At 43.4% G+C, this 58303-nt stretch overlaps 1 protein-coding gene and 1 non-coding gene across 2 annotated transcripts; one reads left to right on the top strand and one right to left on the bottom strand.

Annotated features, from left to right (window-relative positions):
• Positions 1-16464: 16464 nt before the first annotated feature.
• Positions 16465-56876, bottom strand: RBM28 (RNA binding motif protein 28). Its single transcript, XM_012474106.3, has 19 exons — positions 56631-56876; positions 52591-52749; positions 52179-52273; positions 51675-51750; positions 51204-51296; positions 50204-50275; positions 48928-49108; positions 48620-48759; positions 46350-46422; positions 43907-44016; positions 39658-39731; positions 38019-38154; positions 36472-36536; positions 34333-34491; positions 31431-31580; positions 31129-31203; positions 28232-28488; positions 26823-26922; positions 16465-24284 (listed from the first exon to the last, which is right to left on the bottom strand). The coding sequence occupies exons 1-19, from the start codon at positions 56746-56748 to the stop codon at positions 24153-24155; spliced, it is 2265 nt and encodes a 754-aa protein (XP_012329529.2). The 5' UTR covers positions 56749-56876; the 3' UTR covers positions 16465-24152.
• Positions 56877-57044: 168 nt separating this feature from the next.
• LOC135274358 (U7 small nuclear RNA) lies at positions 57045-57106 on the top strand. Its single transcript, XR_010342205.1, has one exon. It is a non-coding gene; the product is annotated as a U7 small nuclear RNA (small nuclear RNA).
• Positions 57107-58303: the final 1197 nt, after the last annotated feature.

The following is a 58303-nucleotide window of genomic DNA, read 5'->3' as shown; positions in this document are numbered from 1 at the left end:
CTAAATTTTGTAGTTTTAATAGAGACGCGGTTTCACCATGTTGGCCAGGCTGGTCTCAAGCTCCTGACCTCAGGTGAGGTCTCTACCAAAAATGGCCAGACATGGTAGCTCACTCCTGTAATCCCAGCACTTTGGGAGGCTAAGGCAGGGGGATCACCTGAGATCAGGAGTTTGAGACCAGCCTGGCCAACATGTGAAACCCTGTCTCTACTAAAAATACAAAAATTAGCCGGGTGTGGTGTCAGGTGCCTGTAATCCCAGTTACTTGGGAGGCTGAGGCAGGAGAATCGCTTGGACCCAGGAGGTAGAGGTTGCAGTGAGCCGAGATTGCACCACTGCACTCAAGCCTGGACAACAAGAGCAAGACACTGTCTCAAAAAAAAATAAATAAATAAGACTGTGGAAAACTGGATCACTCCTGTATTGCTGCTGAGGATGCGAAATGGAACAGCCACTCTGGAAAAAAGAATGACTGTTTCTTACAAAGTTAAACATGTGTGTACCACGTGACCCAGCAACTGTACACCTAGACATTTATCTGCGACCATGAAAACCTAATGTTCACCCAAAAGCTTGTATATGAATATTCACAGCAGTTTTATTTGTAATAGCCAAAAACTGGAAACAACCCTGATGTCTTTCAACGGGTGATACCATAGAATATTAACCAACAAGAAAAAAGAAATGGACTGTGTATACGTGCACTGGCTTGGATCCAGGGCATGTTGCTGAGTGAAAAAGCCAGTTCCTCAAACACAAAATACGGTTTGTCTCACTTATATAATAATATTATTGAGATGGCACAATTGTAGAGGCAGAGAACAGATACGTGGTTGCCAAGTGTCAGGAATGGAAAGAGGGAAGAAGGTAAGTGCAGGTTTGAAAGGGTGACAGGAGGGATCCCTGTGGCGATGCTAATGTTCTGCATCTTGACTGTATCAACAGCAATATCCTAGTTGCAGCATTGTATTAGAGTTGCCTAAGATGTTACCATTGGGAGAAACTGGGTAGAGGTAAAAGGCATCTATTCCTTCTTACAACTCTATACAAATCTACAATTATCTCAGAATTAAAAGTTTAATTAAAAATACATTCAAAAGAAGTTTCACACTGTATGAGTCCATTGATATACCATACTTGAAATGACAAAATTATAGAGATGAACAGATCACTGTTTCCCAGGGGTTGGATGGTGGGTAGAGCCAAGTGGCTGTAGCTATAAAAGCATAGTGGGGGCTCCTGTGACGGAGCTATTCTGTATCTTGACTGTGGTGGTCACCATGAATCTCTGCATGTAATAAGGCTGCATAGAATTAAATACACAGAGATACACAAATGAATACCTGTCACACTGATGAAATCTGAGTAAGGCCAATGGATTGTATCAATGTCAGTTTCCAGGTTGTGATATGGCACCACGAGATGGTATTGTTGGACGAAAGGTGTAGGAGATCTCTCTGCATCATTTCTTACAATGGCATGTACACATACAATTATCACAAAAGTTAAATTATGTAAAATTGCAATAAATTATATTTTAAATATTTTAAAAATATGTTAAACATATATATTAAAATAAATTTAAAATATTGAAGGACATCTGGGTTGTTTCCAGTTTTTGGCTATTACAAATAAAACTGCTATGAAGATTCATGTGCAGCCTTTGCAAGAACATTCAGTTTTCATTCTCTGGAATAAATGTCTGGGAGTGCAATTGCTGGGTCATTTGGTAAAAGCAAACTAAAACTCATCACTGCCTATTTCACTACATTTCCCTCCTGTCTGTGTCCTTGAGATTATTCGCATCTATTATATCTATCTGGTGGCTGACTGATGTCATGTTGGTACATTTTGTTGTTGTGATTGGTTCTGTTTATGTGATGGATTACACTTATTGATTTGCGTATATTGAACTAGCCTTGTATCCCAGGGATGAAACCGACTTCATCATGGTGGATATGCTTTTTGATGTGCTGCTGGATTCAGTTTGCCGGTATTTTATTAAGGATTTTTGCATTGATGTTTTTCAAGGATATTGGCCTGAAGTTTTCTTTTTTTGTTGTGTCTTTGCCAGGTTTTGGTATCAGGATGATGCTGGCCTCATAAAACGCGTTAGGAAGGAGTCCTTCCTTTTCAATTGGTTGGAATAGTTTCAGAAGGAATGGTACCAGCTCCTCCTTGTACCTCTGGTAGAATTTGGCTGTGAATCTGTCTGGTCCTGGGTTTTTTTGGTTGGTAAGCTATTAATTCCTTTTTTTTTTTGAAACAGGGTCTTACCCTGTCGCCCAGTTTGGGGTGCAATGGTACAATCTCAGCTCACTGCAACCTCCCCCTCCCAGGTTAAAGTGATCCTCCCATCTCAGCCTCCTGAGTAGCTAGGATTATAGGCATGTGCTGCCATACCCAGCTAATTTTTGTATTTTTAGTAGAGATGGGGTTTCACCATGTTGGCCAGGCTAATCTTGAAGTCCTGGCCTCAAGTGTTCCACCTGCCTCGGCCTCCCAAAGTGCTAGGATTACAGGTGTGAGCCACTGAGCCCGGCCTCATATTTGTATTCTCGTGGAAATACTTATACCATGAGAATGGGCAGACGCTACAAATCTAAGTTTTCCCCACCTCCTCTAGAGCCTGTTGTTAAGCATCTGCCAGCACACCACTGGGCTGGACTGCTTGTCAGTGTCTGAGGAGGTGGAGTGTGGTCTTTGAGGACGACGGAAGCAAGAGCTGAACTAGCAGCAGCAGGGTTGCTGGATGCTGCTGCGGGCCAGCTGAGGGAGGAGACCACAGCTGGACAGGGCCAGGCCTGCTGGCGTTAACAAACGCCATTGGCTGCATTTGTTGAAGATTGGAGTTTTGCCAGGTGCCTGTATGGAAGAACAATGGGGAGAGAGAGTCAGTGCTTGACACTGGAGCATGGATCTGAGGTGGAAAGGGAGAGATGTGGAGGAATGGGGACTGAGGGATGGGGACAGCATGGGGGTGTCCAGGGGCTGGAAGTCCCAAAGAGCCAAAGGAACAGTGTGTCACAGGTGACCGAGCTGACCTGCTAGGGTGGAGGCTGCAGTCAGGTGCACGGCTGAGTGTGCTGTTTGCTGGCAGTCGGGTGGCCCCTCCAGGCGCACAGTGTGGCCGCCGGCATGGGCTGAGGCAGAGGGAGAAGAGGGCACTGAGGATGAGGAGTAAAGGAGGTGAGTGATCAGGAGCTGGACGGGATGTGTCCAGAGAGGCTGATGAATCCTGGGGTTGTGGCAGGACTTGGAGCAGAGAAGGACAAGTAGAGAGGGAAAGGGGACAATAGAGAAGGGAGAGAAAGAGCGAAGAGGAAGGGAGGGAGAGAAGGATCCAAGGGAAGAGAAAGAAAAACATTTATTTTGGGCAGAGGCAAGAAAGGGAAACTTGTGAGTAAGCCTGTTTGGGGGCATCATTTAGTGATACTAAATGTCTATTTTAATCAATAAGGCTAAAGGACTTGATTGAGAATCTAAACCACCCCAGGGACCAGGCTAAATGTCTCCATTTGCAATTCTTAAATTATCGTAAGAGTCTGAAATGATCAGACTCTTTAGGAGTGTCCCAAATCACGGGACAAAGGGTACCCAAGGAAATGAAGAGTGGCTGGAACGGTTCGCAGGGCCCAACCCGGCTGGCAGCCATGCGCCGCTCTGGGCCTGAGTGGCTGCTAATCTGAGGGCGGAGGCTTCAAAGCAAAGGGGTTGTCAACCAAAAGGCAGGGGATGGGACCAGATCTCAAGTAGAAAAGTCTGATTCCTCCAAGGACCCAAATGGGGTCCCAAGAAATTCTCTCAGTCAGTCCAGAGAATGAAAGAATGATGAAGGTTCTTTCGAGTTGCAGAAATCATGTCTTTCTTACTCAAATGTGGATTTGCTATATCCAGCCCAGTGTCTCATATGAGCAGGTGCTCAATAAATATTTGTATAATGAAGCAAAATTGACTTTAAAGAAATAGGGAGTATGTGTGCCCGTTTCAACCTGTCGGTTGGGGGCTTGATATGTTCCCCTTCCAGACAGATCTTAAATTTAAGGAGCATATGTTCTCAGGATCTCCTGAGGCTGTGTCATGGAAAAAAAAAAAAAAAAAAACTTTAAAATTAAAAAAAAAAGTTGAAAATGGAGAAGAAGGTATCAGTACAGTTGACTCTCTAATAGAGTCTCCCAGTTGTCCAATTGATAGTTTTCTTCTTCTTCTTTGTGTTGTTTTGTTTTGTTTTTTGTTTGGGGATTGGGGGTTGAGACAGAGAGCCAAGACTTCTGAGCAGTCATGATCACAGCTCACTGCAGCCTCCACCTCCCAGGCTCACACAAGCTTCCCACCTCAGCTTCCTGAGTAGCTGGACCTACAGGCATGAGCCACTACACCGGCTAATTTTTAAACTTTTCTGTAGAGATGGGGTCTCACTATGTTGCCTAGAGTGGCCTTAAACTCCTGGCTCAAGCGATCCTCCTGCCTTGGCCTCCCGACATGCTGGGATTACAGGTGTGAGCCACTGCACCTAGCCCAGTGGATAGCATTCTGTTCTCTTGGTGGAGAATAGGTGGGAAGAGCCTTCCTTTGCTTCTTAAGTGACCCCTGATCCTGCTGTGCAGCAAGTGCAGCTGGCGACCATGTAGCCCTTGCTCAGGTACTGTAGCAGCTCAGTACTGGGCACCGTGCTGAGCACTTTCCAAGCAGCTGGACTCGCTTCAGCCTCACACAGCACTCAGAGAGGAGGTTATTACCATGTCCAGCATATAAATCGGCACCTTCAGGTCAGAGAGGCTGCAGGGTGGGCCTGAGTTGCCAACCCTCTCTCTTTCCTCTCCCGCCTCACGAGTTCAAGTGATTTCCTGCCTCAGCCCCCCGAGTATCTGGGATTACAGGCATGCGCCACCACGCCCGGCTAATTTTTGTATTTTTGGTAGAGATGGGGTTTCTCCAGCCTGGGTGACAGAGCCCACCACCCCCAGTTGCCTGCCACAAACGATGGACTGTAGTCACAGCAGTCACCCTCTTCTCCTCACCTGCTTGGAGCTGGCACTTACTGATCCCTTTGGAGAAACACCTGCCCATCTGGTCACAAGCCAAATCACTCTTGTCCAGTAGATAGAGGCAGAGCATGGAAACCCCTACAAATCCCACATTGAAAAGAACTTCATATTGCAGCCAAGGGAGTGGTGGAGGGAGGAGAGAAGTGTAGAAAATGATTCAGAAACAGCTGAACTTTGAAAAACAGAAGAAAAATCTCTCAGGTGCTGCAGAGAAGTGCAGTTTCAAATGAAGCCGTGCCAGGGGACTGAAAAATTGCTTATGAGCAAGGACATCAGCTCAGGGAGCAGCTGAGCTGACAGGGCAGACAGAACTGCTGGGGTGACAGTTTGTTCAGCGGCAGCAAAGGAAACCTGAGCACACTCTTAGTCACTGGATTTCAGGAGGCCACTGGATTCTACAACCACTGAATAGCATGACCATGACAGAAATATGATCAATTCCAAATATGACAGTTACTGAGTCCTATGGTGCTAAATACCCTGAAACTAAATACTAGAGCAACTAAGTCCTACAGATATGAAATACCACATGCCCTAAATACTACAGCCACTTAATTCTTTTTTTTTTTTTTTTGAGATGGAGTCTTGCTCTGTCATCCAGGCTGGAGTACAGTGATGCGATCTTGGCTCACTGCAACCTCCACCTCCCAGGTTCAAGCAATTCTCCTGCCTCAGCCTCCCAAGTAGCTGAAATTACAGGTGCATGCCACCATGCCCGGCTAATTTTTTGTGTTTTTAGTAGAGACGGGGTTTCACCATGTTAGCCAGGCTGGTCTCGAACTCCTGACCTTGTGGTCTGCCCACCTCGGCCTCCCAAAGTGTTGGGATTACAGGTGTGAGCCACCGCGCCCGGCTGCAGCCACTTAATTCTACTGTAGCAACTGAATCTACATCTCAGACATAAAATACTAATTGTTATGACTCCAGTACACTGGACTGAAGGAAAATCAGTAACTTTGTTAAAAGAATAACAGCCTTGGCTGGGCATGGTGGCTCACGCCTGTAATTCCAGCACTTTGAAAGGCCGAGGTGGGCAGATCACCTGAGGTCAGGAGTTAGAGACCAGCCTGGCCAACATGGTGAAACCCCATCTCTACTAAAAACACAAAAATTAGCCAGGCATGGTGGCACATACCTGTAATCCCAGCTACTCAGGAGGCTGAAGCATGAGAATCACTTAAATCCGAGAGGCAAAGCTTGCAGTGAACCGAGACCATGCCACAGCACTCCAGCCTCGGTGACAGAGCCAGACGTCATCTCAAAGAAAAATAAATAACAGTTTTGGTCCCTGAATTCACCTGTTGGCCCCACTGTCAGTTGGGGCTGGAGGGAGGAGGAAAGGAGAAATGTATGAATTCAATTCAACTTCATACAAAGCCAGAAGCCTCCCTCTCCTTCCTAGGGCCTCCACTGCATGTGAGCCTATGTCTGGGCCTGGCAGTCATCTCACAGTCCCCCAGTCCCACCTCAGTCTAGCTTGAGGAGGGGAACTGCTTTCCAATGTGGCTGTTTCTTTGACACACAAATCTGATGGCAATGAACTCCCAGAAAGGGTCCCCCTAGTCCAGCAAGAGTAGTAGATGCCGGGGGAGGAAAGGAGAAAGCTTTCCAGAAAGAGTGATTGCTGAGCTGAGCATCAGCTGGAAGGAGGAAAGAGAAGGTGGCATTCTGGAGAGAAGCACAGAAAGGAGAAACTGCATATGAGTGGCCAAAACCAGCAGAGTTCTATGTTGCTGAAGCCTGAAGTTTTGAGTTTGAAGAGCAGGGAATGTTGGCTCAGCAAGCGTGGACCCAATGGGCAGAGCTCTTATGCATCAGGCTAAAGTTGAGCCTTTATTCCGCAGTTGACGGGCAGCCACCGTGAGGCTTTAGGCCGGGGAGAGGGTGACATGTCTGTTAGGGAGGTGACCCTGGCCAAGGCTGGAGTTTGAGATGGCTGGTGTGGAAACCATGGCACCTGTCCAGGGCAAGGAGAATGAGGGGGTCTGGATAAATGTGCTGGCAACAGGCAGGTCGAGGTGGGGCAGTCTCAGGAATTATTTAGGAGTAACATTTTACACCCTCCCCAAGAACCGGCAGAGCTCGGCCAGTGACATGGCATAGAGGTGAGAGTGGAGGAGAAGTCTCCGACAACCTGAAGCATCTGGTGTGGATGACTGTGGATCACGGTGCCACAAACTGGGACAGATGATGTAGGAAAAAGAGTGAGCTGAAAAGTGTTTCATTTCCCTGTATTCCCTCATTAAAAACCTCCTTAAAACGTGGCCAGAAATAACAGTTTATTATTTCTCATGAATGTGTGGGTCAAGAAATGGGCAGGGCTCAGAGGGGCAGTTTTGCTCCACGCAACTTCACCTGGGGCCATTCACTTGGCTGTGCCCAGCCAATGGTAGGGCTGGAAGGTCCATGTGTCTCTCACATGCCCAGCACCTTGGTGCTCCTCCACATGGCCCATCTCTCTCCAGGTGGCTACTTGGGCTTCCTCATAGCATGGCGGTCTTAGGATAGCTGAACTTCTTCCCTGGGGTAGCCTCCCAGAGGGTGTATTCTAAGAGTCCAAGGCAGATGCTCTATATCTTCCAAGTCCCAATCTCAGAAATTACATGAAGTCACTCTGCCACATTCTATTAGGTACAAGAAGTCACTGATCCAGCCCATATTTAAGAAAAGGAGAAACAGCCTTCATCTCTGAATGGAAGGAGTAGCAAAGAATGTGCGGCCATTTTAACCCACCACAGTGGGTGCTATGAATGCTGAGGCGCCACCCAGGTGCCCTTCAGAACGGAGGCATTTGGTTCCCTGAGGGTGTATTGGCTGCTCATAACTGGGTCCCTCTTAGGAATTGCCCTCCCTTAAAGTCACATCCCCTCTCCAAGGACAGCCGCCATCCAGTGACTGGTGGGTGTGGGTGTACGAGAGCCCAGCTCCCAGGGTCTCTCTTTTTCAATTCTGAAAAGTCATCTCAGCTCGAGAGCTCCTGTGGAACCGGCTGATGGCTCTGTGTCTCAAAGCTCCAGTTCTCCCTCTGCCTGGTCTGCTTTCCTCACTTCTTTTGGACGCTGCTCCCGAGTCCTCCCCAGTCATCTCCTGCACATCCGCCTCACAGCATTTGCCAAGAACCTGCCTGAGGCTGAGGAACCTGACCTCCACCAAGAGGCTAAGCGCTGACTGGGCGTGGAGCAGTTGGACTGCCTCTAGAACACAGTCAGAGCCTCCGCAGTGGGCAGGGTTTGGGAGGTGGGATGCTGGAGTCTGAGGGAGATGTCTAGGCCTGGGATGGAGTCAGCAGAGTAAGGGGGTTGGGAGGCTAAGGTGAAAACCATGTGAACTCAACCAATCTGCTAATGTTTTATTGTGTTGTTTTTTTTTTTTTTTTTTTTGAGACAGAGTCTCACTCTGTTGCCCAGGCTGGAGTGCAGTGTGATCTTGGCTCACTGCAACCTCCGCCTCCCGGCTTGAAGCGATTGTCCTGCCTCAGCCTCTGGAGTAGCTAGGGTTACAGGCACCCACCACCACACCTGGCTAATTTTTGTATTTTTAGTAGAGACGGGGTTTTACCATGTTGGCCAAGCTGGTCTCAAACTCCTGTCCTCAAGTGAACCTCCCAAAGTGCTGACATTACAGGCGTGAGCCACCTCACCCAGCCGAAATCTACTAATGTTAATTATCAGGTTGTTTCCAATTTTCATTATTACAAGTAAAAATAATTATAATACATGGCCTGATACCTAAATTATTTCATTCACAGTTCTGATCTTTTTTTTTTTTTTTTTTTCCATATTTTTAGAGACCAGGTCTTGCCAGGCTGGTCTTGAGCTCCTGAACTCAAGTGGTCCTCCTGCCTCAGCCTCCTGAGTAGCTGGAATTGCAGATGTGCACCATTGCACCTGGTTCTGATCCCTTTTTTCAGTGAAAGATTTTGAGTGAAATGATTCATCACTTGAGTGAAATGATGAGTTAAAGAATATGAGCATTCTTGAGGCTACCAGGATTTTCCAAGGCCCCTTTGCACGCCACATTTACACGGCATTCTCCTTCAGCCAAATTCCCTAAATTCACAAAAGGCCTGATTTAGGGAAGGTCACTGATTCAGCTGGAGAGTTAATTATTCATTTGAATTGGTTTGTGCAAAAAGCTCCAGAGAGCCCACAAGAATAAATTGAAAAGCTATTAGAACTAACAGGCGAATTTAATAAAGTGGCTGGATGCAAAATTCAATAGCTTCCTCATCAACTAGCAATAACCAATTAGAAGATATAATGGGGTGGGTGGATGGGAGAGCAGAGATAGTAACAATAACAAAAATACCTCAGATCCGCTGCTCCAGTGTTAGAAATGGAAACGATGCCTTAAAACTTTGTAGACTTTTTGAAAACCCATGAAATAATTAATTAGATGGGAAATCATGCCATGTTCCCAAATGGGAAGACCGCTTGTACTGTAGAGTTAGCCCATAGGTTGAACACAATCCAATTAAAATCCAAGGAGATTTGTTGCTTTGTTGTTGTTAAGCACGCCTCAGTTATTCTGAAATTTACTCAGAAGAAATACATAGGCAAGAATAGCTGAGAAAAAAAAGTGTGAAGATGAATGAGGAGGAATTTTGCCTTATCAGTTATTAAATATACAATAAAGCTAAAATAATGAAAATAGTGTGGCAATGATGCAAGAATTAGCAGACACATCAGTGGGGTCATATCTACATGCAGGAGTTCCTGTGCAAGAGGCTAGTGTCTGATGGAGATGGAATCACGCTGCTGTGAGGACAGGTGCATTATTTGATAAGTGGTACAGAGAAAATTGATTAATGATTTTGGGGGAAATTGTCTCCCATCTCACATTCAAGTAAGTATATTCCCTGTGGATGAAAGAGTTAAATGCTGTTATGGGTTGAACTGTGTCCCCCTGAAAAAAGGTATGTTGAAATCCTAACCTCAGAATGTGACCTTATTTGGAAATGGTTTCATTGCAGATGCAATTAATTGTGCTAATTGAGGTCACAGGAGAGTAGAGTAGGCCCCTAATCCAATATGACTTACATGCTTTAGGAAGATGGCATGTGGACACAGAGGCAGGGATTGGAGCTCTATGCTGCTACCAGCCGAGGAAGTCTGGGGCTACCAAAAGCTGGAAGTGGCAAGGAAGGATCTTCCCTCTATAGGTTTCAGAAGGAGCAGCCCTGCTGACCCTTGATCTCAGATTTCCAGCCTCCGGAACTGTGAGACCATACATTTCTGTTGGTCTAAGCCACCCAATTTGTGCCACTTTGCTACAGTAGCCCGAGGACACAAATACAAATGTCTAATTATAGAACCATGTTACAAATTCAGAGGAAATACAGGTAAAAAATGTATATACTGTACTTGCAAAAGCAGTAATGATAGCAAGAGAAGTCTTACAAAATTTAGGTCTGGCGCGGTGGCTCATGCCTGTAATCCCAGCATTTTGGAAGGCTGAGGTGAGAAGATCAAGAGGTCAAGACCATCCTCACCAACACAGTGAAACCCTGTTTCTACTAGAAATACAAAAATTAGCTGGGCATGGTGGCTCATGCCTGTAGTCCCAGCTGAGGCAGGAGGCTGAGGCAGGAGAATCGCTTGAACCCAAGAGGCAGAGGTCGCAGTGAGCCGAGATTGCGCCACTGCACTCCTGCCTGAGTGACAGAGTGAGACTCCCTCTAAAAAATAAAACAAAATAAATAAATAATAAAACATTTTTAAAAGCAGTAAGAACTTTATAAGCATAAAAGCAATGGAAAAAATTCAAAGAGAAAATCAATACTTCATCTAAAAAATAGGTTTACCATAACTAAAAAGCAAAGCTTGGAAATAGAACTGCTACAAAATGACAGCATGGCCACTATTCTTAATGTGTAAAGAGAACCTTAAAACCCCACTAGAAAACTGGGCGAAGAAAACAGACAATTCACAGAATACACATGACTATAAACATCAAAAAGATCCAACCTTGCTAGTAATCAAATCCATACAAATACAAGATATTTTTTGCCTTTCAAATTAACTTAATCCTGACAGAGTACAGTAAAACTTGGATCCTTGTATCCCCCTCCATAATATCAGACACAGTATAAATTTCTACAATTTTTAGAATACAATCTGGTGCCATGTACAAAGAGTCTTTTTAAAATTCATCCCTTTGACTCAGTAATTATTTGAAAAATCTATCTCAAGGATTTAATTAGAAATTTATGCCAATCTTTATCTTCAAAGACGTTCATCGATGGACAGTGGCTCATGCCTGTAATCCCAGCATGTAATCACTGCATTATTTATAATAATGAAAAAGTAGAAACTTCCTTGATGTCCAAAGGGAATCATGGTACATCCAAGTAACGTTAAATTATGCAACCATTAAAGGTGGTGATTTAATTGTATTTAATGACATGGAAAATACTCACAATTAAAATGTAAAATTAAAGAGCTCAGTATTATATGCATAGTATTATTGGCCAAATTTTATAAAACACATGCCTACAGGGGAAAAAAAGTGTGAAAATAAGCCAAAATAGTGTTTCCTCTGGATAGTGTCATTTATAGATGGTTTTGTTTTCATTCTGGTAAAATATATATAACAACATTTACCACTTAAACCATTTTTTAGTGTATAATTCAGTAGCATTAAGTACAGTCACAATATTATGTAACCCATCACCACTATAATTTTCCAGAATTTCTTCTTTCATCTTTCAGGACATTTTCATCTTCCCACACTGGAACTCTGTACCCATTAAACAATACCTCCCTCCTCACTGCCCCTTACCTCAGCCTCTGCTAACCTCCATTGTACCTTCTGTCTCTCACACATCTGCCTAGTCTAGGTATTTCATACAAGTAGAATCATACTATATTTTCCCTGTCTGGCTTATTTTACTTAGCACAATGTTTTTAGTTTCAATCATGTTGCAGCATGTATCAGAATTTCATTCATTTCTATGGCTGAATAATGCTCCATTGTACATAACTTAATACCCCGTTTTGTTCGTCCATTCATCTGTTGATGGACATTGGGCTGTTTCCACCTTGTAATTACTGTGAATAATGCCATGAACATTAGTGTAAAAGTTTATGTTCACGTCCCTGCTTCCAGTTCTTTTGGGTACATGCTGAAGAGTGAAATTGCTGAATCATATGGTATTTCTGTTTAAATTTTGGAAGAATAGTTGATTTTAAAATTTTTAAATTTTCTTCTGTATTTTTCAGATTCTCTTTACTGAGCATGTATTATTTTTATAATCAGAAAAAAATGAACATATTTATTTTCAAATGCCTCCCATTGCTTTTCTTTAAATATAAAGAATATATTCTTTACATACAAAGCACTGCTCCTTCAGAGCCATACAAAGGATCACTCATTTTCCCCTTAACTGAGAGCAAGAGCTGCACATGAACAAAATGCCTGTTGTAAAATGTACTCATGGCCAGGCTCTGTGGCTCACACTTGTAATCTCAGTACTTTGGGTGGCCAAGGTGGGTGGATCACTTGAGCTTAGGAGTTCGAGACCAGCCTGGGCAATATAGTGAAACTCCGTCTCTACAACAAATACAGCAAAAATTAGCTGGGCATAGTGATATGTGCTTGTAGTCTCAGCTATTTGGGAAGCTGATGTGGGAGGATCACCAGAGCCTGAGCTGTGTTCACACCGCTGCACTCCAGCCTACAGAGTGAGACTCTCTCTCAAAAAAAAAAAAAAAAAAAAAAAATGTACCCAGGATTTGTTTCTATCAGGTATAGTAAGATGACACACACAGAGAAAACTATCTTTGCGAGAAGAGTTTGTTACACACAGTTCCCAGGAGGCGGGGTATGTCACACCTTGGAGGGCCAGCCACACAGGAAGAACTTGGGTCAGCCAGATAGCAGAGGGAGTGAGGGAAAACCATGGCCCAGAGCCTTTAGTGTAGTTTCCAGCAGAAAGGCAAGGCAAGGCAGGGAAGCAGGCCTAAGACTGGCTAGTTTGAATAATTTTGGCAGGCCCTGGCTGTAGGGATGATTCCTAGTTGTCCCATGCCTGGCCCTGGAGTATTTTAGGGAAGGGAGAATATTGGCTTGGTGTGTCAGAGTTTGAAAAAGGAGGTGATTGGGGGTATGGGCTCTGGATTGATTGGTTTGCATATGAAAGGCATGCTCACCCACACAAGTTGTTTACCATCTCACCGAAGTAGCTAGCCCTGGGAGGGGCAGAATCTCCAGGATAAATGCATCATAAAAACAACAGCACCTGATTACTATAATGACATATGTGCAAGGTTTCTCTTCAGAACAGTTTGTAATAGCAAAAGTTGGAAACCTTTGGATGAGACCTCCATCACATAAAGAACTGGTTACGTAAATTATGGTACACTGATACCATCCAATGAGGCTCCCTTCAGAGGGAGGCAGCCTCATAGCCTAATCACTTCTTTAAGGCCCCCATCTCAATACTATCATATTAGCAATAAGCTGAATTTTTGAAGGAGCATATTCAAACCATAGCAGAGATGTAATCAAATTAAAATGAATTCATTGGGGTGGGCCTAAGCCGACATGGCCAGTGTTTTTACGAGAAGAGGGAAATGTGGACATAGACCCACAGGCACAGGGAGAGGACGGCCATGTGACAAGGCAGAGATTGGAGTGATGCATCTGTATGCCAGGCTACGCCAAGAATTGCCTCAACGACCTTGCCAACACTTTGACTTTGGACTTCTAGCCTCCAGAACCGTAAAGTGATCAATTTCTGTTGTTTAAGCCACCAGCCCGTGGGACTCTCTTACAGTAGCCCTAACTGACTAATATAGGCCCTTTCTCGACTTTTCCTAGAAGTCCAGGTTTCCTTGCTACAACCCTGGCAGAGGCTTCGGAAGCACACCCTCCTCTCTGCGATTGGTTTTCACAAAGAAGCTCAAAGTGGAGGAATGATCTCTGGACATGAAGCCTGAGGACTATGCAAGCTCCTTCCTGCTAGAGGCTCTGGTCTGGGTTCTACCTGGCCTGGACTCTGTGGGCTCTGAGCAGGGAAGGGTTAGGACCCAGCATGGATCAAACATGTGAGACGAGTCAGCATTGGAAGCTGGAATGTGAGCTCCCGGGTGGCAGGAGCTCACTCTGCTCAGGGCCCTCTGCAGCTCCTGGAGGGGGGCTGGCAACTGAGGAGGTGCACAGTTAAAATTCAGTTAATACCGATTGGCTGAATGAAGGCTCCCAGGTATCTGCCACAGAGCTCGACCTATCTCAAGCCTGGCTTTTCTGATCCTTCAATGAGCATGCTAACATCATCTGCCCCCTGACCACGTGGTGAGGATCAAAGATGTTAATGGCTACTAAACGCTTTCTATGATGCCTGGAAACAACCGTTACCAATGCCGTGTTATGCTTTGGTAAAGAAGGCTGTTCCCTTAGAGCAAAATTGGCAAGTGGGTCTCACCTTCCATGCTGACTCCAATTGTTGGGTGTGGCTGCATGAATTGATGTCAAAAGCCTCCCAAGGCCCAGTGTGGGCCGGATGCAGGGAGTGTCAGGATCCTTTAGCAGTGTTTGCTCTAGAAAAGGAGGAATGGGGCCCAGGTACCATCTCTTCACAGCGCTCCACCCCTAGGGCCTGCTTTAAATGGCATAGCCAGCTCCTCAGAGAGACAAGACACACACTCCTTCTGCCTGCAGTTGTGAGGGAAGAAGGGGCACCGAGGAAGGCGGGTCGCCCTCCCCTCAGGGGGCAGAGCCTGGCTCATATCCTGGTATCCCTGCAGAGGCTGGAGGTGGGGCCAGTGCCACCCTAGGACATACAGCCTTCCCAGGATTCTGGTGTGTGTTCCCAACCCTAGCAGGAGAGAAGTGGAAATCAGCCGATCACCCCGGAGGTGGGCAACCACGCCTTCTCCCCTTTCCTGTGAATTCACTCAGGGCACTGGGGACAAAAGGCATCCCAGACCCCATCTCCCGTGCTCTTTGACAATGGCTATTTCATTTAATACTAGGGAGCTTTTTGCCTTTATTTTATAAGTGAGCAAAGAGAACTGGAGGGTCTGAGTGATTTGTCCAGGGTCATCCTCTATCCTTTGCTTTTACCTGTGTCACCACAGCCTCCTGGGAAGATGGCTGTGAAAGTGGGCAAAGGGCGAGTTTCAGCTTCCCGGGGCTGCAGCATCTCAGCCTCTCTATTGCCTGTCCGTCAGCACTGACAGGGGCAGCACCTGACCCGGCACAACGGCACAACGCTGTCTGCTTCTTGCCCTCAGGACTCAAAGTCTCTTGTGAGGAGCCTCAGCCTTTCTCTGGTTCCTGCTTTTGTCCCTTACCTTCCTAGAGCAGCTCAAATCAGTTAACACCTCACTACTCCCAACTATCCAGGAAAGGACATGATCCCTCATTAAGACCCAGCTATTGCCTAAGGGTCACTGAAGGGCTCAAAACCCAGAGGCTCTGTGGCAGGTACCTGGGAGCCCACTTGGCAGCCTCACTGGCCCGGACATCAGAGACCATTCTCATTGCACTTGCTATTAAGTGCCCACCCTCGACTAGGAATTCCCTGGGGGTGCCCAAGAGAAGGAAAGACACCCCCACAGGGAGGACAGGTCCAGAAACAGATTTCCATGGCTCCGATGAGGGGTCCTGAGGCAATTTAGGTGCCCAGAGGGTACTCAAAGTGTAAGTCCCTGAATGTGTGTTCCATGCTTTGAAAATGCAAGAGGGGCAAACAGTGAGTGTCCCGTCACCAAAGGTCTACAAGCAGAGGAAACGGGGACTGCTTGCCTCCCACAGATTTCTTTCTGTCTCTTCTTCTGGGCCTCTGGGCCTGGGATAGGCATTTTACTTGATGCGATCATCCTCGGCACATGCCTGACACATAGTATGTGCTTGGTAATTGTTAGCTGTTGTTATTAACCATTAAGTGAGTTTAGAGTGCCTGTCCTATTGCAGAGAGGGAGAGAGCAGAGACAAATGGTGATTCTAAGAATCTGTCCCCTTCCCTGGACTCACTCTAGTGGCTGGTCGCCAGTTGCACCCACATGCAGCTGGCTGAGGGAAGGAGAGCTGGGCTCATTCGTGCTGGCAGCTGTCCCTGCAGACGAGGACCAAGGGTATGTGACTGCCTGAGCAGCCACTTCAACCCTAATGTCCCTTTAATAGCCCTCGTCAAATTGCCATGGCTCTCTCCAGAGATTTTCATGGCTACAGAAAATAAATAGCCATTATCTGACCTCCAGGGGAATGAAGATTTCAGGGAAAAGCAGTTATAAAACTGAGTAGAGCCAGCCCACCCTTTCCCTATTAGCAACCTCAAAGCGAGTCCTAGCTACTGCCTAGGAAATCACAAAATAAATGAATTCACTTCTCAAACTCTCTTTTTTCACCTATTAGTATGCATATGTACATCTGGCTTGTTGTAGAACAGGAGTGAAAAGAAGTTGGTCAAGCAAAGGGTTTAATTCTTTCTTTATTATTTAAGTATTTTGAGACAGGGTCTCACTCTGCTGCCCAAGTTGGAGTGCAGTGGTACAACCACAGCTCACTACAGCCTCCAACTCCTGGGCTCAAGCAATCTCCTGCCCCAGCCTGCAGAGCAGCTGGGACTACAGCGCACACCGCCATGCAAGGCTAATTTTTAATTTTTTGGCGAGACAAAATTAAACATGGCGAGACAGTTTCACCATGTTGCCCAGACTGGTCCTGACCTCCGGGCCTCAAGCAATCCTCCCACCTCAGCCTCCCATAGTGCTGGGGTTACAGGTATGAGCCAACAATCCCAGCTGGAAGTTTTCAAAACGTTTCCAAAGAATATGAGAATGAAAATACTCTTCCCTTTCTTACCACCTAATTTGGAAAAGAGAAACTATTTTTGTAATCCCAAAAACATTTGGTATAGCTGGCAAAAAGTGTTCTGTTCTTACATATGAGACAGTTCCTGAAATAGGCCCTAGAGACAGCTCAGGGCCAGGTGGGACTTTGTTCTGGTAGTAGCTCAGGTGGCCAAGGGATCTCAGGAGGGGCTCTGGACTTCTCTACATCCTGCTTTCGTCAGCTGTAAGACTAGGTGGTGACACCTGCCTCAATGAACTTCACCAGGCTTGCTGTGAAGATCACCTGAGATAAGGGACGTGAAAGGGTGCTGAAGACGCAAAAGCCTAAGCCAGGCAGCCCTGCTTGGCCTGTATTCATGGAAAGGTACAATGCCCCAGCCCAGCACACAACCAGGGTCTCGTGATGACAATTCTGCAAAGCTGGTCCTTGGCTGAGCCTCCCTTGCCAGGATGAGATTGTACAAGGCCCACGCACAGGCAGCTGCTCCAGGTGTAGTCTGAGGGCTCAAAATTCCTTCCAAATAAAAAGTATCCTTCCATCCCTGTTGGTGTAGTGATTAGGGGGAAAAAAGGTAAAAGAAAATAAACAATGTATCTTTCCATGTCAAGATGCCTGAACTTCCCATAACAGCTGTCACTTTGAGGAGCTGAGAAAGGGGCCAGGTCTCCATAGGTCATTATTTTTACCAGGCAGGGTCAACTTCCTCTGTTAACACCCAGGCAGGCATCAGAAGCTACCTATGAAAGGCCAAGGGCCTACAGCAAAGCTCCCATGACTGGAAAGTATTTTAGCATAAGGAACAGAAGTTTTGAGGGAAGGGTAAGAAAGTCTGGAAGGCTGGGCAGAACACTACTTGGACAACTGAAAAAGGAAGTGGGGACATTCCAGAGTGAGCTAGCCACTCCCAGAACTTGTATAAGCAGGAAACAAAAAGCGTTTATGGCTGGTAAATGCTTAACAACTGGCTCTCTGATAAAAATGTATGTATGTACATATGTACAGAAATTTATTATAAATTTCACTGATAAAAACGATGTGCAGTACATAATTTATAAATAATAAAATATACAGTGCCATTTATTGTAATTCTAGATAAGCTTTTTTACAGAATGCTTTTGATTTTTGCTGACTCTTGTGTCCAACCTGTTTGCAATTCAACCACAGTATGACACAACCAGACTACAAATAAATGTTCGTTACTATCTGATTCAGCAAAGCAGTCACTCATTTCATGGAATGGACATGGGCTGTTAGTCAGTGGAAGGACACACGAGATGGTTCAGTGCTAACACCCTTCTCACAGAAAATGCCAGAAAGTTTCCATCCCATTGACAGGCTTAGAGTCTTGAGTACCATCTGGGTGGGCAGAGCTGGCACTGGCATGATACCTCTCCACTGCTCTTGTGACAGAGGTGGGGCATGTGCTTCCCAGGGCCACTTCCCAACCCAGGGAGGTTTTTCCATCTTGCTGGTTTGGTGAGGGAGGCTGATTTCGGATTTCAAGTGGACACTGCTGGCCTGGACGGGGCCAAGGGGCTCTGCCTCTGAGAGCTGTTCTTCACTTTGTGGCATTACCTCTCTGAAGCATAGCAGGCCTGCTTTGCTCCTCAGAATCCTGCTGCAGGGCTGGTAGTATCCTGAGAGCTAGACAACTTCATGTTCTCGGCAACTGATGGCCACTGTGGTACTGGAGGAGGGATGTATGTCAGGGCACTTTCAAAAGTATGTTATTAGAAAGTTGTGTATCATGGCCAGGAACAGTGGTTCATGCCTGTAATCCCAGCACTTTGGGAGGCCGAGGTGGGTGGATCACCTGAGGTCAGGAGTTCGAGACCAGCCTGGCCAACACTGGTGAAAACCAGTCTCTACTAAAAATTAAAAAAAATTAGTTGGGCATGGTGGTGCACACCTGTAATCCCAGCTATTCCGGGGGCTGGGGAAGTAGAATCACTTGAACCTGGGGGGTGGACTTGCAGTGAGCTGAGATCGCACCACTGCATTCCAGCCCTAGGCAACAAAAATGAAACTCTGTCTCAAAAAAAAAGAAAGAAAGTTGCACACCAATCCTGTCATCTCACTATAAATAGCAGAGGAACAGTGTTCCGGCCCCTCCTTCCATTTGAGGTGCCAGGTTCTACAACACGGTCTTCTCCACCATGGACCAGAATACAAGATAGCATTTTTTCTGCAGTAGCATCCAAAGCAAAAACTTCATCAGAAGGACGCCATTGGAGTCTCTGTCAGCTGAAAAGTGCATGCAGACAATGTAGTGTCAGATCCAAGGGAGAAGAAAAGGGGGAGGAGAACTGGGGAGACAGGTCGAGAGTAAGGAGATGAAGGGACATTTGAGAATCGGATTTTTTTTTCTTGTAGAGATGGGGTCTTGCTACATTGCCCAGGCTAATCTTGAACTCCTGGGCTCAAGTGATTCTCCCACTTTGACCTCCCAAAGTGCCGGGATTACAGGCATGAGCCACCATGCCAGATCCAGGGAACCTGTTTCTCACAGCCGGGTTTCTTGCACATCCAGACTTCACCATCCAGGCCTGTGCATACAGACTGGGAGTCCCTTGGGTAGCAGGGGGCAGGAATGGGATTGGCTTTGGCCATGAGGCAGATTAAGCAACATCTGAAGGGAGTTGCTAGTGGACTGAGGCCCAGACAGTGCAGAGGAGAGGGAGAAAAGGGGTGGAAGAGTGAGAGGAATTGACATTTTTAGAGCAGTTACTATGAAAGGAATGAGGCTAGGCAAGAAAGAAGAAAGAAAATATATAAAACAAGGACAGGCTGTTGAGCATCTCTTCAGCACATGACCGTCTGGTATGTCATTTACCACCATTATCCTCAATAACCAGTCGCTAAGCACAGCCACGTACCAGCCCTGGGGCCAGGACTATGGGAGCTAGTTCTTACAAGGGGCTCACGATCTACTTGGGAAGGTGAGACCTAAAGAAATGACAAGTAAGCTGCAATGGCATATGCTCTGTCGAATGAGAGGACAACAATCAGTAAGTGTGACAGGACTTAGAGGAAGGGACCACAATGCCCTGGGATGCTTAAGGTCCCCAGGGAGAGGCTGGGCCTTGAGCCAGAACTTGAGTGCTGGATGGCACTTGAGTGGAAAGCAGTGGCAGAGAGACTGTCCAGATTAGAATGGACAAGGCATAGCAGAAAGTGTACAGACGGTACATTCAAGGCACCGTGAACAGCAGTTTATTTTTCCTTCATGCTGTCTTCTGGGGTCCTTAGGAAATGACTCTGTTGTCCTTCACAAGTCCAGCTAGGCCCTGGAACAATGGCCTTTAGAGAATTACGCAGTATTAAACTCCTACTACGAGTAAATCAATGTTGGGTGTTGTGGAGTATATGGAAAAGTGCAAAAAATAGTCCCTGCTTTAAGGACAAGAAACAGTTTTCCTTCTATCAAATGTCTAGGCAAGGAGACTGTGGAATGACACTGTAGCAGTGAAGTCTCACATCTGATAAAAGGCAGCGGGCTCTGGACAGCTGGACAAGTCTAAGAAACACTGGATTTGCCATTTATCAAGATGCTCCATTTGGGGGCGGTCCAAAAGGTCTTTCAGTGACTCAGCAGTTCTCTTCTCAGAATTGGTTCCCAGTTTGTGCCTTCCAATTTCCCAGAATATTCCTTTACCAGCACAAAAACTCATGTACAGCCAATGACCAGTTCAAAGTCAGATGCCAAAGTAATGACAGACTATACCAATAACTCACCCCACGTCTGGTCACTGAGTAAGCCATCACAGACTGCAAATAATCCTAGAAAGAGAGGTACCAAGACAAGAATGGAAGAACCAAAACAAGGATGTGGATAACTTCTAAACTGGTCAGCCTCGGTCGGACAAAACAGACATCTGGAAATCTCAACTTGGCCTAAGAGAAACCTCATCCTGGCCCTTAAAGTGCCAATTAGAGCTGAGTTGAAAAGGAGTCGGGCATCACTGGAGACAAACTGAAAAACAGCGTAGGCACCCACAGTGTGATGATGTGGTTATTTTCATGAAGGAGCAGTCTATGGAGAAGTACAGGAACTTTCAAAGTTGCATGGGCAGAGCTGCTTCTTATATGACAGAATTGGCAGCTGCCTGTCACTTCACAGCGAGACACACAAATATGAAGCAGAGAAATGGCTGTGTGGGTCAGCAGGAGAGCTTAAGACTGCAGATTCTGGGGAATCAGCACTCACTGTGACGCATGTGATCCCCTGCCTCCTCAAACAACTGAAGGCTAAGTGCATAATGAGAAGGGCATGTCTGGAGCCTTGACCTTCTGGGCTCCGAATTTCTAGCTGGAAAATCTCTTTTCAAGACAAAAACATACCAAAGTACATTTCAAAGTATTTCGAAGAATTAATCACATGCCCTAACTTTATAATAGAGGAAGGGACAGATCTCATTTTTGTGACAGGTGATGCATAATCCTTGCCACAGATTACCTCCAGAAGAAGGAACTGTACAGCTAAACAGAGCAGATTCCTCAAAACTACGAACTAACCAACAAACAAATAAATAAAGCAAAGAACAGCTGTACATCATCTTAAGATTCCATTTACAGGTCATCTCTCTAAGCCAGGCTATTATGTAATCAAGAAGGAAACTACTACTAAAATTTGATAGTTTTGAGTGGTGGCCTTGTCTTGGATGTTAACAAAACATTTGCTATTGTTTTTCAAATTAATAGAGACGCGGTCTCACTATGTTGGCCAGGATGGTCTCAAACTCCTGACCTCAAGCAATCCTCCCACCTCCACCTCCCAAAGTGTTGTGATCATAGGTGTGAGGCTCTGTGCCCCACCTGTTGTTTTTTAACCAAACAGTCTGTAACTCAACTCTCCTGTTAATTGAGAAAACTCCATTTCCTGACACATCAGATCCTGAAGTGAAGTAGAAGTGAGCAAAACTCTCACTGCACTAAAATTCCCAAGCCAAGGAGTCAATGGAGCTGACCAAACAGCCATGGTAAGGTGTTCCAACGGGAGATCAGATATATGTAATCTGATTATGAAGAAAGGGAAGATTCAACCTCATACAAAGAACTCTTTAAAGAACTGTACAACAGCTCTCCAAGCAAGTGAATGAGGTTTTTAACATACTGAGTTACTAAAGCTGTTAAAAGAAATATTTGGATCTAAGTGAATCTGGCAATGTTATCTGAATGAACACCAGTTTTGATCTATCCTAAATGTTAAGATATATTTTTGAATAAGATATTTGTGTACTAGGAAAAAAAGAGTGGTGAGCAGACAGAGAGTTGGCCAAAGGAAAATGGATCAACTGACTGGCAGGTTATAGCTATTCTGACATCCTTAATAAAGTCCTTTACTTACTCCACACTGTACAGACCAGCCTGGGAAAGACACGTTGCCAGGCCATTGCAAGAATGTTTGACAGCCCAAGTCATGCCGTCTCCAGGTGAACTTGGAGATAAGTCACCTGTCCTTACGATCTCTCCAAAAGGTTTAAAAATTTCTATGGCTTCTCCTTCATCCATCTCTAAACCAACCAGAGGCATTTCAGAGCATTCATGGGTTCCCCAAGATACTGCAATGAAATAACCATGTCTCTAGCTCAGCAATGGTTCTGTCAAAGCATTTGTAACACTCAACTAGACTAAGGAATCAAGAAATTTGGGCTATGCTCCCAACTTTTTCTCTTGCCTGCTGAGTACTATTTCTTCCTTTCCTCCCTATTTTTTTAATTCAACAAGTATTTATTCAATACCTACTATGTGCCCGGGTCAGTACTAGGTACTGTGTCTATAGGAGCAAACAAGAGAGACAAAGTCCCTCTCACAAAGCATACATTCTAACTGGAGAGGCAATGATTTCAGACAGAGATAAGTGCTAGAAAGAAACAGGGAAGCAAGCCAGGCGTGGTGGCTCATGCCTGTAATTGCAGAACTTTGGGAGGCTGGGGTGGGCAGATCACATGAGGTCAGGAGTTCATGACCAGCCTGGCCAACATGGTGAAACCCCAACTCTACTAAAAATACAAAATTTAGCTGGGAGTGGTGGTGTCTGCCTGTAGTCCCGGCTACTTGGGAGGCTGAGGCAGGAGAATTGCTTGAACCTGGGAGGTGGAGGTTGCAATGAGCTGAGACAGCACCACTGCACTCCAGCCTGGGCAACAGAGTGAGACTCTGACTCAAAAAAAGAAACAGGGAAGCAGAATTTAGTAAGGAGGAAAGATAGAGGGGAGGGGAAGAAAAGCCCTACTTTCGATAGTCTGGGAAGAGCTCCAGGAGGAGGCGACAACTAGTGGAGATCTTCGTGACAAGTAAAACAAGTGAGGGAAAAACTCTCCGGGCAAATGGAATGGATACAAAGGATCTGAGGTGGTCAAGAGTCAAGAGATCAAAGGAAGGCCTGTGTAGCCAAAAGTAAATGAAAAGAGTGGATAAAAACAAGGAGAGGTGATAGGGCCAGGGAATCAAATGTTATAGGAAGACAAGATTTCAATCAAAGTGAGATGTCAAACCCCTGGAGTTTTTCAGTGGGTGTGAAACCATCTTAAGGGGCAGATTTAATAAGGGTCAAGGGTCCTCATTAAGGAGGACTTAGAGAGCTGTGGGTATGATGAAACAGGAGGTACTCTATGAGAGAAATGCAGGTCATCACTAACCAGGCTAGTGTCTTTAGGCCACTGCAGACCGATTTCCAGTCGACTGGAAATCCCCTCATTTGACAAGCACGTAAGTGCCACTCTCTAACGGGCCCCACCTCCCCCAACTCTTTTCCAAGTGACTCCAACTGCAGTGATTAGGTTAGAAAGCATTTCTTTCTGCTCTCAGTCAATTCCTGCAGTGTGTAAGAAAGACTACACAGCTGAATTAGGAATGTCAAGAATGTTCATAAATAATAAAGGAGTCACACATACTAGAAATGATCTTGTCACAAAAAACCAGACAATATTTCACTTAGAGAATATGCTTAACAAAATATACATCTTAAAAATTCAGCACTCCAGAATGCTTTTTCAATTGTTTCCATTTGAGAAATAAAGAATAAAAATTGGTAATAATTATAGACACAGTTTCATACAATAATCTGGATAATATGCGAGAAGCATCATGATATCTTTCAGATATTTCTCTTTGTGGCTAATGAACCACACATCAAAGGATGGACCAAAGTTCAGATGTACATAGTCCAGGGCGCCTCCCAGCACAGTAGCAGTGCCCTTGGGAATTTTCTCTCCCTCAGTAAGACACATGGGGGATGGGAAGGAGCCCAGGAGCAGCATCAGAAAGTACACAATTCAGCTTCTTACCCAGCCCCTGGCATCATCAACTATCAAACCATTTGCTCCTCTTTGCAAGAGGTGCTCCTTTAGAAGGTCCCAATAATTTCTGCTTATATTGTTCGACCAGCTGGTTGAAGCGGGTCTCCATCTTATTTCCCTTAGTTTTCCTAGATACCTATAAATGAAAAGAAAAGAAACATAATATAATTGATTTCAGAGACTATGTATCACCTTACCCTCAGGCCACCCAAGAAAGTAAGTAACTAGTAAGTACAGAGATCATGTCTACCAGGAAGTGGAGGGGGGGTAGGTTTCTAGAGAACCCTTAGAGAAAAAGGCTCGGGCCAGGCGCAGTGGCTCACACCTGTAATCCCAGCACTTTGGGAGGACGAGGCGGGTGAATCACGAGGTCAGGAGATCAAGACCATCCTGGCTAACAAGGTGAAACCCCATCTCTACCAAAAATACAAAAAATTAGCCAGGCATGGTGGCAAGCGCCTGTAGTCCCAGCTACTCGGGAGGGTGAGGCAGGAGAATTGCTTGAACCTGGGAGGTAGAGGTTGCAGTGAGCCAAGATCACGCCACTGCACTCCAGCCTGGATGACAGAGCAAGACTCTGTCTCCAAAAAAAAAAAAAAAAGGCTCAAAGAGAATCATCCACTGGTAAGAAATTAGACCAAGAGTGCACAGGGAGCAGGGTCTAATTAACACACTGTGTTGGGGGTTCAGGGGCCTCTCTCACTATAGCTCCCAAAGGTTTACTTTAGCCTCAAAGCAGATGAGCCAGCACAGAGTCTGGCCATTCTTGCTTGCCCATTCCCTACCCAAGAACACTGCTCATGGGATTTCAGAGATCTCTATAACATATGGTGTAGGTCAGAAACTTCCCAGACACAGATTTCTTGAGTAGGATGGGAAGCTAATGCTCCTTTTACCCTTAAAGGAAAGAGACTAGGCAAGGGGAGAAGAAAGCTTGACTTTAAGTGTTCAAGAATGTAGGACCACCGTTTTCTACTAAAAGGAACTAGGGCTCCTTGGGTAAATGGCTAATGTCAGGACTGGGGAAGAGGCACTTGAGCTGAGCCTAGGACATCCTGCACTAGAAAGCAAGGATACTACCAGACAAACAGGCCACATCAGAAAAACTCAGAAACCAACCTGCAGGGGCTTCTGCCAGCCTTAGACAGAGTTAAGAATAATGACAGTATTTGAAACACATCAAGTATATGAAAACTCAGGATTTCATAATACTAAAAAATGAGCCAGTATGGCAACAACTCATTACGCTGAAAACAGAGTATACAGAGTAATACAGAGAGAAAACAATCAAGCATTTATCCTGTCTTTCCTATACAAATGATATTTTGTGGTAACCAAATAATTGACAAGGGAAGATTTTTCTTTCTAGAACCCCATTTAAAAATGGAAAAGGACAGAAGTTTTAGAAATCAGCATTCTGTAACCCATAATGAAACAATGGATCTGGTAACATTCATCAATAATTGCTAAAGCCATTAGGTGAAAGGCTAATTAGAGACTTCATCAATGGAAGGCTAAGGCAGATAATGCTCAAATCTACTGCTCAATCTCAGTATCACTAAAAATGGGAACCAGTAGTATGTGCCTCAGGTGATGCAAAGAAACACATACCACCTATGAAATACTCTTGTCAAGAAAAGCGAACCTGAGGCCGGGCACAGTGGCTCATGCCTGTAATCCCAGCACTTTGGGAGGCTGAGGCAGGTGGATCACCTGAGGTCAAGAGTTCAAGACCAGCCTGGCTAACATGGTAAAATCCCTCTCTACTAAAAATACAAAATTAGCTGGGCATGGTTGCACATGCCTGTAATCCCAGCTAATCGGGAGGTTACTCTGGGAGGTGGAGGTTGTGGTGAGCCGAGACTGTGCCATTGCACTCCAGCCTGGGCAACAAAAGCAAAACTCCATCTCAAGGAAAAAAAAAAAAAAAGAAAAAAGAAAAAAAAAACTAAACTTGATCAAGCCATCAGACTGAACTACCAGTTTACAGGTAATATGGGTGTCACAGAAACACGTTAAATGACACCACAAGGAAGCAAATCCAAAATGTAACACAAATGACCTGGTTTCTCCAACAAATGAACAGCATGGAAAAATGGGCCATAAAGGACAATGGATATTATAGAAGAAAAAGTGATTTAAGAAATTAAAAACCCAAGTGTAATGTGGGACTTTGGACCCCAACTCATACTAACCAAGTATAAAAATATTCTTCAGGCAATTGGGGAAATTTTAATATGACTTTAATATATCATTTGTGTAGAAGATGATATTAAGGGCTTCTTATTAGTTTCATTAGATATTATAATGGCATAAGGTGTGTGTGTTTAAGGCCCGAGCAGTTAGAGATGCACTCAAGTTTTTCTGAGTAATATGTTTCATTTTCATATGAGACACATTTACATGTGAAATGGGCTTCGCTTTAATATCCTCTAGTGGGGAAAGCACGTTATGGGAAATATGTAAAACAAGGAGACTGCTGAAACAGAGAAACAGTTACATGGAGGTTCATTTGACTTTTTTCTGTCCACTTTTATGACTGTGTACATCAACATTCTCTAAAAAGCTACAGTACTACACAGAAGTCTTTTTTGCTCAACTAACCAAGGTACAAACATGGCTACAACCTGGCAGAACCATGCCGTACCAAAGCTGTATGTCCTGCAAAACTCACCTGCTTGGAAGATAACTGCTGTTTCTCCTGTTTCCACTGGCTTATCTGGGGCTTTGGCTTTTTGGGATGGACGGGCTTCACTTTGCCTTTGTCCCGCAACCTGAAATAATATGGCTGAGTGTCACCTTGAGTCCTTCTTCTAACTGGCACCCCTAGGTTCTCTTAGCTCAAGAAGTAAAATTCCTCTTTGTACACTGGCCTTTCCCAAGCCCATGATAAGTTAGGTCATTCTAAAAAAGGGATACTGCAACAGACCCTCTGAAGGTTCAATATTTGCATACTTGTTTTTGTGGGTAGTTTTGTTTTTGTTTTGGCTTAAAACCTCATGGAGGCCAGGCATGGTGATTCGTGCCATGATCTCAGTACTTTGAGAGGTGGAGGTGAGAGGACTGCTTGATGCCAGGAGTTTGAGACAAGCCCAGGCAACACAGCAACCCCAGTCTCTACTAAGATAAAATTAAAAACTCCCAGTTACTCAGGAGGCTGAGGTAGGTGGACGGCTTGAGTCCCGGAGTTTGAGGTTACAGTGCACTATGACCATGTCACTGCACTCTAGCCTGGGCAACAGAGCAGGACCCTGTGACACAGTTTGAATCTGTGTCCTTGCCCATATCTCAGGTCAAATTGTAATCCCCAGCATTGGAGGCTGGGCCTGGTGGGAGGTGACTGGATCACGGGGATGACTCCAGGAATGGTTTAGCACCATCCCCTCAGCGCTGTTCTCATGACAGTGAAACAGTTATCAGAAGATCTGGTTGTTTAAAAGTGGTGGCACCTCCCACGCTCCTTCACCTTGCTCTGGGCCATGTGAAGTGCTGGCTCCCACTTCGCCTTCCACTATGATTGCTAAGTTTCCTGAGGCCTCCCTAGACGACGAGCAGCGTGCTGTCATGCTTTCTATACAGCCTGTGGAGCCACTCTTTTCTTTATAAATTACCCAGTCTCAGGTATTTCTTTATAGCAGTAGAAGAACTGAATAATACATGGTCTCTAAAAATAAATAAATAAATAAAACCCTACAGATATCTCAAAAGCCTTCGCTGATTTACCAAACATTTTGTAAAGATTTACTTTTGTACAGCACTAATCTGCTGCCCCAAATAGAAACTACAACTGAACCTCAAGTATGCGGCCTCAGCCGGCAGAGATGGCCATCTGGACAAAAGGAAGCTCTTCAAAGGAGGAAAAAGGGGGCACAAAAGCCTGCCCTAGGAGGCCCCTCTGCCATTGAACTAAGAGTGACATCTCCAATGGTGTTGAAGACCCACATGTTAACCCTGTGTGTGGGAATGCATACACCAAGCATCCCTTTCAGCCAAACAAATGCCACAAAGAGAAAAGAACTCAGCAAAAACAAACCCACTTAGAAGCCACCCACTGTTCTATGCCGCCTCCCTCCTGCATCTCACCTGATTTTGGGGCCTCGGTGTGAGGGGAGAGCCAGGACCTTTCTTCTCCTCTTTCCATCAGGCAGCTCCACCTGCTCCACTTCAGCCTTGGTCTGAAAGCCGGTCCATGAGGTAGAGCCTGCCTTCCTCTTCTGCTCTGGGGGCGCCTTGCTTTGTTCCTCTGTGTGGTGGTGAGCTGCCTTCTGTTGCTGGTCTTTTGCAGGCTCTGGTTGCCCCTTCTGAGGCTTAACAGTTGCAGGCTTGGATCTCATTTTTTGCTGCATAAAACAAGAAAATGCCATCTGGTTTCTGGATGAGCTTTGCTTGCTGCAAATACTCGGCAGAAGAGGAGCTTTATGTGAGTTAGATGAAAGAAGAGGAATTCTTCCCCTACACAGTTGGAGACTCAAGGAAAGTGAATACATGTAGTTCACAAGCCCTGCCATAGTCACAGATGGTTACTAGGTGGGGAGGGGGGCACAAAATAACCATTTCCCCTTCCCATAACACAGAAATAAGGGAGCGTGCATGCCCAAGATTCAAAGCCAGTAGGCAGGACAATTATCAAAGGTGTAACCTATGTAGAAGGAGAATGCAAGAAGAGAGACAGCAAAAGAAAAGATACTGAATAAGGGCTGAGAATTTTTCAAAACTAATGACAGTCACTAAACCACAGATCTAGGAACTCAGAGAAGACCAAATAAGATAAATACTAACCAATTTACAACTAGTAATATCACAGACCAACTGCAGAAAAATTAAAGATAAAATCTTGAAAGAAGCCAGACGGGAAAAATTTTACCGACAGAGGAACAAGGATGAGATTACATCAAATCTTTCTCTCTTTTGTTTTTAATAGGCAGCCTCCCAAACCAGAGTAGGTTCAGAGAGATTCCCCAGACTTCTCTTCAGAAACCATGTAAGCAAGAAGGGAGTGAAGTGAGGTATTTAATATTTAAAGTTTTAAAAGAAAAAAAAAAAGTCACCAACCTACAATCTGTATCCGATAAACTTACCCTTCAAAAGTGAGGGAAAAGACTTACTCAGACAAACAAAAATTGAGGGAATTTGTTACCAGTAGACTTGTCTTACAAGAAATACTAAATAGATTTCTTCAGAGAGAAGAAAAATGACATAGGTCAGAAACTCGGATCGTTATTAAGAAAGGAAGAACATTAGGAATGGAATAAATGAAGTGAAGACAACAAGGAAAAGATGCAGTGGACAGGAAGGCATAGAGGATGTTACAGATGTATCTGCACTGAAGTGGAAGAAACAGAAGATTCAAGTGAAATTCATGTAATGATAAGTGTGTGTTGTTCTTCCCTTTCACTTTAAAAATCCAGAGAGGTATACTGATACAATGAACATTTATTATACACCTATTGTGTGCCAGTCTGTTTCTACGATACGAAAAAATAGTGTCTACCCTTCAGGACTCACAGCCAGGTGGAGATAAGAGATGCACACACAAATAAACCAAAGTTAAAAAAAAAAACAAAATTACATAGCTTAAGGAAGTTCATGAAAGTCAAGTAAAGAGGGCCTTATATCTTTTGAGAGAGGTGGGGGAATGCTACTTGATACTTGAAAGGGATCATTTTATCTGAACATGCAAAGTGAGTAGAGGTATTTTTACACAGAAAGAACAGTATGAATATAAATACGGGCAACAAATAAAGTAATCTGGATGTTAAAAAACAAATAAGGCCGGGCTCAGCGATTCACACCTATAATCCCATCGCTTTGGGAGGCCAAGGCAGATGGATCACTTGAACTCAGGAGTTCAAGACCAGCCTGGTCAACATGGTGAAACACCATCTCTTCTAAAAAAAAAAAATACAAAAATTAGCCAGACATGGCAGCGTACACCTGTTACCCCAGCTACTCGGGAGGCTGAAGCAGGAGAACCGCCTGAAACCAGGAGGCAGAGGTTGTAGTGAACTGAGATTGCACCACTGCATTCCAGCCTGAGTGACACAGCAAGACTCCATCTCAGACAAACAAACAAACAAAACTGTAGCTTCAGAATCACCTCTGAAACAATGGCCAAAGGTAAAAAACAATTCTATTATCTAGGATAACAAAGTTGCCTTGACCAATCCTCAGATCCCAGATTTTCCAACCCAGGGCCATTGCATTAACCACCAGAATGGCTCATCTGTTGGTAACGCTCTTGGTATACACTACAAAGACTACAAATGTTTGCTCTATATGCAAGTTAGCTTTGCTGTACAGTATCAATGAGAGCTCCAAGAATGAGAGTCAAGAATAATCTGGCCCTGGGGGAAGATGAGTAAGAGAATGAGTACTGACTGCGTGCTGACCATGTAGTATGTTAGACGATGGACACGTATTATCTCATTTAGTCCTCAGCAATCATGTGAGCCAGAACTGTTCAACCATTTTACAAACTGAAGTTCAGAGCAGTAATAATTACCAAGGAACAGGTAGCAAAAAAGGGCAGAGCCAGAGTCTGAGCATGAGTACACCTATTCCTAAAGTCCCTGCTCCACCCTCTATACCATGCCAGATTAAAAACAGTACTAAACTATCAGGCTTCACACTGCTGGAGCCAATAAGAGAAAATATGGAAGAGATAACTGAAAGCTACAGGTAATGGGAAACCTTAACCTCAACTATGAAGTTTGGCATGTACTATCACCAAACACTGTCAAGAACTGCTGACTGCAAATAGCATTAGTCTGTTTCCTCTCTCCTTCCCTTCCCTTCCCTTCTGCTGTAGAGCTATCAGACATGGGTCAGCAGATAAGACGATGGCCTGGAGAGGCTTAGGGAACTGGGAGTAAAAGGAACTGGGAGCAAAAAACCTAACTGAGGGGAAAACTACTCTATGAGGGACAAAGTAGAAGAGTTTAATTATGTCCTTAAAAATATGGACCATTTAATTTCTGTACCAAGCTGCGCTGGATCCTTAGTTCCTTCATTTTAAGTTTTCTTCGATCTTCTAAAGAGAACTCCACTATTGGTCTCTGTCAGAGGGAGAAAGAATGTCATTCATTAGACTTCTTAATCTATGCATGCAATGAGCTGAGTTGTTCCCCTTCACACATCCTCCCACAACCCACCCTTTTTTTTTTTTTTTGTCCACTTGCCACCCTTTCCCACCCGTCAAATGTCAGAGGACACTAGGAATGAAGAAGGTTGGTCTCCCGCAAGTGGTCCTCAGGGAACAAGTCTCTCAGAGGACAAGGCTTACCTTCTGAGGCCCAAAGATTTCTGGATTGTTGTTGATGTGGCGGAGGGCTTTCAGGGCATGCTCGTGCTCCTGGAACTCTGCAAAGGCGTAGCCCAGGGACTGACCCTTCATGTTCCCATGAGCACCTTTGAGGTCTCGCATCACTCTACACTATGAGTAGAGCAAGAAAAAAATCAGTTAATTACAGAACGAGAAGCCTTGCCTGACATAAGCTGCTTTAATAGAGTAAATAAGAAATCACGTTATTGGGTGGGCATGGTGGCTCATGCCTTGTAATCCCAGCAATTTGGGAGGCTGAGGTAGGAGGATCACTTGAGACCAGGAGTTTGAGACCAGCCTGGGAAACATGGCAAAACCTTACCTCTACAAAAAAATAAAAAATTAGCCAGGCGTGGTGGCACGTGCCTGTAGTCCCAGCTACTCAAGAGGCTGAGGCAGGAGGATCACCTGAGCCTGGGGAGATCAAGATTGCAGTGAGCCATGATGGCACCACTACACTCCAGCCTGGGCAACAGAGTGAGACCCTGTCTCAAAAAAAAAAATCAGGTTATTGAAACATAATCTTCGTTTATACCACCATCACAAAAATCACACTGGAATAACACTTATGTGTGTTCATCTTATTAGAATTCACCTACTAAGAGCACAAAACAGATTAAAATAATACTTTCTTGCTTTCTACTAGTTTACAGACATCAACAGAGACCTAAAAATGTTAAAAAAAAATCAAACACAGTACAAACACAACTGTTCACAATACAAATTGAGAGGTACATGGTATTTTAAGCTGTGTAACAAGTTATCACCGAGGATGGAGTACTGTCCATAGATTTTACCACTGAAAAAAGTCCTCAGGAAGGAAATTATTGAAGAAGGGAAGGAGGAAGGCCTGATGGCTTTAGATTAGAAAGACATTTCAAGCATAGGAAAAAGCCTCTCCAACATACAGCCTCAGAAATACAGCAAGAAGTTTCAGCTCTATTTGCTTGCAGCTCAGATCGTCTCTATTAAGCCAGATGTAGTAGACATCTGGATCACCAAAGTATGGTATGATTTTTTGAGAAAATTGATCATTTACATGCCATTATTACTACTGAAGCTGTCATTCTCATGTAATGGAGAGGGATAAGTATCGGGGACACATGGATGACACATTTAGTTCACGTCCAGTGTCCATTCTGTGCCTAGAACTGTCCAATACTGTAAGGAATCAAGAGAAGCACATAATGAAGGTCCTGTCCTCAAGATGCTTACTATCTTATTGAGACACTCACTATATGTACACATCGCAAAGAATTAAAAGAAAATTTCAACATGATGCAAATATTACAGAATACACATAAATTTATCTAAATTATGACAGGTGCTAAATGTGCAGACATTAAGTATTTGGATGATATGAGAAATGACACAACTGTCCCCTATGAGCAGTTTTACTAAGAGTGGTGTCAGATATGTGCTGATATAGTCACATTGTTTCATGTAATCTCCCAAATACCAATCTATACATTTTGAAAAGGTTTCAGTTTATGTTGGTGAAACAGAGTAAAGCAGACCCAAAATACTGGCAATGGCACTTTTAAAATAAATATTGACCGAAAGATTACTATGTGCCAGCTACTGTGCTAAGGACTGGGGATAATGAGATAATGTTAGCCTCAAAAACTCAGTCTAGTGGGGAGAAGTGACTGATGGATCATTTCAGTCCAGGGTAACAGTAAGCAGTATGATAGAGATATGCAAGGCCAGGCCCAGTGGTTCACACCTGTAATCCCAGCACTGTGGGAGGCCAAAGCAGGGGCATCATCTGAGCTCAGGAATTTGAGACCAGCCTGGGCAACATGGCAAAACCCTGTCTCTACCAAAAACATAAGAAATTAGCCCGACATGGTGGTGTGTGCCGCCTATAGTCCCAACTACTTGAGAGGCTGAGGTGGGAGGACTGCTTGAGCTTGAGGCGGAGGTTGCAGTGAGCTGAGATGGCACCACTGCACACCAGCCTGTGACAGACCAAGATCACATCTGAAAAAAAAGAAGAAAGAAAAGACAGAAATATGCAAAAGGGGATGTGGAGGCAGAGTAGAAGTTCTGAACTCACACAGAGTCTAACCAAGTTGGTGTGAATCCAGTTTTTTTCTAATTCAACTGCTGAACACCTACATGGTGTTGACCACAGGGCATAGGGCACTTCCTGCGTTGACCATAGAGCACAGAGGACTCTGACAATAGGGTAAGAATCTAACTAGTAGTCAAACACTCTTCCAAAAAGCAAAGCAGATTATTTTCTCTGCAAGAAAATTCACATGATAGCACAAAGTATAATGTTAAACACACCACAGGCATTTAATAAATGCCTGCTAAATTAATTCAGGCAGACAGACTTCCTCACATTCTGCTGTAATTTGGTCAAATGTAAAAGACAATTCTTAGAAAAAAAAGAACAAAACCAAGAAACTGCTGAACTCAGCCTTGCATGCTCACATGTCCAAAAGAAAGTCTGTTGATGGCCAGATGCAGTGGCTCACACCTGTAATCCTAGCACTCTGGGAGGCCGAAGTGGGCAGATCACTTGAGGTCAGAAGTTCAAGACCAGCCTGGCCAACATGGTGAAATCTCTTCTCTACTAAAAATACAAAAATTAGCCCGGCGTGATGGTGCATGTTTACAGTCCCAGCTACTCAGTGGGCTGAGGCAGGAGAATTCCTTGAGCCCAGGAGGAGGAGGTTGCAGTGAGTCAAGTTCGCACCACTGCGCTCCAGCCTGGGCGACAGAGCGAGACTTCAACTCAAAAAAAAAAAAAAAAAAAAAACCTGTTGATACACTGGCACCACAGCCTGAGGGAAATGCTTGATCTGACCCAAGATCAGAAGGAAAGTTCTCAATGAACAGGGTCAAGTCTCACCTCCTTGATGCGCACCCCTTTCTCTCCTCTAGTAGCACTCAGCAGCAGCTTTCTGAGCTGTTTGTCATCTACAGCCTTTGGGAGATTGTGCAGGCAGAGCCTGGTTTGGGAGACAAAGATATTCTGGTCCTTGAGTTTCTGATGTTTCAGCAGCTCAAACTGAAAGAACAACCAATTGTTAACAGTACAACCCACCCTTCCTAAGAGGCAGGCTTGTAATTCTCCAAAAGGAAAGAACTATGATCCCCATCCCATAACCACACATATACAAAAAGGAAGGAAACTGCCCATGCCACAGCTTTACAATGTCCAGTACAGGAAAAGAAAAGTTCAAGAGGACAAGAAAATCATAGGCTCTGGAGAGCCATCCCTAACTGGAGAAACACATAAAATTTTAAAGCCTCAATTTTTCATCTACAAAATGGAGCAGTAGACCAATGTCTCTGGCAATGATGTGAGGCCAAAATGTGATAATATAAGGCAGGGCAAGGTGGCTCATGCCTGTAATCCCAGCATTTTGGGAGGCCGAGGCAGGCGGATCACCTGAGGTCAGGAGTTCAAGACTAGCCTGGCCAACATGGTGAAACCCTGTCTCTACTAAAAATACAAAAATTAGCCAGGCGTGGTAGTGCATGCCTGTAATCCCAGCTACTCGGGAGGCTGAGGCAGGAGAATCGCCTGAACCTGGGAGGCGGAGGTTACAGCAAGCTGAGATCGCACCATTGCACTCCAGCCTGGGCAATAAGAATGAAACTCCATCTCAACAAAAAAGAAAAGAAAATTCCTAGCTCAAAATGCAGTCCAGAGCAAATAACAAATAATACTGTGGTTAACATATATGCCTAGTCCTCATCTACCTACCAACTCAACTGATTATCTAATCCTTCCAAAACGAAATGGAACTTATTCAAAGAATACTTGAGAGAATGCTGTCTCGTCTCAACTCTGCCACCCTGAGGCAAAGGAATATCCATGATCACAGAACCGTATTTTGCTCTTAGAGTAATATCCTCAACTAGGCTGCCACAAAACCCTAGTTCCTGCGTGATCTGTGTCTAAAATGAAATGAAAGATGACATTCTTCTTCCAATTAGTTTTTCAAAACTAAGTTGATAGAAAAAAAGTTTTCAATTATAAGTTTTTCTTTTGTCAAGTCTTCTCAGTCTTGCTGCTTCTTGTTTGGTAAAAGTACCAACAAATCACAACATAAACCAATCCCCTGGAAAATGACAATCAAAGGAAAATCTGAAGAGGCTATGTTTAAGTTCAACAGACAGTTTTTCTGTCAGGAAAAGCTGTGCCTGCTGTGAATTTACAATGCATACATATCACTGAATGGGCTTTTTGCTAACAAAATTAGTTTTAAATTAAATATGTCATTATTGCATTGTGCTCACAAAAGGGTATATAATGCCCCCAAATACCATGATTTCCAGATGTTCACTACCAAAAAAGTTTAAAACACTAGTGCAGAACCAGTGCACGCTGAAAAAAGACACGAAGACACACTGCCTCCTGCTGTCACTACACTCTCACCTCTGTTCCTCATCTTCATAGCTGATTCTGTTCATGGTTATGCATCTTTACCATTATAGGTGGGCTTGGCTTTTTGAAAGTAAGTTATACAGGAAAAAGTAAAAATTCCTGGGAACATTACCAAACAGCAAAGGAACATTAACGGTTATCGGTTAACACTGAAAACGTCCTTAAGATGGGGCTTTTCCAAAATGATTTTATAATCTGGAGATTCCGTATCTTCTTCCTTCCCTAATAACTCCAGCCCGTTCTGATCTTCCCTTCTTAAGTTATTCTGTGCTTATACTGACACCTAATTATATGTAGCAATAGCCTCTGTCTACTGCACGATCAAGCAGCATGTGTTCAGCAAACATTTACTGTCAAGCACTAGGGAAACAAAGACTAAGACACAGTTCTTTTATACTGGCATAGAAGGCAGACAGAATACTATGTATAATGTCGGGTTACTAGCTGTTTCACCTATGTGCTTTTCTAACAGGGCAGTAAGTACAGTCTGTGACCATACTTGGCTCTTTGATGAGCACATCTAGCATTCTATAACTATTTTCGATTGACTTATAGGCCATGTAGGACCTGAAGGTCAATGCCTAATCTACTCACCCGTTCTCTTTTGGCCATATCAGCAGCACTCACACCCTCTGCAGCCTTCGTCCCAGCGCGAATTACTGCAGAAAGAGGGGAAAAAGGCCAAGACATCGACAAGGGAATTTTCACTGAGCAACCAGAGGAATGTGATTTGAATGATGCAAACTCTTTGTACAGGGCCCAGAGGACTATGTTGGCCAGGACATGATGGCATTTGGTTAGGTCCAGAAATAGGCTACAGGGCTAAGTTCTGGGCTCAGAGCTGCTCTCAAGGACTAAAATTGTGAATATTTTGTGATTTTATTCCTCTTCTCCTCCTCTCCCCTCCAAGAAGCTTCATGTACATGCCCAAAGTCAGAAAGAAAGGCCTGGAAGAAGTATAGAACATAAGTACATTTTGGGCATTTGGAATGCACAATGTTCCACCTATAATCTGCCCTTGGAACTTAACTTTGCTGTTCCTTATGTACTTGAGGTCCATTACTAAGCAGTGAGATAAGCCAGCAGAAAACAGTCATGTTGCCATAGACAACTAGTACTGAAGGCTAATGTACATTACCAGTGACCGAATGTGTGCTCTTTCTGGGTCCACAAGGGGGTGTAGTCTTAAGGGCAAGAACTTCCCAGCACCATACCCCCGACCCTATGCCTCTCCTTCCAGGAGATTTAACAGTTTGTTTAATTTTCACATGCCAGGGAAGAACCAAAAGTCAATCACTCCAGCGGAAGTTTAAAGGAACTCTTTTCATTGGCCAGGGAGCTTGGAGAAGGTGGGAATTCCTTCCAGGTTAAAAGTCCCCTTCTCCTACACCCCTTTGGATTCCATACTTGGGTCCACTTCCACACTCTTCACGGAAGCCTTTTTTTTCCTCATCTTTTTCTTTCTCCTTTTTCTCTTTCTCTGCCTAAATAAATCACTTTCTGCAAACACTTTTTGGGGTCTGGTATTTACGAGCGTACCGTGCCCACCGTGGTCCCCTCTCCCATTCTTGGGAGAGCGAGAGACCAAGAGCCTGGAGCCCAGTGGGGAATGAGCTGAGCACTCCCCTGCACCCCGAAGACCCGGCAACACTAGTACAGGCTGTGAAGCTATGGAGGAGGTGAACTGATAAATACTGTGTGACCTAGAAGAATTTTCTAAAAAATGTAAAGCTAATTTATGATTGTCTTTCTGACATTAAAGGAAAGTACTGGGTGTACATTTTAAATCCATGAATAATCCAAAAGAGTAATTTTAGTCATAATGAAAACCTCTGATCAGAAATGACAAGAAGCAAAGGTATTTTGAGTTCTTTCTCCCTGTTTGCCTTGCCAATCCTCTATTGAAAAAGACTAAAGTCAATCAGGCAGAAAAGAGAATGGGATGGTTAATCCACAAAAATGAGTGGTTTCCTAATAGAAAGCCACATCTATTAAAGTGGAATGCTCATATAACACTGTTAAAGATAACATTTGGGTTTTTTATTTGAAACATGCTCCCAAACATACTATTGCTGGATCAATGATATGGCACAGGGTCACCTACTTAGAAGCCTGGGTTACATCTCCCTACCACTACTCACAGCCTTCTCGGGCCAGATAGAGATTCCGGGTGCCAGTCGGCTTCTTCACTTTCTTTGTCTGAAGCTTTGCAGCCTCATCACGGGTCACTGCCAAGTCAACCTTGAGCTGCCGGCCTCCCAGTTTAAGCCCACCAGCCTGTAACAGATCACAACCTTCTCTTAAAAATGCATAATGGCCAAGTGCAGTGGCTCAGGCCTATAATCCCAGCACTGTGGGAGGCTGAGGCAGGTGGATCACCTGGGGTGAGGAGTTCAAGACCAGCCTGGCCAACATGGTGAAACCCCATCTCTACTAAAAATACAAAAATTAGCTGGGCATGGTGGTGTGTGCCTGTAATCCCAGCTACTCGGGAGCTGAGACAGGAAGCTGAGATCACGCTACTGCACTCCAGCCTGGACAGCAGAGCAAGACTCTGTCTCAAAAAAAAACAAGAAAAAACCATACACACACACACACGCACACACACACACACACACACACTGAGTAGAAACTAGAAACTAAGCACCTGATAAGAACACCACAGAAAGGGAAAGGGCAAACACCAATTATGCTAGGGAAGCCAAGCCCTACGAGGTTTCAGCCCAGCTAGCTACAAGTGGATCACTGGACCTCACAATATTTAGTATAGCTGTGCAAAAGGTCACATGTGTATTTCAGGCAGTCAGCAGTAAAGAGTTTATTTTCTGGGAGTTGATTAGTCCCAAAGTAGCCTCACAATATTTAGTATAGCTGTGCAAAAGGCCACATGTGTATTTCAGGCAGTCAGCAGTACAGAATTTATTTTCTGGGAGTTGATTAGTCCCAAACTGAGGAAAATTATCTGTAAACAGGCAAATGTCTAGTATTGTAAAGAAAGCTAATGAAACAGTAGAGTACTTACTCAAGAGGATTTAAGAAATAACAGCAATATTAGATAATACTATACTTGATTACAGAACAAATGGAGTACTTCTCCATCACCCACACACATTCTCTCTCAAACATCTACTCTATTTCATAGACAACCTTACTAACTTCTTATCCTAGTCTTTCATGTTATCAATCTAGGAAAGAGGCTGACACACAGACAGCAATAAATATCAGATACATTATTATTCCCATTTCCTCACCTATGAAGTAGAGATAATAATTCTGCCTACCCCAAAGGGCTGATGTAATGATTAAATAAGATAATGTATGTAGGCTGGGCACAGTGGCTCATGCCTGTAATCCCAGCACTTTGGGAGAGCAAGACAGGCAGATCACAAGGTCAGGAGTTCGACACCAGCCTGACCAACATGGTGAAACCCCATCTCTACTAAAAATACAAAAATTAGCTGGGCGTGGTGGCGCATGCCTGTAATCTCTCTCAGGAGGCTGAGGCAGGAGAATCACTTGAACCCAGCAGGCGGAGGTTGCAGTAAGCCAAGATCATGCCACTGCACTCCAGCCTGGCGACAGAGTGAGATTCCATCTCAAAAAAAAAAAAAAGATAATGCATGTAAAGTTCAGTGCCTAACACACACTAAGTGCTAAATAAGTGTTAGTTTTATTATTATTGACAATAATAATAATAATAAAGCTTTGTGTGAATATCAGATGTTGCCCCTAAGAGGCACTACCTCCTGTGTTATAGGGTAAAGGAAATATCTTCCTTACCTCATTCTCTGGAGAAGCAGCTAGAAGGCATTTCTGAGCTGCTTCTTGAGTCATGAATTGGGCAAATGCACAACCTGCACAATGAGACAAAATTCAGTGAGATCCCAAACTCCCATGGCTAAACCAAAGACAAAACTATTAACAGCAGCAGCCCGACACAGAGTGGAAGGAGCAGGTAGCAACTATTAAGTACAGCCAGGTACTTGCATAATGACATTTTGGTAAGTAACAGACTGTATATACAAGAATGACCCCAGAAGAGTACAGTGGATCTGCCCTATATAGGTGTTTTTTATCTTTTATACTGTATTTTTACTATATCCTTTCTATGTTTAGAAATATTTAGATACACAAATACCATTATGTTACAACTGCCTACAACATTCAGTATAACAACATGCTGTGCTGTACAGGTTTGTAGCCTAGGAGCAATAGGCTATATCATATGGCCTATGTGTGTAGTAGGTCATACCATCTAGGTTTGTGTAAGTATACTATGACATTCACACAATGACAAAATCACCAAATAATGAACTTTACAGAATGAATCCCCATCGTTAAGTGGCGCATACTGTACTGAAACAGGCACTGTGTTAGGTACCAAATAATCAAAGACAAAGATACCACTGACTGCTCTTAATGAAATTTCATTATTACTCCACCTTTTCTAGTTCTTCTTAGAACTTTAGTCTCATGATCTCTCTTAATAAGAAATATCCACATGAGGGCTAGGCATGGTGGCTCATACCTGTAATCCCAGCTGTTTGGGAGACCAAGACAGGAGGATTGCTTAAGCCCAAGAGTTAGAGACCAGCCTGAGCAACATGACAAAACCCCATCTTTACAGGGGAAAAAATAACAATAATCGGCTGGATGTGGTGGTGCATGCCTGTAGTCCCAGCTACTCAGGAGGCTGAGGTGGGAGGATGGCCTGACCCCGGGAAGTCAAGGCTGCAGTAAGCCATGATCACTGCACTCCAGCCTGGGTGACAGAGTGAGACCTTATCTTAAAAAAAAAAAAAAAAAAAGAAAGAAATATCCACACGAAATGGTAGAGAAATTCCAGCCTAACACTTAATTCAGCACCACTTACAAAGTACCTATTAGAGGACTAAAAAATAAAGCAGGAACCACTTAACTCTGAACTTAACTACAGATCTCACTGGCTCATAGTCACCTGGGAGGCATCTGATACGGGCAGATCTCCTCTGAGTAAGTCTCTGTTCTCTACTATATGAAAACAGCAGGGAACCAGAAAGCCATGAGCTCAATTCTTGGCTCAAACTCTAGAATCTTCACAAGGCATGCCTTACCTTGATTAGATCCAGGGCCAATTAACCCATCTCTATTTCTGCTATTGACAAAAAAAAAACTTTTTTTTTTTTTTTGAGTTGGAGTTTTGCTCCTGTTGCCAAGGCTGGAGCGCAATGGTGCTGTCTCAGCTCACCACAACCTCTGCCTCCCGGGTTCAAGTGATTCTCCTGCCTCAGCCTCTCGAGTAGCTGAGATTATAGGCATGCACCACCACTCTTGGCTAATTTTGTATTTTTAGGAGAGACAGGGTTTCTCCATGTTGGTCAGGCTGGTCCTCAAACTCCTGACCTCAGGTGATCTGCCTGCCTCGGCCTCCCAAAGTGCTGGGATTATAGGCATGAGCCACTTTTATAAGCAAAGAAAGTAATTTTACCTTTCAGTAGATTCCAAAAAAGAAATAGAAGTTTCATTTTTTTTTTTTTTAGTATTTCTTTAAATTTTAAATATTCTCTCAGATATGAAAACACTGCCATATTCTTAGAGCTACAGAAATTCCACCTTCCATAAAAATGAATGGCAGCAGACGAGCTGAAAGGACTCATGTGGCAGGCCAACACAAAGGTCACTACCCAGGAGCTTCTGTTTCCCCTCCCGCCTCCTATCCTCCACTCACATCTTGATTATAGCACCACTCAGGTGACATCTTCCCAAACAGAATAAATACCTCAGGAAAAACGACCACAATTCTTGTCTGTTTCTATATCCCTAGCACCTACCATAGTGTACAGCATTAACAGATACTCAATAGAAAGAAACAAATAATAAAGAAATATGGGGAACATGTTTCTAATAGGCAGATTTGAATGACTCTAATCAGATTGAATATGAAGAAAATGGGTACTTCCCTCTGAATGGGTAAGAATTTAATCACTGGGCCGGGCATGGTGGCTCACAGCTGTAATCCCAGCACTTTGGAAGACCTAGGCAGGCGGATCACGAGGTCAGTAGTTCGGGACCAGCCTGACCAACACGGTGAAACCCTGTCTCTACTAAAAATACAAAAATTAGCCAGGCATGGTAATGCATGCCTGTCATCCCAGCTACTCAGAAGGCTGAGGCAGGAGAACTGCTTGAACCCGAGAGGCAGAGGTTGCAGTGAGCTGAGATTGTGCCACTGCACTCCAGCCTGGGTGACAGATTGAGACTCCATCTCAAAAAAAAAAAAAAGAATTTTATCATTGGAGTTTCCAGAGTCAGTAGTGGGTTCAGTCTTAACATTTCCCTAAAAGACTGCAGTTAATATTTAGCTCTTCCAGGCAGCAAAATGGCATACTGAGAGGGATGAGTTATAGGAGCAGCACCAGGCTGCATGAATAGGTAGAAAAGGTGTCAGAAAAATTTAACAAGCCTAGAAAGGGCAATATTTTTTTTTAAAAATGACTAAAACTATGCTTATTAAGATCATGAACTCTGTTAACATTAATGGACTGAACTTGGAACATTCTATGCAATTCAAATGGTCTAAGAACATTTTAGAAATGGAAAAGATCCAGGAAGTGTAACTAAGCATGAGAGCTGAAGGTACCTTAAGTGATTACTCTACTTGAACCCACTAATTTTACAGATGAAAACCCGAAGCCAACAGTAGTTAAATGATTTGCCAAAAATCACCCAGTTGATCTGTAGCATAGCTGGGATTAATCAGATCCCTAACTTCATTCCACAGTGCTGCCTTATTCACATCTTTTTTTTTTTTTTTTTTTTTTAAGAGATGGAGGAGGTCTCTCTCTGTCTCACAGTCTTGAGTGCAGTAGCAATCATAGCTTCCTGAAGCCTCAAACTCCTGGGCTCCCCCAAGTCTCCTGAGTAGCTGGGATTTCAGGTATGCACCAGGTCTTACTTTTTTTAGGTGAGTAAAAACCAAAAGTGATTAAGTCCTATCAATGTAAAAACTAAAAAGGTTTAGAATGGAGGTTCTTAAACCATGGATGGGCTGATGAGAGCCCACACACCCTCCAAAGCAGCATTTTTCTAAGGAGAGAATTGCTGTATTTCAAAAGAATCATGAATCAGAATAAATTAAGAACTCAGTGCTTTAGGAGAATGACTGCAACAGATGAAATCAAAGATTATGAATGGGTTGGAAAGATGTTTACCTAACAACAGTATACTAGAATGAGGAATGGTCAACCCTTAAAATTCAAAAGAAATAGCTTTAGAAAAAAAAAATCTAAGGCAGCACTCCTGCAACACAGAGTTTTCCTTCTAACTGCTGCCACTGCAACAGAGTTTCTCTGTCAGTTTCCACCTCCAACAAAAGCAACAGGAAAAAAAAAAAAAAGATCCTGGTAATTTCAAGCAATGTGGAGTGATTAATACCCATGAGATACTATCACATTTGAAATGCAAAGAACAAAAATGGAATTCATTACCCTAAAGTAAATAAGAAAGGGCTTAAAAAGCTTAGAAAAAATTATGGCTAGCAGCACCATTAAAGATGCTGAGTTTGACACCATTAAGACAACCTCAGGATGTCCCTGGTACATTTTTTGTTTGTGGGGGGGTAGATGGAGTCTTGCTCTGTCACCCAGGCTGGAGTGCAGTGACTCGATTTCAGCCCACTGCAACCTCCATCTCCGGGGTTCAAGCAATTCTCCTGCAACTTCCCAAGTAGCTGGGACTACAGGTACATACCCCCATGCCCAGCTAATTTTTTGTATTTTAGTAGAAATGGAATTTCACCATGTTGCCCAGGCCGGTCTTGAACTCCTGAGCTCAGGCAATCCGCCCACCTCAGCCTCCCAAAGTGCTGGGATTACAAGCATGCGCCACCATACCCGGTGTCCCTAGTACTTTTATGGAACCCAGAAACCTGGGCTGGCTGGTGGACTGTGAACCCCTCAAAATGGCATACATTATGCTCTTATGTAACCTCGTCAATACCCTCGGCAGTGGCCTCAACTCTTTTAGGTCCTGGCCAGCTGAAAACACATACCTTTAGAATGCTCTGTGTCAGGATGCAAGACAATGCGGACGTATTTGAGATCTCCAAACTGTTGGAGAAGCTCCCCAAGTTCTTCTTCATCTGAATCAAAGGACAGATTTCTATGGAATACAACCAGATGACCACATCAAAGGTCAATTACATGTTCCAGGACAATGTCTCCCTTGTTCACAAATAGCACTAATACATAGAGATGGCCCCCAGTGGCCCTTGGCCCCAACTGTCTCTCCTTTGTCAATCAAGTTCTCTTTCTCAGGAACCTGAAAACATAAACAGACATATACGAACACCAGAAACTGTAGGTACAGATTCATTTCAAAACAGTGGTGCCTCATGCCAGGGAAACTTCTGGGGTGCTGGAAATTTCTACGTTTTGATCTGGGTGGTGGCTACATGGATGTATACATATAAAATTTTAGCTGAGCTGTATGCTTAATGTACTTTACAGAATATATGTTATACTTTAAAAGAAAAAAAAAGTGATATCCCAGAGAAAAGACCCACATCCTCCATCACCTAGGGCCCCAGAACTGCCCAGATTTTCAGCCTCTTCCTGAGGCTTGCTCTTTGACAACTTTGATTCTGAAACCCTCTTTTTCACTTAAATTGGCCAAAATTCATTTCTCTTACTACAAACTAGAAGACTCACAGCAGACTAGTGAGAAAAGTCAAATTCTCTCTTTCTCAATTAGCCAGTTTTTCTTCTGTGTTGCTATTAAATCCACGTTTCAGTTGAAATTTTACAAAAGTCAGAAAATCCTTCAAAATAGTAACATAAAAGCAAACACAGTAAAATTTACTAAGTCCAAAAAAAGAAAACTACTCACTTCTCTTGAAGGGATTAAAAAATGTTAGAAGGAGATTTTGTTGTCCTAAAATTTCAACACAGTATAAAGATTCCTCATTTCCCCAACTATTTAATCCTTCCAGGAGTAATAAAAACAGTCCCTAATAAGTATCTATAATTTTACTTCTCTTATATGCACTAAACAGCCCCATGAACAATTCTATTTCACGGATAACCCAGATAAAAAAGGTTTTCTGCAACAAGACATATCCTAGCTACATTATTTCTTTTAATTTGCCTCATCATATACATGGTTTTCTCTCTTCCACCCCTTTATTTTCCTAAGTTCTTTATTATTTAAAAGGTGTATAAGGAATGGTATCCTTAGTACTGAGGTCACACGTTTCTTCCTCACCGTGACATTTCTTCCTTCCTGTTACATCCTCCACAAATACAAAATCATTTATATGGCAGTTCCAAATAACACAATTTTTAAAATACATGGAAAGACATGCAGTTAGGTGAGAAAATGGGCTTCAGTACAGCATGTATAAATTCATCTCTGTTAGGGTAAGGTTAGGGTTAGGGTTAAGTTTATGATGTGGGCATGTAGTGTAGGTGTTCTCTGAGTAGTGATTAAAGAGTTTTTTTTTTCTTTTTGCTCATGTATTCATCAATTTCCTGGAATGAACATAAATTGTATAAGAATTTTTTTTTTTTTTTGAGACAGAGTCTTGCTTTGTCACCCAGGCTGGAGTACAGTGGTACAATCCCAGTTCACTGCAACCTCCACCTCTGGGCTTTAAGCGATTCTCGTGCTTCAGGCCTCCTAAGTAGCTGGGGTTATAGGCACGTGCCACCACACATGGCTAATTTTTGTATTTTAAGTAGAAATGCAGTTTCGCCATGTTGGCCAGGCTGGTCTTGAATTGGCCTCAAGTGATCCGTCTGCCTCTACCTCCCAAGGTGATGGGATTACAAGCCTGAGTACCGTGCCCGAAAAAACAATTTTAAAAGATTGCATAGGAAGATAAAATATATACCTCTAAAATCAGACCCAAATGACCCTAGCATGCTGGTACTTTAGAAAGACTAGAAGGCATGCATAAGGTGTACTAAAGACATCCTAACCTTATGAAAGCAGCTATCTGTTGCAGTCAGTAGAGCTAAACAGCAACAGCAACATGAAATAAAGCCTATCTCCACGCCTACTCCCACCCCGTTTTCCTGGAAACAGATGAGATGCCTTACTTTATTGTGGACCCTGCATCAGAAGATAAGTTAGGCATAAAGACAGAAATCATTTGAGATAAGCAGTGTCACTCCTCCCCAGCACTCCCCCTAAAACAAAGGCCAGAAGCAAGATGTTTCTAACAGTTGAATTGATTTCTTATAAATGATGCCAACCCAATTACAAAGCATGAAATCTAGATGAAGACATGGTGTCAGGACCCATGCTATCTGTCTTCTGTGTTATAGTTCTGATTGTCCTACATTTCTCATTGTTAGGTATGTTCCTGGGACCAGATGTGCTTGATCTAATTTTCTGGGCTAGCTAACAGAACTGGTGCCAAAAGGAGAAGGAAAAGGAGGAGGAGAGATCTATGAAGACAACACAAAAGCAATTCTGGAGGTAGAAAGGCATACCTGATAAAAACAGTTTTCCCTTCATTCACATCAGAGGGTAATTTCCTCTTCTTTTTGTTTGAGACTTGCACAGCTAAGGTAAAAAGAAAAACAAGAAACTGAAAGAGAGTAGCGTAAGCTACAGGACAAAGAGCTAACTTCTGAAGTACATAAAGATCTTGCATAAACTGTTAAAAGAAAAAAACAATTAAAAATAGACAAAGTAGGCCAGGCACAGTGGCTCATGCTTGTAATCCCAGCACTTTGGGAGGCCGAGGCAGGCGGATTACCCGAGGTTAGGTGTTCGAGACCAGCCTGGCCAACATGGCAAAACCCATTTCTACTAAAAACACAAAAATCAGCCGGTGTGGTGGCAGCCGCCTGTAATCCCAGCTACTCAGGAGGCTGAGACAAGAGAATCACTTGAACCTGAGAGAGAGGTTGCAATGAGCCAAGATTGAGCCATTGCATTCCAGCCAGGGCAACAAGAGTGAAACTCAGTCTCAAAAAAATAAATAAAAGTAGACAGAGGACATGCAATTAAGTATATGAAAGGATGTTTGAACTCACTCTTAATTAAAGAAAACATAGCACAAGAAATGAAATACTATTTTTCACCAACAGATTGCAAAATCAAAAAGACAGATGGAATCCAATGTGGTAAGGGTATGGGAAAAAGACATTTCCATATACTATGATGACAGTGTAAACTTTCTGGAAATACTGTACAGGACATGGGAACCTTTGAGGAAAAACATACACATACAGTCACACACAAATTATAAAAAACACTATTTTGAGTGCGTATGTACCTATATGTGTGCATTTTGCTTATAAATGTATTAAAATATCTCTAGATACACAAGAAACAAATAACCTTGGTTGTCTCTGGGGAAGCTTCCTAAGAAGCTGAGGATCTGGGTATAAGGGAGATTCACTTTTTGTTTTCAAGAACAGACATATATGCTTCTATATACAAAGAAAATATCTGGAAGGATACACAAGAAACAACAGTGATTACTTTGGGGAATTGTTGGGATTGGTCAGGAACTTTTGCGTATTACACTCTTCTGTATTGTGTTTTTTATTAACTTTCTCTCATTATCATTTATCTGTCCTATAAGTTTTTCAGCTGAAAGAATGGCATGAGACAGCTGACTGTGGGTTATAGAATACAGGGTCTCACAGTCTCTTCAGTGTAAAAGCTTCTTTGATTCTAAGGTGTATACCATTTTCTCCTCACAGAAAAAGTTTAATTCCTCAGATTTTTTATATGGTCAAACCAACATTCCAGACTTACTGAAATGAAATCAGAATAAAAATAGCTGAATAAAAATCTTCAGCCAGACGAATCAAAGAACCAGTCATTAACCATTTCTCATTCTGTAATGACCTTCCTTCCTCAATAAACAAGTTGAATTTATTCTCAATAAAGGCAGCAATAAGGATTGGCTAAAGTTTTACATGTTCAAAGAGTTCCTTGCTATGAAATGCACTGTGTTCCCCCAAAATTCATATATCGAAGCCCTAGCCCCAAATGTAACTATATTTGGAGACAGAGACTTTAGGGAGGTAACTGAGGCTAGCTTGCTCTTAAGGTTGGGACCCTAATCTGATAGGACTGCTGTGCTTATAAGAGAGACCAGAGTTCACTGTTACTTGTTCTCTCTCTCCCCGCATTCAAGCACACAAAGAAAACACTATGCAAGGACATAGTGAGAAGGCAGCAGTCTGCAAGCCAGGAAGAGAGCTTCACCCAAAGGAATCAGCTGGCATCTGGGACTTCTAGCCTCCAGAGCTGTGAGAAAATAAGTTTCTGTTGTTTAAGCCACCTAGACTATAGTATTTTGTTATGGCAGTCCGAGCTGACTATACAGCTCTTCATCCTCACTGCAACTCAAAGGAGTTGTTTAAAATCTACCTTGGAATTCAGATTGTTATATCATCTGTTTCTTCTATATTATCTGTGTAAGATGCTGTTTATCTGGTTATTCAATCAAGTTGGACAATCCAGAGAGAGGTAGAACCTCACCGTTAAGCTAGGTCTTAAATTCTCTAAGAATCTTAACCCTCAAACACCACTCCAAAACTCATTTAAAAAACAAAACAAAAAGGAAACAAAAAAAAAATCTTTGGAAGAAAGGAGTATAAGTTTCCTTTTCAGCATTTAAACATAATTTGATAGACCACCTTAGAGTCCTATTTAAAAGGAGGCCTAAGCAGAACTGATGTTCATTTCAGTAACTTCAGTAACGTTTTAAAGACCATTTAAAGTGAAAACTCAAGCGAACCTTTATCCTCTTGCTCCTCAGTGCTGCTATCACTCTGAGCCAGTTCCTCTCCATCATCAATACTATTGCTTTCCTCCAGGTCACTGTCCTCCTCAGAATGATCTTCACTGCTTTCTGCGGAGGCTGTTCTCTTGATTGCTCTGCAAAAGCACAGATCAGAACTAAGACTGTGGGCTGACAGAGGGGCCTATTCAATTTCATTACACATGTCAATTCTGCAATGATGCAGGCAGAAAAAGGAGAATTTTTCCTCTCAGAGACAATCTTGAATTTTCCTCTGCTGTCTCAGAACAGGCTGAGCTGCTTACCTCTTCTGAATTTGCACAGGCTTGGTCACCTTTGATTCTATATTCTCCTCTTCTTCATCTTCATCATCATCATCATCATCATCGTCATCATCATCATTTTCTTCCTCCTCCATATCCTCTTCCTCCCTGCCATTCTTTTTAACTGATTCCTGATGTTTAGATTCACGGCTCTTTTCCTCACCTACGGAGGGAGGTAAAGAAAGAAAAAGTTCATTTAATATCCAAAATGATGTTATTTTAACAAGAGTAACCAATACTCCAAGTTGGTGGTTTCGTTGGTTTTACAGAATTTTGTATATTTTTCTTACTGTATATAACAGGAGAAAGTATAAAGACAAAAAGCAAAAACAGAAATAAACAAAACTCTCATCACCCAGATTCCGTTAGAATTTGTCCTATTCACCACCCTGAAGGTTCATCTGGCCCAGACTAAAAGAAGTGGCAACTGAGCCTCTGCAAACAACCGACATTCATACACCACAGCCATCAAAATGCTCACTAGGGGGCAAAGCCAAGCCATGAACTTCAATCTCAGTGAGTTCTACTCCCTGAGACCCTGGTGGCTTAACAGCCAATTGTTTTCTAAATAAAACTCAAGTTTTAAGTTTCTCTATTCTTAATGTTCCATAACTCCTATTATACAAAGCTTGGAAAGAACAGCAAGTAAAGGGGACAACGAGCTCAGGCTCACTCACAGCCACTCCCAGAAGCGGGTTTAGACTCAAGAGAGCCTCGGTTTTGGGACCGGAGCACCAGATGGTACAATATGAATTGACAAACAGACCTGGACTCACTTCTGAGCCAGCATGAATTTAGAGTTTTCCCTGAAAGCTCAGTCTCATTCTTTTGGTTAATCTTCTACAATAGTCTCACTCTGACAAGCAAGTTCTCACACACTTTTTTTTTTTTTTTTTTTTTTTTTGAGACAGAGTCTTGCTTTGTCACCCAAGCTGGAGTGCAGTGGGGTGATCTCGGCTCACTGCAACCTCTGACTCCCAGGTTCCCAAGTAGCTGGAATGAAAGGCTCCCGCCACCATTCCCAGCTAATTTTTGTATTTTTAGTAGAGATGGGGTTTTGCCATGTTAGGCAGGCTGGTCTGAAACTCCTGACCTCAAGCAATCCACCCACCTTGGCTTCCCAAAGTGCTGGGATTACAGGCATGAGCCACTGCACCTGGCCTTTTTCTTACACTTTTATCATGAACACAGGAGTTGTTTCACTACTTTTGCCCAGGTTATACAACACCCCCACTCACCCAACACTACCACATCTTACCTAGAGCAGAAATAGACTGTGTATCTTTATATATATCCTTTGCCACAGCCCAATCCACTGCCACTGTCCTCCCTGTCAAACAGAAAAGTGGTATCAGAAAGGCTGTGGTTTTAACATTCCTACCTCTGTAAAGGACCCCTAGTCACCACAGACAATAATGGAACCAGTAGAGACAAAGAAACTGTCAATTCAGGAATGCTGGTCTTTAAATAAAGCTCCTAGTTGCTGCCTACTCCTCTTAACCCCTAACCTTTTTATCAATGAACAGAAATTTTGCCTTTCTACATAGCCACAACACCTGAGATAAGATGGAGTAAAAACATAAATAATTAGAACTATGTTCCCAGTTAGAGTATCAAGAATCAAAACAGGCATTCTGGAATCATCTGAACCCTCCTCAGAAGCTAGGATGTCTCTACAGCAATAATTTATTTCTTTTCTTTCTTTCTTTTTTTTTTTTTTTTTTTTGAGATGGAGTCTTCCTCTGTCGCCCAGGCTAGAGTGCAGCGGTGTGACCTTGGCTCACTGCAACCTCCACTCCCAGATTCAAGTGATTCTCCTACCTCAGTCTCCCAAGTAGCTGGGATTACAAGCATATGCCACCACACCTGGCTAATTTTTGCATTTTCAGTAGAGACAGAGTTTCACCACGTTGGCCAGGCTGGTCTCGAACTCCTGACCTCAGGTGATCCACCCACCTCGGCCTCCCAAAGTGCTGGGATTATAGGCGTGAGCCACCACACCTGGCCGGCAATAACTTCTTTAGGCACAATACCTGATAAGTCATTATGTAGAGTAGCCTCACAGTCAGTTTAATAAATAGCCCACAGATGATCATAACCAAGAAGGAACCTAGATACCAACCTAAATAGCTACCATATTAGCAATGAGACTCTCAGTAACGCAAACATCTTTTGAAAATACAGAAAGTGGGTTACTATACTAATTCACTGAGACACCAAAAATATCTGGGTCAATGACATGGGAATACAAAACTTACCTTTTATCTCTTTCATGTTCATGCCTTTGAGAGCTTTACCTGCTTCTAGGAGGTTTTTGAACTGAACAAAAGCAAAACCACGCATCTTCCCATCTGTGTGCAAATGTACAAAGAAGTGAGAGGCAGCAGGAGGTAGCCAGCAGAATACTAAGAAGGAAGTTACTGCAATTCAGGCCTGCAAGATGGCCCAAATCCTGCCAGCAGGCCAGCCCATTCCCCAAAGCAATTGCTTACATCTTCTTACTAAGTATACTCTAACTTGGACTTGGGGAGAGCAATGAACTTTCTCAAACTAGTCTTCTAAAACTAATTCTGATCCAAAAGAAAATGTCATTGGGGGAATAGAACCATTATTTGAGTTTTCATTAGTTGTCAAGCACTGAGCCATATATTTTATATGTATCACACATATTCATTCAAGGGTAATATGTTAACTAATGTAATTCACATCAAGTGAAGGTTCATTAGTACCTGGCTTCCTAGGGATATTTACTTCCAAGACAGCTCCAAACTGAGCAAATACTGTCTTCAAGTCATCTTCTGAACACTGAAGCCAAACGTTAAGAAAGAAAAAGAGAAATACAATCACAGCAAATTAACATAAAATATCAACTACCAATTCATTAATTATGAAAAACATGAATACGTTTACTCCTTTTTTTACTTTTGAGACTACGACATCAAATGTTTCTAAATAGAAGATGTTTTACTTTGTATCTAAGAGGCAAAAAGACAGACATCTGAGAGCTTTTTCTACCTTTTCTTTCTCAATAGCAGTTTCCCCAAAAAGGAAAGCAGCTTCACACTTAATACCCTTATTACACAGGCCCACTTTCTGAATTCAACAGGGGTAAGGTTCATTCCCAGAAGGAATTCAGCCCAATTATACCATCTTGGTGAGGAGTTCTACTAATGATCACATCCTGGCTCTAAAAGCCTTCAAAAGATGCAATGTTTGTTTACTCTCTCACTTACCTTAAAGCTCAGGTTCCGAATAATTAATCTGGCTTTCTTATCTGCCACTTTGGCTTTTTTAGGCTTCAGCTCCTTCTTTGGGACCTCTGAGTTTTCTACAAAATAAGAGGTAATGGAATAAGTACTCCGAAATCACCCACTTCTAGGCCAGAACATCACAGAACAGAAGCTACTGGCAAGAGATGCCATTTACCACAGGGTTAAGTGTGGAAATACCAAGGAATACCAGATTTTTCAGACTGAGATGCAACAAAAGAACTAAAATGAGTATCACAATACAACGGATGACTCTGGAGATCAAAAACAAATGCAAAAAGCTTTAAGTTCTAGAAGCTATCCCCACGCCTCCCTCTTTGTTTCACAGTGCTCCTCACCCTGGAAGAAAAACTTCCTTCAATTACTAGAAACTCACCATTTTTCCCCTTTTCCTTTGTCTTGTTCCTCAGTTTTTTCTTGGCAACGGTCACGTTGATCTTGCAACCTTCAAAAGTGGTAATCTCCTTGAGGGCCCTCTGAACATCTTCCAGCATAGAAAAAGTGACATAGCCAAAGCCTCGGCATGTCTTACTCCCTGGAATAATGCAGTGGGGGGAGGAGCAGTGTGAAAAGGAGAGAAAATCATAAGCCAAGAGAACTCAATTTGAAAATCCTCAAAGTCTAAGCTAGAGGATATACTTCCAACCCACCTTGCTATCAGTTTGCTAAAAGTCTCAGGAGGAAAAGAAACAAGGGTGGTATGAGTAGTTCCACCCCCACTTTGCTTAGAAACTGTTAGCCTTCCTCCTCTTAATTTGGTGCCTTTGCTGTTAGCTCCTCTTCTTCCCCCTTTCCTGATAATCCCAAGAACACAGAGGTTCCATAATATATTAGGCCCTCAAAGAACTCAGCATCAAAAAGAACAAAACATCATCAGAGAAGGCAAGAAAGGTAAGTATGTGCTATGGTTTGAATGTGTCCCTCAAATTTCATGTGTTGGAAACTTAATCCCCAATGTAGCACTATTGAAAGGTGGAATCTTTAACAGGTTATTGGATCAGAGGGCTGTCTTCAGGAATGGATTAATCAATTTATGGATTAATGGGCTATCATGACAGTGGAGCTGGTAGCTTTATAAGAAGAGGAAGAGAGACCCGAGCAAGCACATTAGCATGCTCAGCCCACCTGCCATGTGATACCCTGCACCGTCTGGGGATTTTGCAGAGTACCCACTAACGAGAAGGTTCTCACCAGATAGAGCCACTAGACTTTGGAATTCTCTGCCTCCACAACTGTAAGAAATAAATTTTTCTTTATAAAGTACCCAGTTTCAGGTATTCTCTTATAAGCAACAGAAAATGGACTAAGAGAGTGTGGTAGCTTCAAAAATCAGAACACAATGATGCAGTCACTCCTCAAAACAGATCAGCAATAATAAATGCCTGAGGCCCTGACAAGGAACCTCAAATAATAAATACTGCTCAGAGAGACTGCAGATGTTATGACCACTATTACCAATGCCTTAGCTGTCAATATCAAATTAAACCTTTCCAAAGCAGCTATGAATTCTTATCTCATTTTATCTTCAGAACACCTCAAAATAGGTGAAGCAAATATTACCACTCCTTCTTTCCAAATAAATAATTTGAGATGGAAGAAAGTAAGTGAACTGGTTAATGTCACGTAGGGTGTTAGTAACTGAATTAACTCCTCCTTACCAGCCCCCATGTTCTTTCATAGGACTCCACAAAAAACAATATGAGGACCAAACAGATGAAAATTACAAATATCAACTGTAACCCACCTTTGCCCGTTCTGGTTTAACATTTTGGATAGAAGATTTTAAATAATTTACTGCATCAAAAAGGAAAAGGACAGATTGAGCAGTTCTGCCTTTACCTGAAAAGGAAACAGAGCTCATCTGCTCTGGTTCTGTTCCCACTACATTTGAATCTGCTTCAGGGTATAAGCCCTTTGACACAGGACACTGATCTACATAAACTAGTTAAAGCGACATGACATCAGTTTTTCTCTTCTCTTGGAACCCCCTGTCATAAAAGCTGTCCGCTCACCTTTCAGAAAATGAGAACAAGAAAATTCAGAGCCCTTCCTGATCAGTACTACCAAAAGTGAAGCAGCTGAAATGTAAAGGAGGTCGACACCCAAATAAAAGGACATACAGTAAATATCACACAATGTACATGTCTGTATAAAGCATGCTCACGTACATTTAGAGTCCCTGACAACCCTGTGAAATTATTCCCATCTTAAAGAGCTGAAGTGGCATGCACTGCTATCGAGGAAGACTTCATTCCACATACCCTCCCTCCCATTTCTGAGTGCAGCACTCTTTCCAGTACATCTCAGCTCTCTGGAGAGGAAAGTGCATAGTTTTTTAAAAAGAAAGTAAGAGATTTTTAAGGATTTAGACCAAGTACACAAGGTTTAAGGTAAGGTTACAGGTAGCCTATATTCTGAGGACTCAAAGGAGAACTTCCATTCAATGGCCTATTCTTCCCTGGAATACAATCAACTGGCACTGCATAGTACTCGCCATACGGAATGTAACTTATACTGAAACCCAGTACATACATATATTCTTTATTTAAAACTTAAAAGTTTTACAAATACTTATACTTTACCGTATATGTATTTACTCCTATACTATTTAATTTGTTAAGAACTCTAGGCCAGGTGTGGTGGCACACACCTGTAATGCCAGTGCTCTGGAAGGCCAAGGCAGGAGGATCATTTGAGATCAGCCTGGGCAACATAGTGAGACCGTGTCTCTACAAAAGTATTCAAAAATTGGCCAGGCATGGTGAAGCACGCCTGTAGTCCTAGCTACTTGGGAGGCTGAAGTAGGAGGATTAATTGAGCCCAGGAGTTTAAGGTTACATTGAGCTATGATCTCACTCCTGCACCCCAACCTTGGTTGAAAGAGCAAGACCCTGTCTTCTAAAACAAAACAAACAAAAAAATTCTAGTCATGACCCACTCAAGACCCACTAGTAAGTAATAATCTGCAGTTTAATAAACACTACTGTACAGCACTTTCAGTCTCTATTTTAAGTGTTTAAGCTTCTGTCCTATTCTCCAGCAGTCTATTCACAACACACCAGCCAGAAAGAATCTTTCAAAATGAAAGCCAGATCATACTTACTGCTCTGTGCTTAAAATCAGTAGCTTCCTATCTCTGAGTAAAAGCCAAAGTCCTTGCAACGGTTTCTAACATCCTACATGAGGTGGGCAGATCACCTGAGGTCAGGAGACAGAGACCAGTCTGGCCAACATAGTGAAACCCTGTCTCTACTAAAAATACAAAAATTAGCCAGGCATGGTGGCACTCGCCTGCAATCCCAGGTACCTGGGAGACTCAGACAGGAGAATCACTTGAACCGGGAGGCAGAGGTTGCAGTAAGCTGAGATGGCTCCACCGCACTCTAGCCTTAGAGACAGAGCAAGAAGCAGTCTCACAAAAAAAAAAAAAAAAAAAAAAATCCTACATGATCTGCTACTCTCCATCTTGTCTCCTAATCCTTTCCCTTCACTAACTTCACTCCAGTCGTCCTGTCCTTGCTACTCCTCCAATATACCAGGCGTATCTCTGCTTCCGTACCTTTGGGCTTGCTGTTTCCTCTTCCTGAATTTTCTCCTCCCAAGAGTCATATGTTCACTCTCTCACCTCAGTCAGTCCTTCTCTGGCCACCTTATCTATATTGCCATTCTTCACCCCCTCTCCCCACTACACACATGAACATAGACTTCCCAATCCCTTTCCCTGACTTATTTTTCTCCTTAGTATTTGACACAGTTTTCACTACACAACTGGCTTACTGGCTGTCTTCCCCACCTTGAAGATACAAGAGCAAAGTTTTTTGGTTTGGTGTTATACACTGCTGCATCCCCAGGACCTACAACACTTCCTGGCACACAGTAGGTATTCATTAAGTATCTGCTGAATAAATGAATAAACGAATGGGTAGCATCCTGGCTAAGATATCCAGGTCTGAGGATCAAATTCGGGGTCCACTACTTAATAGCTGTACGAACTTACTAACGTTACTAAATTCCCCTAAATCTCAGATTATTGTCTGTAAAATGAGATTAAGATTCGCCATGTGGCAAGATTACTGAGAAAATGAAATGAGATAAACTGTATCAAACTGATCACTGTACCTGGCAATCAAGTGACTCTCAATAAGCCCTACTGATGCTCTACTTAACTATTTTCAATAGCGCTCATAATCAACAGAAAGCGCTATAGAAACGTAAGGGAATGCTTTGTCTTTCATATACTGACCCCTATGAACGCATCTAAAACAGAATCAGTTTGGAAAAGAAACTCCGTTCCCAGTTCCTTCTCTTCGGGGCAGGTAAAGAATGATACGACTCCCTGAAGTCTGGGAAGGTGCCCTGGCCCCCATCTCGCTCCCAGGAAACCCCAGCCCTATTCTCGACCGCCCCGCCCCCTACCTTTTTCAGTCACCACGAAGCACTGCTTCACCGGCCCCACCTGACTGAACAATTCCTCCAGCTGCTCACTGCGGGCCGAGGGCGGGAGGCGGCCCACAAATAGGGTCAGGCCGGCCATGAGATCGGGAAACCCAAAGTGCGTGAGGACGCGAGCTAACTGGGCCGGCGCACGTGAGCTAAATGGGCCGGCGCAAGCGATCCGAGAAGCAGGCCTTGGTAGGAAGACCCGCCGGGAGATTCCGGAAGTGCTCGTTGCTCAAAAGACACCGGAGGAAAACATGGTGGGGAGGGGGATAAAAGGTTCCGGAATGAAAAAAAAGCGCCTGGGACGGAGCTTCTGGAGCGGGGCTCCGCCCCCTGCCCTAGCACCGCACTCGCCACTGGATGGAAACTTGGCATCAACAATTTCTACCCTAGTGTTATAGCTTTTATAGAATTTGTCCGGCAGGCTTTCTGGTTTTTGCTAGAAAGCCCCCCAAAAGCAATAATCTTAACATAAAAAATAAAAATAAATAAACAATTTCTACCCTGTTTAAAATCTCACCTCCAGATCCTCCCCACAGTTAGCAGGACGGGAGGGAGAAGTCGTTTTTGCCCCGGGCCTAACTCAGGATCTGATATATAATGGGTGTTTGGTATTTTCTGAATTGTCTCCACAAATTTCCAGATTACGTGCATAAAACACAATCGGAACACAAAGACGTAGGCATAGGTATGTCATATATGTCATTCGAACAATTCTCATTCTCAGAGGACATTAGCTCTCTGTCACCCCAGCCTCACAAATAAATTGTAGCTACTAAAGTACACATAGACACAGACTGTACACAATTATTCTTTCAATAAATATATACTGAGCTCCAACTATGAGCCAGGCATTTGAGATAAAACTGGTGAGCAGAGAAAAGACAGGGTCCCTGCCCTCTTGGAGATTACAGTCTAGTGGGGGAAACAGATTTTTTTTTTTTTTTTTTTTTTTTTTTTTGACAGGGTCTCACTTTGTCACCCAGGCGGGAATGCATTGGCACAATCTTGGCTCACTGCAGCCTCGACCTCCCAGGTTCAAGCAGTCCTCCTGCCTCAGCCTCCCGAGTAGCTGGGACTACAAGTGCACCACCACATCCGGCTAAGTTTTGTATTTTTTGTAGAGACAGGGTTTCACCATGTTGCCCAGGCTGGACTCAAACTCCTGAGCTCAAGCAACCCGCCTCCCTCAGCCTCCCAAAGTAATAGGATTGTAGGCATGAGCCACCACACCTGACTGGGGAGACAGATATTAGTCCAAAAATACTTAAAAATAAATCACAGCACACACACTGGAGGACCACATTGAACACACTCAAAGGAAACGTAACATCCAGCTTATACACAGAGAACTAGAACGCAGGTCCTCCTAGAAGCAGAAGATTTTTTCCTCAAGTCGGCTCATCAGACAGACCCAAGACTGAGAGATCTTAACTAGCCAGGATATCTGGGTGCTCCTGGATTCTGGAACACAGAGAGTGTTTGCCATGCCACTGGGTTCAGGACCTGAATAGGTGCAAGACAGCTACACCTTGCAGAACAGCTAGCTCAAAAAAAAGTACCCAAGGCCATTTTTTACTTTTTTTTTTTTTGATATGGAGTCTTGCTCTGTCACCCAGGCTGGAGTGCAGTGGTGAGATCTCTGCTCA

Source organism: Aotus nancymaae, unplaced genomic scaffold, assembly GCF_030222135.1.
Source record: "Aotus nancymaae isolate 86718 unplaced genomic scaffold, 86718_ANA_hifiasm-v0.15.2.pri h1tg000002l, whole genome shotgun sequence".
Classification (NCBI taxonomy): domain Eukaryota; kingdom Metazoa; phylum Chordata; class Mammalia; order Primates; family Aotidae; genus Aotus; species Aotus nancymaae.
This window is presented reverse-complemented; position numbering and strand designations above follow the sequence as displayed.

Excerpts from the sequence above, each read along its gene's own strand:
- RBM28 (XM_012474106.3), bottom strand. The coding sequence starts at position 56,748 with ATGGCCGGCCTGACCCTATTTGTGGGCCGCCTCCCGCCCTCGGCCCGC. Across the intron at positions 52,274-52,590 it reads AAAGGAAAAGGGGAAAAATG|AAAACTCAGAGGTCCCAAAG; the intron begins GTGAGTTTCTAG and ends CTTATTTTGTAG. Across the intron at positions 36,537-38,018 it reads CTATCTGGCCCGAGAAGGCT|TAATTCGCGCTGGGACGAAG; the intron begins GTGAGTAGTGGT and ends CTCTTTCTGCAG.